General features: G+C 52.1%; 3 protein-coding genes across 5 annotated transcripts; 1 reads left to right on the top strand and 2 right to left on the bottom strand.

Annotated features, from left to right (window-relative positions):
• Window positions 1–2,985: 2,985 nt before the first annotated feature.
• LOC119092048 (FGGY carbohydrate kinase domain-containing protein) lies at window positions 2,986–13,672 on the bottom strand. 2 transcript variants are annotated; one of them, XM_037215010.1, is made up of 12 exons: window positions 13,470–13,672; window positions 11,699–11,897; window positions 10,821–10,938; window positions 9,931–10,171; window positions 9,102–9,226; window positions 8,451–8,627; window positions 7,737–7,935; window positions 6,920–7,070; window positions 6,243–6,317; window positions 4,274–4,394; window positions 3,712–3,862; window positions 2,986–3,411 (listed from the first exon to the last, which is right to left on the bottom strand). In XM_037215010.1, exons 2-12 carry the CDS (start codon window positions 11,873–11,875, stop codon window positions 3,312–3,314), a joined length of 1,635 nt encoding a protein of 544 aa, XP_037070905.1. In that variant the 5' UTR covers window positions 11,876–11,897; window positions 13,470–13,672; the 3' UTR covers window positions 2,986–3,311. The 2 variants fall into 2 exon arrangements, with proteins under 2 accessions (XP_037070905.1, XP_037070904.1); XM_037215009.1 differs by having other exon boundaries at window positions 13,590–13,664.
• A 326-nt stretch (window positions 13,673–13,998) lies between these two features.
• Window positions 13,999–23,783, top strand: Mulk (acylglycerol kinase-like protein Mulk). Its single transcript, XM_037215639.1, has 9 exons — window positions 13,999–14,215; window positions 17,403–17,522; window positions 17,716–17,884; window positions 19,178–19,390; window positions 20,434–20,581; window positions 20,943–21,131; window positions 21,645–21,782; window positions 21,961–22,082; window positions 22,656–23,783. Exons 1-9 carry the CDS (start codon window positions 14,106–14,108, stop codon window positions 22,806–22,808), a joined length of 1,362 nt encoding a protein of 453 aa, XP_037071534.1. The 5' UTR covers window positions 13,999–14,105; the 3' UTR covers window positions 22,809–23,783.
• Window positions 23,784–25,377: 1,594 nt separating this feature from the next.
• LOC119092004 (elongation of very long chain fatty acids protein 4) lies at window positions 25,378–28,401 on the bottom strand. Of its 2 annotated transcripts, none has more exons than XM_037214957.1 (5): window positions 28,382–28,401; window positions 27,863–28,009; window positions 27,409–27,579; window positions 26,846–27,018; window positions 25,378–26,534 (listed from the first exon to the last, which is right to left on the bottom strand). In XM_037214957.1, the coding sequence occupies exons 2-5, from the start codon at window positions 28,004–28,006 to the stop codon at window positions 26,309–26,311; spliced, it is 714 nt and encodes a 237-aa protein (XP_037070852.1). In that variant the 5' UTR covers window positions 28,007–28,009; window positions 28,382–28,401; the 3' UTR covers window positions 25,378–26,308. The 2 variants fall into 2 exon arrangements, with proteins under 2 accessions (XP_037070852.1, XP_037070851.1); XM_037214956.1 differs by lacking the exon at window positions 28,382–28,401 and adding an exon at window positions 28,247–28,375.
• Between the last annotated feature and the right edge of the window lie 34,803 nt (window positions 28,402–63,204).

Raw genomic sequence — 63,204 nt, 5'->3', positions numbered from 1 at the left:
CGGACAGGAGTGCAGCGCCCTAAATTCAAAGATGGTGAACAGATGGGGCCGCCGACAAGAGTGTAGGGCCGTCCATTCAAATGTGAAATACCCACGGCACGTTGTAGAGGGCTCCGAATGATCGAGGGTGCCTGAGAATGTTAACAGATAGGGCCCCGTGAAGACCTCCACTCAAAAAGCAAGTATCCAAGACCCAACGTAGAGGTCACCCAACAATAGGATGCACCGCAGCAGCTTATCAGAAGGGGCCGCAACAAAAGCAGGGCGTAGGTCCCTCCATTGAAGCACCAAGTGCCCAAAACCCAGTGCGGAGGGCCCCCAAAAGATGGAGTGTACCCGAACAGGTCATCATATGCCCCCGATATGAGCGCAGAGCCCTAAATTCAAACGCCGAGACTCAATGTGCAGGGCTCCCGGACAATCCACTTTGGCCAAAGAAGTTAACAGGGGGGACCCCAGACAAGTGCGCAGGGCCTCCATTCAAATAGGGATTCCCCAAGGCCCAATGTAGAGGGTCCCCGAAAGATCGAGTGTATCTGAGCAGGCTATCAGATGGCATTGACAAGAGCGTAGGTCCGTACATTAAAATACCCAATGTGCCGGGCCCCTAAACAATTCAGTGTGCTGGAGCAGGTTAACAGATGGGGCCCCCACAAGTGTGCAGGGCCCTACATTCAAATGGAAAGCACCCTGGACCCAGTTTCGGGGGCCGCGACCGACAGAGTGTGCATAAGCAGGTTAACAGATGAGCTCCCGACAAGAGCATAGGGCCCTAAGCAAGTGACATAAAATTGGAAGCGCCCTAGACGAATGCAGAGGGCCCATGAGCATATCGCAAGTGTGTCGGTAGGTGAACCGAAACCAACGTAAAGGGCCCTCGAGCCACCGAGAATACCCGAGCGAGTTAACATGGGGGTCCCCTGCAATAGCCCACAGAGCCTGTCTGGCGACTGGAAAGAATCCGTGGAAGGCCTCTGATTGACAACAGCGCCCGGGCACACTAGCAGGAACAGCACAACAACAGTGCAGGGCCCTCCGAGCAAACGCAAAGCAGTCAGGGCTAACGTGGAAGGTTCTTTAACGATCGAAATGACCTTGCAAGTGGGCATATAGGTCCCCGGAAACATGATAGGACTCTGGACAGCGTGATAATACTTATAATTTCCAATAAACACCTTTTTCCATTATTGAAGATTTTTATCTTTTCTCGTAGGCCGCTCACTTTCGTTTGCAACTCTCCTCGGTGGCCTGGAAACCCAAAGACTTTTTTGTGTTTTGTGTTAAAAAACTGTACCTGTTTGGTCACCTACGGGCCCCTTCGGGGCCTATGGGCCACTTCGGGGTACCACGATGGGTCATGGGCCCCGTGACCACTCCCTCTGGATCCGCCCCTGACTCAATCTGTGGTGAAGGTTGGTGCGGGGGGAGGGGATGCCACAGCGGCCACGTGCCAACAATTAGAGGACCAGGCGGGGATAACAATGCCGCTGACTTCTATTGGTGCAGATATGTGGCATGCACTATCATATAAATACCGGTAGAATTGCGTTCTCTATTTCAGTTACACCTTGAGACACATACAGGTAAAACGAAGAATACCAAGCCACCCGAAACAAGGTGGTTGGAGTCCGGCTATTTTTGTTTCGAGGTAGGCTCTTCTACGCGACGTGGTTCACATCACATCCGGACAACTCGTAGATACCGGCTAGGCTTCGCCCCCGGCTAAATACAAGGAGCGTATGTCCAGAGCCGACGATATTGACGAAAGATAATGATTTTTTGATATGATATGATAATGATAAATAAATGATAATGATTGCATAATGATATAATATGAATAATGAATATGATATGAATTAATGTGAATGATAATATATAATAATGAAAAAATAATGAATAAATGATAATGATAAATGATAATGATTGAAATTGACGGATGACGGATAAGGCCGAATGCCCGCGTGAGTTCTCATCATGACCGGCACCTGACCGTATAATGAAATTGATAATGGCTGAGCTTCGCTCGGCATGAACATCTTATAACTTGGCAGCGATGCTCACTGCGGATTGGAGGTGCCAGTTCGCTGGCGACTCAAATTTGCGGGATGTGATTTGCGGGTTACATCGGGCCCAGTACTAGTTCTGGCTGTTGATTGGCGGAGAACGCGTGCAATTGGTGGCTTGTGTTTGGCGGAGAGGCGGCCTGGAATTTGCCATCGAAGCGTCTGCAGCCGACTAGTGGAGCCGGGTGGCCTATCACAAAATGTTTTGTGCGCGACCGCGTAGCCTTCGGCATGCTTATACGAGTAATTTATCAAAAGAAATGTCTCAGTATTAGCAAAAATAAACTAATAAACCCATGGTGCCCCACAGCAAGCATATAAATTGCAAATCAACATCACAATGTGTTAACGATCGCAAACTTGGGCCTACCTCGGTCTGCTGGAGCATTCTCATAACTGCACAGCTTTGGGTTTTACCAAAAATTAATGTTCTTTAATTAAAAGGGAGCTTAAAAGCCGTTTGGCAGCGTTTTGCCGGCACTCTTCATGATATCTATTTCATACGTAATCCACCAAATACTAGTAGTGTGGAAAGCCACAAGTTTGAGACACGCTGGAGGATGACTCCAGTGCGTAAAATAGTTGGCGTTAGTACCGAATACGTTTTTGGCGCATCACGGAAAAACTCCTCTCGCTCCACGAAAATCAACATTGGTGCGGTGCGACAGACCTGAAAGTGTATCATTAATCCGTGTGCCAATGAAAAACTTTGTCACAGTTGACTTCAAGATATTCAACCCCCGATGACGCATCCTACTGTGCATGCTTCATGCCCCGTGCCATCCTCGACAGACTGCGGGCTGGAGCACACCCGCGGAAAGCACACACGCCAAGCAAACGCTAAGACCGACTCGGCATCAGCTGGTCCCGGGAGGCACTCTAGAGTCACGCGTGAAATGTGCGTGTATAACGAAAACACGCGTGATCCGCAGTATATTACCCGCTTTGATATTGTTAGTACAAACCCAGGCCACACCACACCGCAGTCACATCTCCCCCCGTCTCCCACACCGCCTGGTGCAGCGGTGGGCAATACTCCAGTCAAACTCAGAACGCATTCCAAGAGATTGGCCATTGTACGGCTTCGGAAGCAACCATACGCACATGTATAAAATATTACTGCACTGAGTAAACAACCGTACAAAAATGAGGAGCCCGCATCCTTTAACACGTTATCCAGTTGAATAGTCTAGACCCAGGCTACCATGATATCGCATATCCCTGTTGACGTCGCAGCATGGCGTCAACTTAATCAGCAGTGACAGCAACGGCGTCTTCCATCATACTCCTGTAGGACAGTTGATGTTGGCGCATCATCTGCATCACTTTGTACTTGCCTTCATGGAATCTGGAAGATAAGCTGCCTTTAGTCTAACTTTACACATGTGAACGTATTAGCGATGATCAACTAGAACTAACCATCCTAGAATCGGAACAACCACACTCCGTCGTAAAATGATATCAGCATTATGTCTCGTAAAACATATCCACAGGTCTTGCTCTCATCGCAACGCGTAGCCACTGTATTGCGTAAGATCATATCCCGCCGGGTACCCCACGAGCGGCGGTGGGGAGCGCGGCCGCCCAGCCAGGCCCAGCCAGGCCCAGCCGGCCACCACAGCACACTGCGCGCGGCGTACCCACCCACCTGGCGAGCTGAGGTCGCGCCGCCACGCGCCGGCCCGGGCCGCCCATTTGCGCCCTGACTTCGTCCAGGGTCAGCCCGGAGGCGACGGCGCCCAGCATGGCCGCGCCCAGCAGCACCGCCTCCGGCTGGTCCGGACAGATTACCGGCACGCCTGTCGCCATGGAAACGGTGACAGGGCCAGCCGCCCTCGACGGCTACGTCAACAACGCGCGGTCTGTAATCAAGCAGCAGTGAGCTCCAGCAGCAGCGAGCTCGGCGCGGCCACTGCGGTGACGGAGGTGAGCCGGATTGAACATGTACAGCGCATGTGCCATACATCCGTTGAACAGGTACCAAGCAGGCACCAGCGACAACTCATCGCGTACCGCGCACGTCACGAGCATGTACCGAGCACGTACCACGCATGTGTCGCGGATGTAAGTGCACATGAACGTGGGCATATTTATTTACATGCCACAGGAACATCCATCATGAAGAGTGTTTATGTCGGATGTGCCTGGGCCGTATTCACTGGGCAAGTGCCACGCCCGTGCCCCGCCGGCACGCCGGCCCGCACACATACCGAGCACATCGGCCAGCGTCTGTACGAAGAGCGCCGACTTCGTGATGCCGCCGCACACGAACACCGACGAGATCCGGTGACCACCAGACGTCAGCGCCTCCACGATACAGCGCGAGCCGTACTGCAAGACGGACACGCCGCTCGGTCGGGCCGGGTTGGGCACCAGATGGCGCGCGGCTCACGCAGTACGCGGGTCATGCTCAGATGGGTACAGCGGCGGCGTCAGCGCGGCACACAGTGTCAGCAAGTGTCGTTCTGTGCACAAGCAAGGACGACTGTAAGCTCCTGGATATTTGGCATTGTGGGTTCTCGTACTACGATCAACTAAGCTTCAATATGCGGTAGAACTGGTGAAAGGGAGACAACAAGCAGTGGTTGCTATGTAGTATGGTAATGTTCGACGCTTCCAGCCGTGCTCATAGCGACTCCCACGAGCTCTGCTAGGAGTGATGCTTGGTCCCTTCATCCGGCACTGACCGGGAGGAGCAAACTGCCCCCTGTCCAACACTGACGATGATTAAAAACCGCTTTGAGATATCGTTGCAAAAGTTTAATAGCTGTCCACTGATAAGTTCTACACCTTGCACCCTGAACACATCTATGAAACCATAACAGATCAAGCGCATGGAATGAAAAAGCGCATAGCCGTGGACGGATTGGCACAGAAGTGGCACAAAGAACATTTTGCATATCTGCAAACGAAAAATATGAGCCAATTAGTTCATCATTCATACTATTTGTCATTGTATTGCTGCAACACTGCACACTGAAACATTGGCACGTCAACTGGCAAAAACATTTAGCCAAAAATATACCTAACATTTTTTGTTCTTAGACTCGAAATGACAAAATGAAAGAACGTGTCCCAAATAAGACTATGAAGGATGTCTGTAACAAGTTTCAAGCGATTGTCTGCAACCATGACTGAATTGTGCCCTGAAACGCCTCGCAGCGCATCTCGCCCGTGCCCGGGTGTGCCCGGGTCCGCGGCGGGCTTCAGGTCTGCCGCAGCGGCACCGTGACAGAGTGGCGGAAGCCCTGTATCAGTTTCACACGCAAACTGACGACCACGTGACTGGCGGTGAGGTTGAAAGGTGTCAGGTTGCGCTGTCAGCAGGACTGAGATGAACCATCGAAAACAACACGAAAATCGATTTAACTGCTTATTTACCACCAGTGTCATCCCTTTCACCTTGACTTAAGACGGTTTATGATCACGTTACAGCTCTTCCCCACGTGTCTGATACCTATAAGTGCCGCTAAGCCCTCCCACATCGCGTTCAAATGGCTCAAACCTGACGGAAATAAATAGGCCAAGACGAACGCACAAACCAAGGTTGCGGCTCTCATTTCCAGGGCACGTGACGTCGCCTATGGGCTTGATACGGCGCGCGTAACATCGGATACATTCCTACGTGGCGTGTTTCATGAGGCCACCTCACACCATGAGGTACGCGTCTAGATGAAATGCGCTGTGGACAACCGTCAGATATTCCAAAGCTATTAACTATCGGATATCCTAAAGTAACATTTCCACAATTCTATCTTAACCAGTGATTTTAACACACACTTAAACTTTTTAAGTGTGTTGCGTGGTCTGAGACCATGCGCCACGGCGTTATCAATTGCAACTGATTTTGTGTCGGCCCGGCCGGTTTTGAGATAAGCAAGGGGGTCAAATCTACCTTCTCCAGTCAGTCGTGTGCCGCTGAAAAGCCCGGTTAATGCCCGTTTTATATCTAATGATTGCCTGATGTCTTCGTTTCACCAGCACCGCCAGGCAGGATAAAGGTCGGCTGTTCTCAGCACACGAGCTCAAGGAAGTGCGAGGTTCACAACCCGGCGTGCATCCTCATGCGCCTCCCGCTAGTGACCGCTCGCTGACCGAGCTCGCCCGCCCGCGGAGGAGGTACGAGCCAGCCCACCCGCCCACCGAGGGGCTGCGGGCCGCGGTGCCGGCCGTACGTACACAGATGGCCTGGATGGTGGCCAGGTAGTGTCGCGCCAGGCTGCTCAGGCCGGCGTCCAGCGTCACGCCGCTCACCTGGCCCACCAAAACGCGTGACGTCACAATCACACAGCACGGGCGCATCCAGGTACGAACGAGCGAGGAGTGGCGGGACAGTGATGCGAGTCTTTGAAGCATCACAATTCACAAACCACATCGCATCGATACCACACTACGCACCATATCGGGAACGTGGCCCCCAGCTGCCCGCGTGCCTTGGATGCGCCGAGGGCTTATGCCACGATGTATGACATCTGTGAACATGTCATTGTAAAGCGAAGTCTATCCACTCTGCGAAACAAATACACCAGTTGCTGCACGATGTTCAAAGGAGGCACCAGGCCCCCGTAACGTCACACCAACTGGGCGGTACAGCACGTCTGGTAAGGTCGGCGCGCGGGCGGTGGCTAACGTCACACGAGAGCTCGTTCCGAGCCGGCCGGCTGGGGTTGTGTCGCACGGGCTGGGGCACGCCCACGGCTCTGATCCACGATCGAGACCGGCCACTGAACTCGGCGCTCTGAGAGCACTGCGGCCAGATGTCTGCCCCAGACTGCAGACAGCTCATGCTCCACACGCCACAGGACCAGGAGGCGCAAACGCCGGCAGTGCGCGGCGCGAAGGTCTCAGCTACTGACCATGCCCCTCAGCGTCGGGTCGGCGTACGGGGACCGGTTGCCATGGTAGTCCGGGTACACGTGTAGGTCACTCGCCAGCAGGGCCACGTCATTCGCGCCCTCCTCCGCCGCCATTTTCACCAGGGTCTCCTCCAGCTCGTCCTGAATGCACCTGCCGCGTCAGTAGAACACGGCTGCGCCACTGTACCTTACGTATGACACGGGGATGGGAAGCGTGATGTCAAAAGCACACGACTTTTCAAAGCCAGTGCAATCAGATAAACCACAAGTACAGCTGCACTGAAACCGATACCCAAGCACATCAAATGCTTCGTTTATACATGAGCTACCTTTTATGGAAGGATTATATCAACAAGAAACTTCAGAGTGTGCATGATCCGACAAACCACGTTGCGGATTCCCGGCACCATCACCATAAGTCATCATGTTTCCAGTGAGCGTGAGTCGTTCGTATCAGGGTGGTGCGTGCCGGTGGCACATGCCGCAGAGCTCATCCTGATCGTCGAGTCGGTCACTCGGACTTCACATGCGTTTCCAGTCTCGTTTCGTGCACAAAGTGGTCGTCCAGGACCCCGTCCGCAGCAACGCTGAAGCCTAGCACGTTCGGGACGGGGCCGTGGTGTCGGAGCAACCGGAACGGCGTGCCGACAACCGACAGCTGCCACTACCACACATACACTGATACACCCAGACGCAGACATGGCCAGTTCTTATAGGACACGGCCTGCCAAGAGCTGACCAACGGGCGGGCCCTCCAGGCCAAACACAACCGGAAGGCGCCTCTCACACCTGACCCTTCCAGCCGCCCGGGCCGTACCTGTCGGAGGGGCGCGCAGCACGGCCGGCCGGGTGCGCCTCTAGCAGCGCCTCGAGCAGTTTGCCGGAGGCGCTCTGGCCTCCCTCGCTGAGCCAGAGGTCCGGCAGCATGGCACTCCAGTAGGGGCCCCACACACCAGGCACGTGACAAGGCTGCCGACTGACCGCCATGAAGCAGGAGGACGTGCCGCAGATGATGCCTGCCGGTCAGACAGGCGACGATCACCGGCCGGACAGGCGACGACCACCGGCCGGACAGGCGGCGACCACCGACCGGACAGGCGACGATCACCGGCCGGACAGGTGGCGATCACCGGTCAAGCAGGCGGTGGTCTCCACTCCGGACAAGCAGCGGTCACCGACCGGACGGGCGGTAACCACCGGCCGGGCCGAAGTCACGGCGGTCGACGGCGGTCACGGCAGGGAGGCAATAATCCATATCCATATAAACTAAACAACAGAGACGTATTAATAGCCCGCGAGTTGGTCAATAGTAACCAACCTTTAAGACGTGTCCGTGAAAATGAAATTAATGGCTTTTGTTGAGTTCAAAATAAGCTGCGGGAGCAATTCACGATCCTTACAAAGATGCGATCCCGCTGGGTTTGTGATCCGATGAGATGTGGCCTGTACCGCGGCTGCCCGCGCGTAGCTATGACGCGCTACACGCAGCTGGTCTGAACTCCGCTCCCCAACCATGTTACAAGTCGCCCACCTAGCCTGTTGCAAGGGTCTGTGACGTGGTCTTGGCAGGCCACCAGACCCAGTCCGCCGGCGTGCGCGTCAATGAGCGCCGCTGCGACCGGCGTACCGGCCGGCACGCCCAGCTGGGCGGCCGCCTCAGCGCTGACGCCACTGCCCAGCGGCGAGCCGGGTGCCGCCACCTCCGTCCCTGCCGACCGTACCACACCCGCTACAGACAGGACAACAGGCCCCATCTCGGAGTCACAGCAGACGCCGCCGTCCCTGCCGGCCGCGCCACACCCGCTACAGACAGGAGAACAGGCTCCATACTCGGGGTCACAGCAGGCACCGCCGTCTCTGCCGGCCGCAGCACACCCGCTACAGACAGGACAACAGGCTCCATACTCGGAGTCACAGCAGACACCACCGTCCCTGCCGGCCGCAGCACACCCGCTACAGACAGGAAAATAGGCCCGATGCTCGGAGTCACAACACCCGGAATGCCTCAGTTCCGTCAAAAGACCACGAGAAATGCAGTGATCTTTACCCCTCGCAACACTCCGTTTCAGTAACGCCAAACCTAAGCACCCAATGAAGATAATTAAGCGATGCATAACATATACGTCTTTCGGTTGCGGCCGCCGAGGGCGGGCAACTCCATACCTGTTGCCCCTGGACTGACCTATCCGCTTCCACCCCTCCTCCGCCAGGTCACCGAGACCGATCTGCTCAAAGTAGGACTTGCTCCATCCGGCCTCCACACCGTCCGCTTGATACGTCCACTTACATACCAACGTGCAGAGTGACCTGGGCAAAGGTCGGAGACACGTGACGTCACCGACACATCCAGCACGCTGACCGCGACTCACGAACATCTCCTTGTGGTCCAGGTACAGCCAGGTTTGGGAGATTAACCGCATGAATACATGATATAGCTTATACAGTCTTATTTTATTGCCAGAATTGTGAATATCAAAGCTGCATGGTACCTCTCGTGACAGAAAAGCATGACCTTTATCTCAGTAACCACCGAACGTCCTTTGACTTTTCAGCCACTCTAAGAAATGCCAAGGTGCGTCCAACCGTGATAAACAATAACTTAAATAAGACTCCTAAACCCAGTGCGACACAACGATGTCATAACAGTCGAGTAACATGTCACAGCATATTCCAAATGTTGGATATTTCATGTCGCCGCAGCAATCGGCCCTTCATACCATTGCCGCGACGACATGAAATATTACACCGGCAGCTAGGTCCGAACCCAGCACTTCCAGCCCGCGGTACGGAACAGTGCTCTAATGCATGCATTTTTTTAGACAAGGCTGTTTTCCTAAAAAAAAAAAACACACGTTTTCTGTTTCTTCCAGCAAACTGGTCACATGTGAGGCAAAATCACCTCTGACATACTCAAGACTGCCACGGATACTCTAGAAAAAAAGGAAACGTCAGCTGCCACAGGGTGGGTCCCGCACTGCCCGCGCTTTCTTCCGCGGCGAAGAGACACGCACCTGGTCGTGGAGCCCGTCGCCTTCCACGTCAGGAAGTCTGGCAGGTCCATGAACATACCGGCCTTCTTCCAGCACGTGTCCGGCATGTGCTTCTTTAGCCAGAGTAGCTTCGGCGTCTGCATCTCGGGCGAAATGGTGCCGCCGACGCCGTCTAACACGGCGTGTCCTAGCCGGTTGATGTGCTCCGCCTCCTTGACGGCCCGGTGGTCCATCCACACGATCACGTTCTGGTTCGGCTCACCTGCAGGGGGCACGCTCGGTCCCAATCCCACGAGACGTCTCACGATGTGACCGTTGTTACGGTCAGTGACGGGAAGATCACGACAGGGTTGAGTTCACGGTCTCAAGTGCACGCACGCGCGTGCACTCGCAGGATCCAGCAATGACGCTCGTCCCGGCGGCGGCGCCCTCAGGCCCTACACTTGTCACGTGCTGGTCTCGAGGTACCACGGCACATCGAGTGATCTTGGTGAAACCATGAGCTGAATGTGCACATTTTTCATTGGGCAGGGGCCTGAAAGACGAGCTGAACACTGCGAACCGCTACTACACCGCTCTTCTGGCGGGCCAAGGAGTAACCGTCAGTTTGAGAGCGTCGCCACCCAGTCTAGTGGGCAGAGCTCCGGGAGCTTACCACTTAAACTGACTGTGCGGAGTTGGGACAGGGCAGGCGCTTCTCAGACTGACTGGTCCGCTGACGTACCCAGCATTAGGCACTCGCCGTTCTGCTTGACTGTGAACTGGACCGGACCACATGGACTCCCTCCCGCCAGACTGAACACCGCTAGATGGCCCAAAACCCTCGGACTGTGAACTGACTGCGCGCGGAGACTGAGCCCTGAGAGTTCATCACTCCAGATGACCGGGTGGAGCGTGCCCTGCCAGCTCACCGGTGGGACTGACTGAGAGCGGGCTGAGTGCTGCGTCCAGCACGACCAGCGAGCACGTGGCGTCAAACCCGATCCCGGCCACGGCCGCCGGGTCGACCCCGCTGCTCGACAGCACCCTCTGGAAGAGGCGCGGCGGGTCAGGGGCTGTCCAGGCGCCGCAAGAGCCGAGCAACGCCGACACGCTATCCAGGCAACAACTCCGCGGTCCACGGTGAGTCAACGAGGGCCATCTGGATGGACGGGTAACAGGGGTTACTGTGGTGGTGGTCAGCTACTCGGTCACCAGTGATGGTCAGTGCGCTGGCGGGGCTGCATCGTCTTTCCCCGCAGTGCACTTGTCGCGCCTGTCACTATCTGCGGCGACGCAAAAGAAAAGTGGCAGTAGTTTCCCTGATAATTTCCTCAGTTGACAGCCCGAGCCCCTTGCAGGGCAACACAGGTGTGTACACCCGCACCGGAGGGCCCGTACCATCAACCGGTTGGTTGTGGCCGAGTGGGCGGGACTGGCACGTCCGCGGCGGTTGTGCCGATCCTGTCGGAAACGTCGGTGTCGGCATTACAATGATGCCGACCCAGACTGACACAGAGGGAAACCCGCCCCCTCCAGAGTGGGGCGAATCAAAGAGAAAAATTCCGTTACACGGTCACACAGTAAATTGAGATCACCACAGCACCATGGCTCGGGACAGCTATATCTTATGACAGCAGCAACCATCTGCCAAGTTCTGGCTTTTAAGATTTCAAAAGCTGATAAAAAATGCCAAGATCAGCAATCACTTATTGGCAGCACATATTGTTCACCGCGCACAACACGTGATCATGCCACCTATCAGAAACCTCACTCATTGAGCTATTGACCTCGATCACTACTGACTCACCTGCACACATTGGCAGCAGCTGTGCCAGATGGCCTCTGAGTCCTGCTGGTACAGGTCGGGCTGGGGGTTCCACAGCGTGATGGCCTCGGTGGCCGTGGCCAGCAGCTGGCCATCACTGGCAAACAGCGCCGCCCGCACGCTGCCCGTGCCCACGTCCACGCCCACGAACAATCCCATCTGTGCTGCTGATGTACAGCACCTGAAGCCAGGGAAACCATACCACCTCCAGGAGCAGCAGGGAGCTCAATGTCACTTGACGCAGTCATGAGCGATGTGTTAAAATTGAGGGATGACAGGGCTTTTGAAGCACTCCTTTTTATAGTGGGTAAAATCCATGAACCATGCCCATTCAATGTTTGGTCTGGCTACATGCCTTCTGATACATGACAGCTAGTGGGCTTTCTGTTCCTGAAAGAAAGCTTCTCAATATACAGAGGGTGAATTTTAAACCATAGCAGGGGCCTCCTAGCTAATAACAGGGACCCCTGCTTAATAACAGGGGGCCTCCTAGCTACCAGCAGGGGCCTCCTAGCTAATGGCAGGGTGTTTACTTCATAATGAAGGCCTCTTAGTTTATAATGGGACTTCTGGTCATAATGAGCCTTATGTCCATAGTTTGGGCCTCCTGTTTATAATGAGGATCTTCTGTTCACCATGAGACCTTCTGTTCATGATTGGCCTTCTATTTGTAATGGGCTTAATTGGTTCATAGCAAAAGCTTTTGTTTATAATAGGATCCTCAGCTCATAATGGGTCCTTCTGGTTCAAAATGGGGCCTCCTGGTTTCTAATGGGGGCCCCCTTGTTTTAGGGGACCCCAGTTTACAATGGGCCTGCTAGCCCATAACAGAGCCTTCTAGCTTATAACTTGTATCACCCAGTTCAATGTACAGGCCTTCTAGCTCAAAGTAGGGGCTCCTAGTTGAAAATGGGGAAACTCATAGGCCATAATAGGGCCTCATAGTTCAAAATAGAGGCCTCCTAGTTTATCAAGAAGGTCTTCTAGTTTATAATGGTCACCTCCTGAGCCAGCAAAGGATCTCATTGACAAAAACTAAAGCCTCATAACCTGGAAAACAGGCCTTGATCCAGGGAAGTTTTCTGAGACCAATGCAGTACTCTCTAGCTCAGTTGTTGGGCCTTCTTGGTATAAATTTTGGCAATCCACATCAGCTAAAAAGCCTAAAATTATGCAAAAATAAACCTCCCCAACTTTTTAAGGGGGAGGACAAAAATGTGTTCTCGGCCCCTCTACCACCCTCCTCTGCTGGACCACCCCTGTCCATATTGCAACAACCCCACATGGACTGCCCACAATACATCACCAATATGTTGTTAGTCAGTAATAATACCTTGGCTTTGAGTTGGACCATATCAGTCAACGAGCTTGCCAGGAGACCTAAATATAATAGTGGAAACACGTTAATTCTTGACCTCCACCCATGACTAGGCGGTCATTTGTATTACCATATGTATGGTAATGCGATAAGGACAACTACTGATGGTACCTCCATAGTGAACACCATGGACCAAGCATTTCATGGGACTAATACCCCATCTTGCTGGTATCACAGACAACTAGGTACACTGTTGGTAAGTAATAATAAAGTGGTTCCAAAGTGGTTCAACTTTTGCAGGGCCCATTCACCATTGTTGCACGGTGTGCAGGGGTACATTAAGTGGTAAGACCCAATGCCTTTACTGCTACTTTAAGAACTAGAAAAAAATCCGACTTGGAATGGGTGTGGAACTGGAAAATGTTCCTTGCCAACCTGGAAGCCAACCTTGCCGTGCTCCTGCCTTCAATCACACTCTATCAATCTATCTAACACGGCCTTCTTTCAACTCCTGTGGATTCCCCAGCATTTGCTTCAATGTGCCTAGAAAATCACCTCAGAGTGATTCCGTCACGCCCACAGCGCTCCAACCGCTGAAAGCTTGATCGCTGGTGTTTATTTTGTTTTGCTCCCGTGGAGTCACGCTGTCGGCTTTACGAACATATCACCAAATCGCTGCCCAGTTCGTCCTGCAAATTACATCGTTATAACTCGTAAAAACCAGACATTGTGGGCATGACACTATTTCAAAAAATAATTAGAATATAATATTTTTTTATTTGTTCTAAATCACAAACTAAGCTATACACTAAAACATCATGCAACTAATTTTTTACCTTACGAGCAAAGCAATTATATGACCTTGACAAGATGAGCATGTTCGTGAAGCTACCTCTGTTTCATATTTGGCGCTTGTGCTACGAGCACTGGGGCATTGAAATCGCTGTTCGGCGTGACTGCGTACTTGGCGCTAATATCCAATACCGGTTCAATAGGGGATGTCGATGGTTTCTGGGTGGTTTCGCTCATTCGATATTGCGGCGTAACTTTGGGATGCGCCGATAATTTGCCATGGAAAGAGCGCGAAGAACAGTACTAGTGCTCAGGAACAATTGGAAGAAGTCTGTGTTCGCATCAGTTTGTGTCTTTTATGGTACCAGATACGCACATTCTAAATACAGGTATGCGAGTCATGCATTTGGTCAGAAATTTTGGGGCTTATGAAACATTAAATAAGTTCTGTGAGCAGTCAAATTTACTGCCTCAACATCATTCTTCAACAAAATTGGGTGACTGGACCTTAATATGTTCTCATGTACAGGTGTAGAGGTGATGGCAAAGCATTGTTGTATGCAACATGGAGAGGAATGCTTTCTAGTGCAAAAGTTCTATGAATAATGGATAGATAGGGACCATTGAAAAACAGCAGATAAATAAGCAATATCATGGCATACATGAATCTTATCAACGAAACAATTGGCTTAAGTGATATCAGTGCATTCAACACAACCAATAAAGTAAACAGAAGTCATTAAAAGAACCATGAATGAAGAAATGATGTGATCTGAACCTGATCAATGAACCACAGATAAAGTGGTACCAATATCACCAATACTTCTTCTCACATCATGACATATAATTGATATTAGGCATTTGGTAGTTAGACTCTAGCAGTTAAATATGGGAGTAACATGAGCAAGCCTTGTGTGTTTGTATATATTTTTGTATTTATTTATTTTGTATTTATTTGTATATTTTGTATTTATTTTATATTTTTGTATTGTATTTATTATTTATTATATATTGTATTTTGTATTGTATATATTTTTGTATATATTTATACCTTGGATATTTGTATATATTTGTGTGGATGTAGGCATATGCACATGTGTGGATGTTCATACATAGTGTCATTTATCATGCAACAAGCTGTCATCTGGTTATGCATATGTCTCATGACTACCACTGATGTACATTTTTTGGAAATCCAATCACACAGTAACCATTTCAGATGCAGAAAGTGCCCCAAGTAGTTTCTATGCTGAATTTCTTGGTTTAGGACTTTCTCGTGCTGTTATATCTAAGTGTAATGGCCAACACCCTGAATATCCCCAATAGGCATGTATGACAACACAACTGACCCCGCTGCACTGTTTTTAGAGTTTTAATTTGGAAAGATGGCTGAGCTAAAGTGGGACAGCATTGTCATATCAATGACATTGCATGTCACATTCACATATTTTGACAATGGTTATTTCTGTATCCCAAGCTATTCTTAACCAGGACTCTCATTCTAGAATGATTTCTGCAGAAAATTTGGTAGATTAATATTTAAACCTCACTAGCCTTTTTATTCTTACCAACTTCTGTTGCTTTTGTGTTTTTGTTTGATGCAATTCCCTTTACATTCACAGACCCAATTTATGAGATAGAAATAGCATGACAAGGTGGTGGCTACAAATGTGAGCTTTGGGTTTTACTGGTGTCATGTTGTGTTGCTTTATATGATTGATCACTGGGTTAGATCAAGGAAAGTCACATGACATCTATGCAGTTTATGCATCTCAGGGGTGGCTTGTTCAAAAGTAGTGGCAGCCTTACATATGGTTTACAACTTTTGCCATGGTAATTTCCACATGTAGTTGCTTACAGTTGGTTGGCAGAGCTTGCTGTGTGCACACCAGCAACAATTTGTAAGAAATATCTGATCATATATCAGTTATCAGGGATGAAGTTTGTTTGACAATTGCATATACACAAAACTTTGTATGCATATGTGTATGGTACATTGGAATGCAGATTTTTGTCCCTTGTGCTGAGCCTTGGATTAAATGTCACTTTGAAGGCCACCACATCCAGTGTAGGGGATAGCAGTGAACAGTAGCCATGGCTATGTCAGGTTGAACATTCTTACTAGCCCAATTTTTCATGGGACAAAACTGAATGTCCCTTGGCAGGAACCAATGAAACCTGTCAATGGCGGCAGTGCAAAATAACTCTTGGGTGGACGGGACTAGAGGAAAAAATAGAGAGAGAAGTATCCACCGCAGACAGCTGGCATACTTGTTGTGTATGACTCCCCCATCCCTTGACAACACCTTTGTCAATGCCGTCGCCTGACGACCTCTAAACACGCCACTGACGCCAGCTGGCATATACGGCCTGGGTCAGCTGGCGTGTGAAAGAAGGCGGGCAGACGCGCGAGTGACGCCCGGCATTTGACTCCTTTTTTAAGGCAAACCGGAGGCCAAACCGAAGGGTCCACTTGCTGGACCCGCTTTGATACACCCCCTTTGATTGAGACATTGTTCGGACCCAACCCAGCATTGCCCGAGAGAAGCCATGTTAAACTGTACCCCGGACAGAGCTAGATGATCCCTGGAAACGAAATTTCGGCGCAATTTGAGAGCTTGCGATGCATAATTGATTGCCCTGGTGGTCGATCTGTCCAGGCACATCTTCCATAGAGGCATCATCCACCCCCACTATCCCGAAGTCAGTTCTCTCCAAGCATCTCAGTAGGTTCGATGGTCAGCATTCTCCGAAAGTTGGGAATGCACCCACGGACTCCCGTGTCTACGTATATGCCGCTCACCAACTTTGGCATGCGCACTTTTGTTAAACGTTAGCCGTTACAAACATGCGCTCCATGAACTTGCTAACGGATAATTGCGGACGATTTTGTGTATGTAAACTTTTTCCAGTCGAACTTTTGTCAATACGAACGTTTCCCATACGTACGGTGCCTTTGACCTTGCGAAGCATTTGTACCATACGAACATTTGCTTGCGAAGTTAAGCGTATGTACTTTGGCCTCACATGCTTTTTACCTTATGTACATCTCCTTGCAAACTTTGCGTACGTACGTTATGTTTACGTATTTTTTCCATGCAGACTGTTGTCCTGAAATCTTGGAGCCTGCAAAAGTATACAACAATGGCTTGGGATGCCACCGGAATAAATTACAAAGACAATTGTCTTCCTGATTTTGTCACCCTCACCTTTTTAAGTGGATGAGGGGCTGAAGTCCCCAACCCCTAACTGAAAAGGGAACTGCACCCCTGTAGGCTGTAATACATTGGATACGAAAATGATCTGTAATACCCCAAGTGAACAAATTGAAGCTTAATAACATTTTTGTCGTGCAGGTTTTGGAGGTTTCCTCATATTCCATGGATACGGTGACTTCTTTTGACTTATGATAGACCTCAGAGGAACGCATTTAGTTGTACTTTGAACGATTACACATTATATTATACATGGCGTGATTTTTTTCAGGACGCTTGTTATCTGCTCAGTGAGTTAATCACACACAATAGTTACATATGAAGTCTGCAATACTCATGTGCTCCGACACATTTGTTTCAGGGAGTCGCAGTATCTTCGCCAAGTTTGTCTGGAAGCGAAGGCCTATGGCGATGTTCCCCTGCCAGTAACCGCCAGGCCACGTCATGTGACGGTCATCCTGAACCCAACGGCCAATGATGGGTGAGTCTTGGATACTTCACTGCTGAAGCGAAGTACGTCATATCGCTGCACATTCTCTTCCGTCGTTTGTGATGCTTGTCCAAGTGTGAAACACCTCGGTTTTATGGGAATTAACGCACATCTTGTTTTACGTTCTAAAATAGCATCTCACATGTCCGCATGCATTCATGCATATGCCGTGGGCTGCCTACAGGAAGTGCCGTGCTCTGTTTGACAAGTATTGCGGCCCTCTTCTGAACTTGGCCGGCCTCAAGGTTGGCATCGTGAAAACAGAAAAGGAGGGCCAGGCTAAGGACCTCATGGAAATCATGGATAACACGGATGCCGTGATCGTGGCCGGTGGAGATGGAACAGTCGCCGAGGTGGGTCCCGGCTCCAAACAGGGAACTTCAGTCCATTACGCTGGGTAAAGCGGCTGCTGAAGATGATGCCATGCAACTGGCGAATGCCTTGTCTATGATGTGGCAAAGATAACTGTTGTGTTGGAGTGGCTATCAGTGACAATGTCCAATGAAAAATATGTCGGGTGTTAGTTGCGTGCGTCTGTCGGCAGCGGGGTGTGAATGTGACAGATGGTGACGGCCGGTTGTGGCTCTGGGACCTGTCACCAATGAATGTGACAGGTGATAATGACCTTTGTCTGTGATGGATGATGAGTGCCCGTGTCTGTGGCAGGTGGTGATGGTCCGTGACTGTGACATGTGGCGACGGCCCGTGTCTGTGGCAGGTGGTGACGACCCGTGACTGTGACATGTGGTGACGGCCGGTGTCGGTGACAGGCGGTGACGGCCGGTATCTGTGACAGGCAGTAACGGTCCGTGACTGACATGTGGCGACGGCCTGTGCCTGTGCCAGGTGGTGACGGTCCGTGACTGTGGCAGGTGGTAACGACTGGTGGCTGTGACAGGTGGTGACGGTCCGTGACAGGTGGTGACGGTCCGTGACAAGTGGTGACGGTCCGTGACTGTGACAGGTGGTGACGACTCGTGCCTGTGACAGTTGGTGACGACCCATGTCTGTAACGTGTGGTGACGACACGTGTCTGTGGCAGGTGGTGACGGCCAATGTCGGTGACAGGCGGCGACGGCCGGTGTCTGACAGGCAGTGACGGTCCGAGACTGTGACATGTGGTGACGGCCCGTGACTGTGACAGGTGGTGAAGACCTGTGTCTGTGACATGTGGTGACGGGTTGTGTCTGTGACAGGTGGTGATGGTCCGTGACTGGCAGGTGGTGACGATTAGTGGCTGTGACGGGTGGTGACGGCCCGTGGCAGGTGGTGACGGTCCGTGACTGTGGCAGGTGGTGACGATTGGTGGCTGTGACAGGTGGTGACGGTCCGTGACTGTGACAAGTGGTGAAGACCTGTGTCTGTGACATGTGGTGACGGGTCGTGTCTGTGACAGGTGGTGACGGTCCGTGACTGGCAGGTGGTGACGATTGGTGGCTGTGACGGGTGGTGACGGCCCGTGGCAGGTGGTGACGGTTCGTGACTGTGGCAGGTGGTGACGACCCGTTTCCGTGACAGATGGTAACGGCCCGTGTCTGACAGGTCGTGACGACCGGTGTCTATGACAGGCGGCGACGGCCGGTGTCTGTGACATGTGGTGACGTCCCGTGTCTGTGGCAGGTGGTGACGGCCCGTGTCTGTTACAGGTGGTAACGGGCCTGCTGCGGCGCGCCGACCGGTTGCAGGCGGTGCGCCGCCTCCCGCTGGCGCTGATCCCGCTGGGCAACACCAACAGCGTGGCGGCGGCGCTGCTCGGTCGCACCGAGGCCGACCAGGCTACGCGCATCACGCAGGCCACCATGGCACTGGTGCGCGAGACCATCCGGCCGCTGGACGCCATGGAGGTGCAGGCGCTGGAGGTACGCCACCGCTAACCCGCCTTCCCCTCCCCCGAGACCCGGTGTTTCGTGTCTGACGCTGGAGGTACGCCCCCCCCCCCCCCCACGCTTCTTCTCCGTCTTCTAGACCCGGTGTTTCGTGTCTGACGCTGGAGATAGCACCCCTCTCACTCTGTCCACCACCTTGGTTATGTGTTTGGCGCTGGGGGTGTGGCTCGCCCTTCCCAGTCGCTCCGGCTACGTGTCCGGTTCTGGAGGTGCGCCGCCTCCTACCCTGCCCCATGATGTCCGACGCTGGAGGCACGGTTACCACTTGATCCGCCATCTGGCTGCAGGAAATGACTGGGACCGAAATTTTGCCGTCACATCCCTGCTGGAGTGACACTCTCCTATTTGAATACAGTTGTCAAGCCTAGTTTACTGGAAGTGCAAAGCTATTCGGTGCTTGCCCGGAATATTGGGATTGGTTTGAACACGAGAACGAACGCTTCCCTTCTCAGTATTCTCCTGACTTGTGTTGTGGAATATTTGTGGTCAGGCCGCTGGTGAAGCTTGTCGATACAGAAGTCCATACGGGCCTCATTACTGGCGTGATCCGCGCGTGCCCTTTACAAACGGTCGTTGGCATGGCTCATTACGTGGAATTATATCCAAGGCCAGTTACGGCATTGTCGCGAGCTTACGTGTACTTTGTACGTGGCGTGGCGTAGCTTCACGTGCCTGTTGTGCACGTGCCCTTTACGCGTGCTGGGCTCATCACGTGGCGGGGTGTGCACGTCCTGTGGCGGAGCGTAGGTATGCGGGGCCCGTGACTTGACTGTCGTGTGCGCAGCCCGTCACGTGACGCAGTGATCACAGACCGTCACGTGGCGCGCCGTGAGTCGCTTGTTGCGTGACGTAGGTGTGCGGGGCCCGTGACTTGACTGTCGTGTGCGCAGCCCGTCACGTGACGCAGTGATCACAGACCGTCACGTGGCGCGGTGTGGGTCCCCTGTTGCGTGACATGAGCGTGGCTTGCAGCGTGTGACTGTGAGTGGAGTGTGACTAGATGCCACTGGTCGCAGACGGAGGCCGAGGTGCCCGGCCGACCGGTCTATCTTCTCTCCGAGATCTCCTGGGGGGCCTTCAGGGACGTCCAGACCAAAGTACGCAAGTACTGGTACTGGGGCGGTCTCAAGGAGCGTATGGCGTACGTGTTCAACGTTGTCAGAGGTACGTACTACGTGTCCCTGGTCAGCAGCGACGCGCGAATAGAAATGTCACCTTCTGCTGAGAACTGTTTGCAATAATGCCCGAGTCGTGGACTCTGACAATTATTGATCCGGAAGAGGGCGGATCGGCGAAGGCGGTCTATGTGTTATGTGTTATGAAGACTGAAGCAAGTCAGCTTCGCACTCCTGTGTAACTGCGTCAATCGATTCCTCTCCAGCACCGAAGCTCATCCTTCCGGCTTTAGCCTGACCCATCTGAGAGTTCAGTGGACATCGCGCAGTGTGAGCACGCGGCGGTCGCGTGGCTGTTCAGCGTGCTGGCCGTTCGGCGAGATACCCGATCACGATGTGGTCTCCTGCAGACCTGACGTGGAGCTGCGACGCTGACATGGAGTACGCTGCGTTCTGCGCCGGCTGCAGCCGCTGCTACCAGCAGCAGCAGGCTGAGCAGCAGCAGCAGCAGCAGGCTGAACAGCAGCAGCAGCGGGCAGCGAACACCCGCTGGTGGGCGCGGCTGCTGCCCCAGCCCAGGCCAGCCCCCAAACCGGCCCGTGAGTGTTCAGGGACGCGCCAGGCGAGAACAAAACGACTGTGTGTTGTGGTCAATGATAATGTGTTTATTTTGGGTCCGAAATGTATTGGAAATGTTAGTGAGTGTGAGCTGAAGTGCGGATACTTAAGGTGCCGTTTTTGAAAAGATGTGTTACTGTGACATCTCCTTTATCACAGTAGCACATCTTTCGCAGTATGAACAAGGTAATTGACACAAAAACTTAAATATGAGAGCATATTGTTCATGTATGCGCAAATAATGTAAAGGTTTAGTTCACCAGCCCCGTTTCTTATCATATGACCGCAGCTTCCGGTTTAAATTGCGTGGCGAAAACCGAAAAAGTGCATAGCTAACTAGGGAATCATAGGGACAGGCTGGCAGTGAGTAGTTGCCGGGCTGATATGCATCGTCTGGAGTTGAATGGTGCATGTTGTGTTAAGTGAACGAATGACGTATGTGTTACCACATCGCCAAGCCCCCCGGCCTCGACCATTTCGGACGTTCGCTCCAGAGCCTGAGACCGACTACTCGACGGTGGACAACCCGGCGTGTGGCGTGTGGCACCAGCGGCCCGTGTCCGCCGTGGAGTGGCGGCTGCGCACTAGCCACATGCAGCCAGAGTCGGGGCCTGGGCTCCACCTGCGGATAGGTGAGCCCGCACAGGAGTCCGCCCCATCAGAGGCGACGTTTGGCCCATGTGGTCTGACGGTGTTCGCGGCACGTCCGCGGTCTGGCGGCGGCGATGTACGGATGTCGGCTGGTTTAGCGCCGAGTTTGGACCTTGGGATGACGTTTGTGCGCCTGCTGAGACGCTTTGTGCTTGACAGGGCCTGACTCGATGACGTCGGCGGAGTTTGTCGGCGAGGGCTGGAGCCGGGCCGCCGGCCGTCAGCCGGCACCCGCCGAGGAGCTGACCGTGGGCCAGGTCCGGCTGGTCCCCCACCCGGAGGTGAGGCAGCCGCGTCGGCCCATGGCCGAGGTCATAGTCACTGCCGGAGGCCAGATGCCCAGTCCCAATGCTTCTCTTTGGGTCACTTCCCACTGCCTCCTTTGTCGATCTGCTCCAGTCTTGATGGTCGATTCGGTGAACCGTGCGGGGTGTCGTCTGGTGTATTCCGTCTCGTAAAGCCAACGCTTCTACTCAGCTGGGTAAATGGCAGAAGTGGCGTGCGCCGTCTTTGATCCATCTGGACTGCAGCGGAACGTGTCTATCTCATCCCATGCAGCACACTCGTCTGCGATTGGATAACAAAGATGACCCACATATCGCGTTCTTTTAAACATTATTATATGCGAGTCAGTTGTGCTCGGAATCCCTTTTCTGTGGTTTGACCACAATGAGCGCCACTTTGTGAGCACACCGGGTGACGGCAATCCCACAGAGGTGGTAACACCGGCTCGCTGGGGCCGCCTGTCCAGGGCACCAACACATGTCCATGTCGTTGCCGATTGTACCCACCCTGAGAGTGCCGCCAGACCCGGCCGGTCTGACCCTCCACCCTCAACCCCATGTCGTTGGCAGAAGCGGAGCACCACCGCCGGTGACACGCCCAACACGCGCTGGTTCGGGTTCGACAACGAGGAGTTCGAGGTGCGGCCGGTGCTGGTGCGGCTGCTGCCGCGGGCTGTGCGCGTGTTCACGGACGGCGCGGCGCCGGCGGGTACACCCAGCTAGTGACCGCCGTCCGACCCGACCTCACGTGGCCTAGGAGGGTGCGGTACGCGAGGAACCGACTGTGGTGCGTCGTGATGCCGCGTGCAGGAGTTTCACGGGCCTCCAGTGTTCTGCGGGTGCATCAGATGGGCTGAGGAGTGAGGGAGGCGCGGCGGGCATGGTTGGTGCTATGGGGTGTGCGTTCGGTTAAAAGGAGTTTAAATGCATCAGAATGTGGCAAGATATCACATTGTTTGCAAGCCTCGTATGTTGGGCTATCCAAATGCTCTTTACGTTGCTGTATTTTGGCGAAACTGCGTTTAGTTCAAAAGCCAACCACGACATACCCTAGTTTGTTTTTAATGTCAGTCGGATAGCAAATGTCTGTCTTGTCGAAAATGAACCGCTAAAAGTCATTCACCATGACCTTGGCCCAGTTTTCCTCAAGCGAAGCCCCGAACGTAGGCGCTTTCCTCATGCCACCGTGGAAATTTACGGGCCGGGGAAAGGAAACTGCGTTTCATTTTCGGATGTGTTAGTCGTTCGTGGTTAGGACGAGTCGGTGAGCTCAAGTTGACGAAAACTACGCCCATGTGGCGTGAATCCAGACCGCGGAACCCTCAGTTTCATTCCGCGAAACTAGGCCCAGGATAGGGACCAGTGATGCGTGGCCTGCCATATTGTGGCCTCTCCCACTGGCTGCAGGCCTGTGACATGAGCTGACTGTTCCGGCGGAAGATCGCACCGGTCTTGACAGACGCCGGCGCCCGGGTTCAGCTTCAGGCCTGGCGTGGCGGCGGCCTCCACCCAGTGTGAGAAGCGTAACTTGTGTTACGTTCAGTGGAGAAAATGTCATTTGCTACACCGTTTCAATCGTTTTTATCGTGTCAGTGCCTGATGGCGAGCATCTTTATTTCGATGTGAGCGAGCGCAAACTAAAAAAAAAACTCCCCAAAAGGGACGCGAATAAATGGCTTGATGCAGACAGAAGGTGTATCTGGATGTGTTTGGTTATGTCGGATTGTTGATTCTTCGATACAGGGGCAGTTACCATTCCGTCCCATACACTGGTTTCCATTGACTACGCCTCCCCGCAACGCAACGCATCTCCCCGTGATGATGGCGACTCCACGATGGTGACCACAAGGGTGATGGTGAAAAACATCTGCTCCCTAAGCACGATTTCCGTTCCTTCGTGACAATCATCCTCCAGTTACGTGGCAAAAATGACCCGCGTTGCAGACATTTGTCAGAATGGCAAAGCAATGTACGTTAGCATCAGCAGCAGCGCCGGACTGAGCAAAACGCTGAGCCTGGCGAGGACGAGATAGGACGCAGCAGACATGGCCACCATCGTGACATACGTTATGCATGGCCGCCACCGGTCGCATTGTACCAAGCGTACCCCCCAGTGATATACTACTGCAACAACCTTCACATCACGATCGCACTGAGGAAACGAACTGCGCAGTTCAAGCGTTTATTGCATTCCGTACAAGGCTGTCACCAATACAAACCACTCGCCTGGTTAAAATGCCCCGTGGATACAAAGGTGTGAATAAACTCAGATAACCCGTATCAGCAGCAAGGCCGAGGCAGGGTACCACCTGTAACCGAGAGGAGTACACGTTCCGCGAAAAAGGTGCCACCAGCTGCAGAGCTCGGGCAAAAGGTGTCACGAGCTGCAGAGCTCGGGCAAAGGTGTCACGACCTGCACAGCTCGGGCAAAAGATGCCACGAGCTGCAGAGCTCGGGAAAAAAGGTGTCACGAGCTGCACAGCTCGGGCAAAAGGTGTCGCGAGCGGCAGAGCTCGGGCAGGTGTCACAAGCTGCAGGGCCCAGCGACGACCGCCCGCGCGCTAGCTGTGGGATGTTGACTAACGGCGGCCTTCAGCCGACGGCGCGTGAGTCCCGGTCGACAGGGCAGGGGACTGACGTCACGGGAGCGAACCGGTGTCAATCAGCTGGCAGCCGCCTGGCCGCACTCGGAGAGGATACACAGCATTAAACGGCCTGGGCCAGGGCTCAGAACCCCGTCTCGCCGTTAACAAATCACCGACACCGGAATACGCCAGACGCCAATGGCCACATGATTCCCTCACTTACCCAAATACTTTCTTCAGGCCGCACGAGTGTCGGGGACCACCATAACCGAACTTGTATGAGTAATTACATCGACTTCATTATCAGCACGCGGCAAACACGTTTCTGTGACAGCACGCACACGACCACCCTGCTCAGCGCAGCGGTCCAGCCCCACCGCCGGTCCGCCGAGGCTCTCTGACAGGACCGAGCGGGGCCCGGGTTCATCTGCTGCGACCAGAGCGCCGCCGGCCGCCCGGCTCGTCGGCCAGCCCCGCCGCACACGCTCGCGCGCACCGGCCGCGCGCCACCGGAATAAAACCCGCTCAGGCAGTGGTAAACGGCACCTGGTGCCAGACACCCTGGCGGGACGCCACTCGCCGCACCGACTTGCGGCGGTGGGGCCGGACGGCCTGTCGCTCCCAGACAAACCCCGAAACGCCATGCACACAGCGCGATATAGGCAGGTCGTGCTGAAATACACCCCCCCCTCCCCCCCCCCCCCAGCCAGACATAATCGTCCACGTGCAATCGGATGCGGTGTCAACTGCACTTGCGGAAACATGTCCACCAGTCCAATACACTTGCCATGTGTGACAAAAGTGCCCTTGCTAGTACCAGCACATGTCATGAACGCGAACTGAAGCATAGCATACGCGTCACATTACCTTTTGTTACTATAACTCCCGAATTAAAGAGAGTGAACGCGAAGGGTTAAAACGCGTTTGACATGAAACAAGTGAGTAAAAATAAGGTTAAAAAACCTCCTCTTATTCAATAAAGGCCTCGAACTAATATTCCCCGCCCCAAAAGCGATCGCCACACGCGCAAATGCTAATAAAGGGGCATAGAACAACAATGGGCTCGGTGTAAAAATCCAACGAATTGCAGCAGATATGGCAACCGGACGATGAGTAAGGCGCAAAATCTCAACAAGCACAATAAAACATTATCAATTAATACCACACACGTGGCCCCAGGGTTTCATTCTGAGCGCATGGGCTTGGCGGAACACAAACGTTATGCCTGATGTGGCAGATCCACAATTCGCACCAAATTTCGAGCAAGCCAGGTGCACACAACCCATTCACGAATTGACTCGGATGTTGGCAGTGGAGTGGGCAATGCCATGTTTGCTTGTACTGACAGTTTGTTACCCTTCGATGACTTCCGCCACTTACAAAATGAAGCAGGCAGTCTACTATTTCTCATCTGCACACGAAGAACACCGCGACGTGCTTACTGGCCTGTTAGTACACATGTGGCATACAACAAAGTAAATCCTACAAAGCTAACACAGATTCATTACCATCATCAACGGCGTCCACAACACGTGAAAATTCGGCTTCTTCTTCGTCCTGGTCGTGGGAACGAGGCTTGAACTAAGGACTGAGGAGTGTAAGTCCACAACGTGCCACGAAAGCAAATGAGCATCAACTTCATACAGCCTTCTTCTTTGGTTTCTTTTCTCTGACATACGCCTGGACGTAGAAGTTTCCGAACAGCACGATCATGGTGATGGCATAGAGGATGCTGTAGCCGCAGAAGCCGTGACGAAGGTAGCCCAGCGTGGCGTGCGCCAGACCCACGGCAAACTGCGCGATCTGCAGCTGCGTCATCCGCCGCTTCCACTGCAGCGGCACCGAGATCGACGACGAGGTCATTCTGGGAACAGGAACAAAATCCGGTTGCGTCAGGGCTCAGGCGCAGGGCGAGAAAGGGGAAGGGGGACCAATGAAGAGCCATCAGGTCCGTGGGCTTGCAGGCGTACTGATGGGTGCATACTGCTCAACTATATACGCTGTCATTCTACTGAGGGCAGCCACGTCTCCGGGCTCCTCCCAAGCACCACAACCATCAGGCCAGCCGGCATCCGCTGCGCGAGGCTGCTCAGCTCGGAGCACGTGCCTTCCACGCGCACCCTCCTGACTGGCCCGCGCCGGCCGCGCCGGCCGCGCCGGCCCAAGCGTACTCACCCGTAGTAGGTGTAAAGGCAGACGTGCACGAAGGCATTGACCATGACCGGGAACGAGATGGCAGGCCAGGGTGCCAGGTGGTAGAAATAGTCGGTGAGCAGCACCATGCTGGTGTGGTGGTACACGTGCAGCACGCTGATCTGGTTCGTCTTGTGGCGCAGAAGCATGAACACCTGGCCAGCGGATTGGGGCGTCACCGGGCAGCGGAACCCCGGGCGAGCAGACCGCCAAATTCGCATAAACGTGGATGTATGTGCATGTGCTTTACCTGACTGTGACCAGGTCATCAGTGCATCAATCTTAGATCCTGCAAGTTGTCCTACTCTGTCCTTTATTACAGCACTTAATGAATGACCTACTTCACGCATTCTGAGACAGATGTGCTGCTCAGCCCAATGAGTGCAATGTCTCACACACATTGTGGGAGAGATGGGAGACACGCAACTTCTCACATAGTTCTGCACCCATTATGGGGGGGGGGGGGGGGAGGCATACCCTCTGATAAACAAATCGCAACTGCCTTTTGTGTACAGTTTTGTGTGCACCAGGTAAGTCACACCCACTGTATCCAGAAGCTCAGCAATCTTCAGCAGCCAGTAGAGCAGTGATGCAGTCTCCACTCGAGGGTCACGGGCCTTGCTGAAGAACTTGTCACACTTGAACAGTGCCATGAGGAACATGCCACAGCAGATGGCATTGGCAAGTGCCATGGCATAGTTGTAGGCGCTCATCAGCTGTGGTGCACACAGAGGGTAAATATCTTGGTCTCATAAAGGCTTGACTTATGATTACAAACCATGAAGAAAAATTAAGCCAATCACACCCATATCAGTTGTACAAACCCCCACTTTTAACCTGATGCAGGTAGGTACAAGGCACATGGCATACACATTCATGGGAGCATAACACAAGTTTGTAATGTTTTATTGGATTGTATACAATGTGCTCAGTTATTCCATAAGAGTGTACTGCTGAAACAGTCCACAAACAGCAGGGCGGCTCACATATGGAACTTGCCTTGCTTAAGTGGATGGGCTTTGTATTCTGTTTCCATAATCTTGATGCAGATACAAGCAGCAAGTAAGCAACTGCAAACTTAAATGACACTGAATTGTATGTGTAAGTAGCAAATGACAGCACACTGTAGGATGTAACTGCCATTGCCTGAAATATGAGGGTGTGACATTGTCATTAGCACATCTATAAATGTCCCAGGCATCCACATACAACTAAGGGTACCTCCACAAATGTACTGGTCTTGGGCAAAACTAACGTTTCTTCTGAATGAACGCAAATATGCTCTGCCTAGCACCTATCCATCACGCTCAAGGTACTAAGGGAATCATGTAACGGCATCACACCATAACGCGAGGTTGAACTGCGATATGGATAGTTACCCACCATTTCTATCTGCTACCTTAACCAACAGTTCCAAAAGTAGCACTAAACGCTCCTCACAAAATGTTTTCTATGCTCTAAGATCGCACCCTCTCGCTCAAAATTGGACGAACTATACTCTGTAAATCGGGTCCCCACCCTCAGCCCCTCCCTGAGTCCCTGTGGTATTTTGGCGCCGGCGGTTACTTTCCGCATACATTTCCGCGTTTGATTTTTCGATCCGTCACAAGCGCACCCATCGCGCCATCTTTGTATGCATATCACTGCAAAATTGCAGTAATGTTGTTGGAGAGACGATAGTGGCAGAGTTTGTGCTGTGTCTTTTAAAGTAACGCCTTTATCCGTTTTCGCGGAAATCAACTGAAAGTAGAAAGGTAAGGAGAGCCATCTGTTATTAATAATGATATGCGAGTGTTGCATAGCTTTTCATGTCACGGCGTTAAAAAAGTGCGCAAATGTTGGGTTACTATTCAAAGAGGCGGGTGGAATAGTGATTCACTCGCATTCAATGGCGCAATTTGTGGCCACCTAACGATTAGTTTCCAGGCGGAGTTTCATATTTATCAGATATTCTGACTGAAAAGCATACATTTCATGTGCAGGCGGGCGGTGAGGTATTTACTAACCGCTTTGTCGTCAGACGGGCAGGTTGAGCACATCTCCATGCCCATCGCCCATACTAAAATTTTAGAGAACCACTCAAAAACCACGATAATTCTACCGTGCACGGTTTGCGGCAATGCATTGCCACAAATGAACACGAACACACTATTGCAATGGCACGGGGAGGAGCCCTGGCCGTGGCCAATGACGCAACACCATGATAATTGAGAGGAGGCCTGACGCAGGGCCGCAGGCGAGGGGTACAGTGGGACATGCATCTCCCCCATAAGGTGCTGATTGGAGGTCCCAGAGGTCCCGGAGTGCCGGTTGTGTGTCGCGTAATATGAAAAGAAAAATAAGAAAGCTTGTGCCATACCGAAATCCTTGGGAGCAAGGATCTGCAGCGTTGTTTTGCAGCGTGTACGACACATGCACTTTTTCACCACTCAATAAAGCATTCAGATTGATCTTATGGTACCGCGGGCCCCTGAACAACGCTTACATCGATCGCTTAAACTTTCAACAATATGCAAAGCGAAAATATTTGTCGCGCTGAGCCCAGGACGCGTACGCGGCAGAGGAAGCTGATGTAGGTCAGCTGAGTGACTCAATACTTCCATCCATCGCATATATTTGGAATAAGTCACCCAGATCCTATTGGACATGATGCAGCTCAATCCGCTCTATCCTACAGATGGGGCGGTCAGAGCACAAGTCACGGCCATTCTAATTCGAATATGCACAGAAAGCAAAATAAGACCAAGTTCAAGAACGACAGCAATGGGAAACACTTCAATATTTTTCGTTTGGGATAGAGTCACTTTCAGTAGCTTATACAAGCGTTTAAATGCTTCACTCGGCATTTCATTTTCCACGCCATTGCATACCCAACACCTTGCGGGGGTCCTCAACGGCGCTCGGTAAGGTTTCATGAATGTGTGGAAAAGGGTGATCGCCTGGCCATGAAGCTTGTCGTCTCTACACATCCGTAAAGATGATGTTAAATGCCCTGTGAAAGGATTATGTATCACAGTCACCGCAAGTCATTGACCTGCGACGAGTGACGGGTAGGAACCATGTCTTAAAATATTTCCCGTGCCATCATGAGCTTAAACGTGGAGTCAAATACCGTACCTTCTCCCTCCCTTCCAGTCCAATTGCAACGCACTGCAATGGTACGCTAGAAGGGTTTTGAATACATACAGCGTGCTTGCCACCAGTTCAACAATATCGGGCAATGTGATCAAAACCAGCCATTCTATATCGACCACCGAAGGAATAAGGATGAATCCGTGAACAAGATTAATTTATTATACAACCATCTGCCATCCCAGCCTGTAACAACACTAAGACAGCTGTATGCCAGACGTGTCGTAACCGGCAGCAGCAGCAATGAATATGTGGCAGCGTGAGCGCGGCCATCAGGAGACCCCGGCCATGTGGAGAGCAGAGCAGGAGCCAGAGATCAGAGGCAGGGCTCGGGTGCGGTGCGACATTCTCACAGCGACGCCCTCGTCTCCCAGCGATCACCGGCACTCCCAGACTACTGTCACACCAGGCTATGGGTGTAGGAACGAGGGGGGGGGGGGCCAGGGGGCCATGGCCCCCCACTTTTCAAGGTGGAGGGCCAGCATTGTTAGCTGCCCCCTCCTCACTTTTCAGATTAAGGTTGTGTTTAGCCTACTTTTCCACCACATCTGCCGATTTACCCAGTTCACCAGCCATCTTCCTCAATATGCGTCATCTTTTTCGTTTGCTTATTGGCCATCACTTATTGTCACAGCCACGGGCCGACGCCACGCGGCCTATGGAGGCTGCAACACCGGGCGTCCAGCCTGTTGTTGATATGACTTACGAGCGCGTATGTTCAAAACCATATTACATAGTTTTTTATCAGTAATCAAGTCTGACTGAGTCTTGAACATTTTAAGACGAACATGGATTAGCCATGTTAAGACAAGCTTAGGACTCATTTCATCTACGATCTACGTTCAGGATCACTCAATATCTCTGAGGAACACAGAAAAACACGGAATTGGAGCCTATGTGACAATTGTTGGACCACCTTTGGCGATCAGGAATGTTGTTGCGTCAATGAGGGTTCCTGTGCTGATCTGGGGCCAACTGCGCGGGTCAGAGGGCCTCCCGTGTCAGGGAGAGGAACGATGTGATATCTCATATACTTGCAATGGCCTCCGGATCGACCAGGTCGCTAGAATAACAGTCAGAAGACACTTTGCGATGGGACGGAGTGGCCCATCAGCCCTTGACCGGAACCGGTAATGTGCCCCTGGTGTTATACTCAAGGGACCCCTTGCCCGGTAGGAAATAAGGGATCTCATTATTGTTGCAATAGAGTGGGTTAATACGAATTAAAAAACACAAACAAGGCCATCCCATGTTTGCCGGGGAACGTTCGTTTTTCAGAATGAAGTAGTGAAAAGAATGCATCAAAATGTTTGAACATCCCGCCCGCGGCCTCGAGAGCAAGGACAGCGATGGTCTGTGTTGCAGCTTCCGTAAAACCGAACGGCGTCGGCCACTGCAAGTGTCACCAGACGGCGGGCGCCGTGTTAATTTGCATTATAGACAGACTAATAGTTACAGAAACACGGACAATAGAAAATCTACCTTTACTCTTTCAGTTCCACCACCAAAGTCCAGCACCACTTCGCGGGCTTTAAGGACCAGTCCGTTCTTATCTTCATTATAAAAACTGCACACGTGAAATATGCACCCAAACTGCCTTATAGATGTAAGATTTGATGTCCTGAAGCGTTCAAAGGTACTTCTTTCAGAAGCGTCATCATTTTCGTCCACCCGCTGGCCACGGCTATTAGCTGCTGGGGCGACAATGCACGGCCTCCGGAGACTGCAACGCCTGGCGTCGAGGTTTTTGTTGATAAGATTAGCGAGCGCGTATGTTAAAAACCACGTTATATGAATTGTATCACTGACCGATTTTGACTGAATGTTTAACATTTCTAGGCAAACATGGTTTGGCGATGTTGATATACATTGTTGACGACTCGATCTACAATCAAAATTTTCACCCTCAAATTTCGATCAAACGTATCGATCTTACAGTCTACCTTCGCGATGTTCTCAACGTCTGTAGAACGCAGATAAAACATTATGAAAAAGCTTCTGAATTCCGTCGCTTTAGAAAGAGCTCACTGAACCACTGTAAATTAAAGACACCTGTGATTTATTTCATGCGGTCGTTAAACGCCTGATTTCTATGGTTCTGTGACCTTATAAATGTAAACAGAATTGATTTCACGGTAGCTTCTGGTTTCTGTTCTAGTTACAACGCATAGATAGCGATGAAACGAAGAAAACCATATCCCTTGGTAACAGGTAAACTATATCAGGATATTTTTGGGAGGGGGGGGGGTCACCATAAGAGCGACTTTTGTCAACCCTACGTTCCTCTTAGCAAGACTCTGGGTACCCCCTGCCTACACGCAAAGGCAGATCAAGTCATCTACGTTGAGTGGCGAGCAATTAAATGTCCGTTGGGCCAATTCATACCTAAGGTAAGCAGCTTCCCGGAGCCATTTTTCTGGGTTGGTGTGGTGTGGGGGAAGATAATGCGGTAAAAAGTACTGTAGCGGGTATCTAACAAATGTGTTACATCCGAATAAGTAGCAGTGCTGATCCAGAAATGTGCAACAAAGCAGCCACACCATCATTCAGCGGTCAGGCATTCGGAGACAGCCGGGCCAGGACAGTGGCCACCGAGGGCGGACGGGAGCAGGGCTCAGATAAGGAATATATGACAAAAGGATCTTCATTCTGTGGCTTGGTTCTCGAACGAGAATCTCCAGTTGTATGACTTTTGTCACATGGTTTTGGGCAGTTTCAAGCTTCCGAATTCGTTTCCGCCTAAAATGCCGCGACAAGTCTTATCTCTTGAAAATCTGTCAGGGAAATGAAGGCGAATGCAAAATCTGTTGTACTGTGAACCATTGATTTACTTTCAAAATTCTCACCTGCCTTTGCTTAGAACATATTTTGGTATCTTCCCTGTGTATACAGATGCCTCCTCAATGACCCAAAATGCCTACCCCTCGTGGAATGTCGCGTTCTTAGGAAAAACAATGTTGACATGGACGAATAATCTTGGGAAGCTGGATAGTGTTATTTGCCGAATGACATAGATGAGTCGGATAGGCAAGAGTGTGCACCAGTGAGAAACAGCTTTAGATGCATATCTAGAATATCGGTCATTGCATTTGAATAAACAGCGATAACCTCCATCTCTACCCCCCCCCCCCCCCCCCCTGTCATCGGGCTGGCTTGTTTTCCAGAAAAAAGTTGATGAAGTACTTCCTAAGCTTGCCCCCCCCCCCCCCCACCACGCACACACTTTTTGAAATGTTCCTACGCCTATGCACCATGTGCCTCGCTTGCAAAATGTGGTTGGATCACATGCCAGACGCGATTTCACAGTAAAAGGATCAATACCTTCTTCAGATGGAAGCCCACAATGAACACGTAAGTTTCATGGTACTGTGTACATGGAACAGCATTACTCATCAGGCAAAGCGTCGTAATCAGGCAGTCTTAAAATGCTGACCTCATCCTAAAAACAGAGATGAATTACCGAAAAATAGCGTCAAATCACTGGCAATGTCGCAACACCTGTGTATGGAATATCCTGGAAGCCAAGGTACACTGAGCTGTGCATCGGAGGGCTGACACCACCGCAAAAAAGCTGCTGCCAGTAGAAGTAGGCTATTATTTTTAAGGTGTAAAACAGGGAAATATGTTTTTAATAATAATATATAACATTCACTTGCAAACGGAAATCAATTTTGTAAAAACACGCGTAAGACGTTTTCAATGCAACAAAGCTGTTGTAAATCGGCTTAAAGGCAGGATATGATTAACGAGCACAAGTGCTTGTAGGTGATATGCCGAGGCAACTGCCGTCAAAAATAGTGATAACAGCATTGTAGTGTCCCGATACGGTCTGACTACACCACCAACACGCAAAGCTTCTCATGCAGTTGTGCACCGAGTGCTAGAATGCAGATATCCATTTTCGGTGTCAGGCGCTGTATGAATGGTCACTGCAGGGCCACCACATCCCCGTTGACTGGGGAGATGAGGTGGTAGGGGATGTCGGTGGACGGTGGCTATTGCACAGCTCAGGTGAAGTATTATGACTAACCGTCTTCTTCATGACGCTAACTTTAACTTTCTGAGGCAGCTAGAAAATGAGCTCGAGCAAATCTTGGTTGTTCAAGATGACCCTGGAATGAAGAGGACTGGAGGTTTGGGAAAAACTTGCTTACAGCAGATGAGCTGTGGAGTTCGTTCCGCTCGCCTTTATCCCTAACCTTGACGACGTCTCTGTCGACGACTTCGCCTGACGCCCTCGGGCGCGGCACTGACGTCCGCTGACTGGAGGTGCCGATGGGATTTCAAGTTTTTGAAATTCCCGAAATTGTTAAAGTCGAAGCTGGAAATTGGTCTCACAGGGACAGAAATGGTTAGATTTTAGATCGCCCATAGCATTCTCTCGTGTCGCAACTTGGTATGCATCTCAGCTTTCTGAAATTTCATTGCACAGCCTATAAGAAAACGGAATTGAGCTACAAAAACATACTGGAATGTTGAATTAACAATACGAATAGCACTAGAGCTACACATGTATCTGGATGCCGTTTGATCGTACTGAACACGACAGGAAATGATGATAGGTCTTTCACTGCTGTTTGATCACATATTAAATTTCGCACTAGTTTGAGAGTGGAGGACATGATAAAAACCAAATGTGTTCTCGTATAATGGGTGGCGGATATTCTAGAAACGCCTTTAAACAGCAACTTGTTACCGCGTAAAAAGGGAAAGGGGGCACCGGGCCCATCTTTTGCTGCACACGCGGTGTGGCAGGGGCCTCCCGGGGCACGCCGCGCCATACCGCACAGTTTATCGTGTACGATCCGCAAAGCGGATGGTGTACGGCTGTACGCGGGGAGGAGCTGCATGAAATATGTTATGTGTGCAAAGACATGATATAAAAGACGCGTGTAACTGTGACTGTTATTGAAGCCTTTTTTGGGATATCTGAAGTGATTTTCGACTTATCTTAGGGTTTAGTGACACATAATGCACAACCATGCTTCCAGAGAGACAGAAAGCTCTATCCCTGTCGGTGTGGCCTCGCGGTTGTTATCCCACACGGCCCCAAACGTGGCTTCCCTCCGGTACGCAACAGACAGGCATTACCAGCACCCACTACCGTGCCCCAACTCTCAAGAACTAGTTTGCATGTGTTTGCAATTCCAACAGCCATCCTTTTTGGGCAGTGCTGACATCAATACATAATAACAACGGCGGGGCGTTGTTTGACGGCGCCACCACAGCAGGCTCACCAGCCCGACATACAGGCCGCCGAATAGCCCCCCCCCCCCCCCCTCCTGTGATAATAGCGCGTGCCAGCCGGTTGGACGGGGGTCCGTGACTTCCCCTTCCCTCCCCCACAGGCCGGTATTCGCTGATTGTGGGCGAGACGGCGTCAGGTGCTCTGTTTGTCGGTCTTGTTTGGTGCCACCCCCGCGGCGCGCGGACTGGGGCCGGCCCAAAGGCAGGCGGTGTTCTTTGGTCCTCTCCCCGTCGCCGCCTCTTTATGGCCCCTTGCTGCGCTCAGGCTCGATGACAGACGAATTAAACATGGTATTGCGCGGGGTCCCTCTGATGTTAGGGGGCTCGACCAGGGCCATGAATATGCAGGGAGGCGAAATTCAATGTCCTAGACTAGTACGGGTTTGTGAGGCGTTTGTGCAGGGCATACAAAACCGGATTTGGGCGTGCTACGTTTTTTTATATTCCACACGAACGATGCAATCAGGCAGCCCACAGATTGTTCTCACGTAGCGTGCGATACATTCTTAGGATAAGAGCTTCCCCGTTCGTCATTGTTTCGGAATGTTTGAGCGCTGCGCTTAACAAAAAGAGGACGACCAAAGAAAAGCGCAGCTACTGAAGAGATTCCAAGCATCGGTTCAAGATCTGTAAGCTGTCGCCAAAACGCGAACGCTGCAATGAGACACTGTCTTGCCATGAGATACTGAAGACGTAGCAACCCGCTTCCAAAACACGGTACCCATGAGAAACATACATAATGCTAATCAGCAGATAAATGGTGACGACGGAGAAGTGCGGTGAAAGTGCTGCACAATATTTGTTTTCCAAACTAGGGCAATCTACCACCTACCATATGCTCCTATTTCTCCAACCGCAACCAACAAAGCAACCGTTACACACCGCACATCAACTCGCGCGTGAGATAGCTGAGACCGCCCAAAAGACGCTCGCCGCCACCGCACACGAGCACAAGGCGCAGAAAAGGCCTGCTACTATTTCCTCAAACGCATCCTTTTCAGGGGCCAACGACCCTTCAGTAGTATCAATCCCTAAACTAGCTCGCGCTGTTGAGGCTTCCAGTGATGCCACCGTCGATGGCCTGTCACCCCCAGATAGCCCACCTCTTCCGCACACAAAAGGAGACGCGGCCCGGACAAAGACTCCGCGGCCGGCGACACGGGAGAAGGGTCAACTGCGCCAGATTAGCCGTCCTGTAATCGGCCGCCGCCGGCCGCAGCCCGGCTCCGGACACAAACGGGGCGGGCCTGATCCCCAGTCGGTCCCCGGCGGGATCCCGGCGGTTACCCGGTCCCGGAGTCCGGCTGGTGACCTGCCCCGGTCTCGAGGTACGGCTGGTGGCCTGCTCCAGTACTGGGGTTCGGCCGGGACCTACCCCGCTCCCGGGATACCACCGGTGAACTACGCCGGTCCTGAGGTACGGTCGAGGGCCTGCTACGGTCCTGGAGTCCGGTCGGTGACCTGCTACGGTCCCGAGGTACGGCCGGTGACCTGCCCCGGTCCGTGGGATCCCGACGGTCACGTGATCCCAGTGTTCAGTCAGTGACCTGCCCGGTTTGTAGGGTCCCGGCGGTCACCTGGTCCCGGGGTTCGGCCAGTGACCTGCTCTCGTCCCGGGGTTCAGCTGATGCCCTTCCCTGGTCCGTGGGGCCCCGGCGATCACCTGATCCCGGGGTTCGGCCGGTGACCTGCCCCGGTCTGTGGGGTCCTGACGGTCGCCTGATCCCGGGGTTGGGTCGGTGACCTGCTCCGGTTCCGGTGTTCTGCCGGTGACCTGCCCCGGCCACAGAGTTCAGCCAGTGATCTTCCCCGGTCCGCGGGGTCCCGGCGGTCACCTGGTCCCGGGGTTCTGACCTGCTTCGGTTCCGCTGACGGGTGCCATCAGCAGGGTGGCAGCATGAGAGGTCGGTCGCGGTGATCGCTGCGGGCGCCGCCGGCAGCGCCGTCTGGCGGAGCGGCGCCAACAGCCGGCAGCGGGGTCCAGGTGGCCGGTGCAGGCATCTGCCAGGTATCGTAAGGCACGAGTTACTTGAAGCGAATTTCGCAGGCCACTGCGTTTTGACGTTGTCTTTGGCGCCTGCAAGCTTTAAACGTTGATGCAAATGGGAGGGTGGATAAGAATAAGGATGGTAATACAACTATGACACAGCGTTTAAGGAACTAGTGGCCCCGAAACACGAATGGTCCTTCAGATTCCCACGCGCCTTACATAGCTTGAAGACGGAGCATTTGCGGATTTAATATGTAGAAATTATCAACGCCACAAACTAACCATCAAACCACGTTATAACACACACTTCAGCACGATTTAATTCTCGGAAGCTCTGAAGGTTTTGATCGTGTGAGTATGTCAGTTTTTCTGTCAATATGAGAGCAAGTTTTTCAAGCCGCGGCGGTCGCCGCTTTGTGTGTTAAGATCAGCCAACCAGCAATCTTGGAGTCATGCCGAACCAGACATCTCGCGGCCGGGTCGTGCCGGCGCTGTTTGGAGGACATTGCACTTTTTGTTCGTCACTAGATCGTTTCATCGGATTATTTGGACGGGGGTATGGCTCCATCCAGGCGTGAGTCGTGATCGCATTGTGCATGTTAAGTACAAGTTCGACATGAGGAAGGCGAAGCTGGAGTTACTCGTAAGGGGGAGCACAAGGTGTATTGACATAGCGACCCCGGAGACATGTGCCCCCACCCCGGCCCATTATCAAAGTTATAAGGCGCGCTGATATGTACGTAAAAATGTTGAATAAGAAAATTATGAGCATGCAAGTAAACATAGAAGGATTGGAGACGTGTGACGTTGTTTCACGGTACGCAAGAAATTGTGCGCACCTACTGCCCGCCGGTTTTCAGTGAGTTTATTTCAGTTGGGTCCCCTCTCCCCCATTATAAAATATTGCACAAACCCCTGTGTAAGCATACTCATATGCTGCTTACTATCGGGCCATGATGTGATGGGCCTGTGTGGGCATTTCGGCTGTGTTGTTACAAACGGACGGCGCGCACCGGCCACCTCAGGAGCTAGCTGTGCACGCCGTTGCATGGTGAACAGTCGGAGCTCTGGAGTTCCCCGCCTTCAGCGGACTTGGCCTAGCGGGTGGCCACGGCAGCAGACCACGGCGGTTGGAAAAGCCCTCGCGGATGGCCGCTGAGCGGTTTTAGAAGTCTTAATTTGGACTGCTCGCGGGCATGGCTATGCACAGAATTGATCAGGGTTCACGAAATGCAAAAGCAGATTTGTTTTGAATGAGCACTCAGCACAATGAGCTCAGCTGAATGAGCACTCAGCGCAACGAGCTCAACTGAATGAGCTCTCAGCACACAGCAGTCTTCGACAGACATTCCTTTAACTTTACCTGAGAGCAGATGTGGATTTGAATTATGTTGTGAATATCCTAGTCCCCCTTGTTTGCTTGGGTACCGATATTTGCTGAGCTGTTGCGGAAATGTGTCAAAGTTAAGTATCATGCAAAGGCTACCATCTTAGAATATAATTTGATGGCCATGGTTACTATGCTGGTTAAGTAAAATAAGCTTTTAATCAAGGACACAACAGTCAGAAACTCAAATTTCATCTTTATCAGCATAACGCGGCCTCAATCAGCTGAAAAACATGCATGCAAGAGATGCATGGGGAGCGCTCAGCTCGCTTCCCGTTCCCCAACGGCTTACACATATCGACCACCCTGCGTGGCAATGACTGATTAATATTGTACATCAACATATATGCCTTTCTGTCTTTTCACAATATCGTGCACTACCATCAGCTACAGCTTGTACAAAATATATTATATCACATGGCATATACACATTTGTATAATATGAAGGCCATGCTACAAAAGACGAAAAAACGTTGCCACACGTGGCCATAGTTCTTAGCGACCGGGTAAGCCACAGAACTGTACGCATCGTTTCGAGGGAATTAGACCCACAAACGTGTGCAAAACGCGCCTCAAGTGAAAATGTAACCTGTTTACATGGATAGCTGCGATAACGGGCCGTCCATGGCAGCAGCTGGCCGGGGCGACCGTTCGGGTCCCAGGGGCCGACCGCGGCACCGTATCTGCTTGCGTCCGGTCTCGCCTTATCTTATCTCGTCTCATCCTTTCGTAGACCTGCGTAACTGAAAGGGAAGTGGGAGCGCCTCATGCGTTCTGATAAGATACGTAATCGACTCCAAAACGTGAGCCCGCGGCCCGCTCCACTCTGGGCCGCTGTGAAACTCATGCTGACCAGCAACCCGCGAGTATGTAATTCAATGCACTCCGCAATTCTCAATGTTTTTCTCAATTTTAGACCTATAATTAAATGCACATCATATACGCCATCAGATTCATCTAGAAAACAATCTTGTTTGCTCAATACCAGTGGTTAGACTGAGATAGCAGTAAGAAAACACGATAATTACGAAGTTTCTATTTTTCTGTTGTGCCAAATCACATCTCAAACACTGTGATGTCAGCTTTCAACTACATACAAAACGAAAGAGGGTGGAATGCAAATTGGACCCGTTACCAAAATTCACCGGCAATATCACCGTTGCAACACATCTCATTACGCCATAGGCTAGGTCTTCTAAAATTTCCTTAACCATGATGGTTTTGCGTTGACAAAAAAGAAAAAAATACTCGCTAATTGAATTGTGGGAAGTCTCCTCGGTTCTTTACACTGCACACAAACAAAATTCCTATGCAGTCTTCGGAGAGTGGAGGCTTTTTGTATGCGATATTGCCGCTGAAACTTGTCATTTCAAGTTCGCATACGTCACAGTAGGCGAACGCGTCGCTACATCAGCTTGACCATAACCCGCATTCAACAAAAAGCCAGAATTTGATGTGGTGCTAGCTATCCTAAAGTGGATATTTCATGCAACAGCATGAAACAATTTACCGTACGATAGCTCTAAAATTATCCAAATTTTGTTCTTACCACCATCCATGTTTTCCTTCAGACCGGCCGTAACCGTGCCAACCGTGTAACATACTTGCAAGGACAGCATTAACATTTTATCTCAGAATGCTGCTTGTGAGATGTTGTTAATCGTTGAGGCCAAATTTCGACGCAAAAACTTGAGAAAGCGTGAGCTGAGCTCGACTAAGACTGTATTCACATCGCTTGTTGACTGGAAAGTTTGGAACTGTATCGAATGGTTGGTTGACATATACCGAACTGGAAGTTCTGACACAGACCAGTGTGAATATATATCGAAAGAGATGACAAAAGCAACCAGAACAAAAATCCATATCAGGCATGTGTGTTGAAAATCAGTTATCGCGGTCGTAAATTACATGCTCTTGTATGTATCAAAGAAGCATAGGGGTTATTTCCCCTCAACACGCACCCGGGTGGCCGGTTGAGCACCCTTCGTTCGGGTGGCGGGTCAATTGGATCCAGTCCTGAGATCTCAGAAACTAAGAGAGCCAGAGCCACCAAATTCACTGGGTGTGTTGTGCTGTATGTGACAAAGAGAGCTAGGGACACCAATTAAAAGGATGCGTTGGCCTATATGTGAGATCACCTGTGTTAGGATTTCAGGTTCCTAGGTTATGAACTTCGGGTCAAATAACATCGAGCAATGTCAAACTTTAGACTAGTGTCCAAAGCCTAGATACCGGCTCCAGTAAAATGTTACTAGTACTCATTTAAGGTCAATGATCTTGCTTGACCTTTCACAGGTTATGGTGACTAAAATCATACAAGACTGATCTGAGCTTTGCATTTAAATAAGCGTCAAAGTTTACGCTAGACAGTATGTTCTTAAAACCAAAATGTTGACCCGGTTTATTTTAGATCAGTGACCAACTCTGACCTTAAGTAAGTCCATGGAATGTATATATATATATATATATATATATATATATATATATATATATATATATAATGCGATTCCTGCTATCATTAAATCTCAAGTGCACACCAGAAACTACGTTATACAGCAAGCTATAGAGAAATAAAGCAGGTCTTTATATATTAGTCTGACCTTCGTTCCTGCTCCTACGTCAATTAAATTTGTTCATCCAATTGTGTGTCCTAAGAGTCTCGATCAAAAATGTATGGCTTCGTCTAACACTCCGTTATTGCATCAGATTGAACGATTCTCTAGACATTGTTTTCGCTGAGTCCATGGGTTGACTGACCTGCCGTAGGTCAGCGATATTACAAGATACATCTGAATTTGTGATACCAAACGATTGGCTATTCAGTTGTCTACAGCTATGAAAAATGTGACGCGGCTGAACTGTACCGTTCGGAAACCATTCCGAAAAAAATTTCGGGGAGCGGGAGATCAAACTGACCCCCTCCCCAAGCGCGTGTTAATATGGGGGAACGTGACTCGTGTCGTCACGCTCCTTTGATAGCGCGCCAGCGACTGCATTGGTCATATCAGCGCTCAGGGGCCAGCGCAACCGGGATTCGAACACGGGCTATCACGTGGGAGTCGAAGGCGCCAACCACCCGGCTATTACACCCCCCAAGGCATAACTTAATTCTGCACTCTCGTTACCAAGATTTCGGCAACTGTTACGCCAATACGCCATAATTACGACATCGCGGAAATGTCTGAGTTGGTTGTTTGGAACGTTCTATAGCGATAATTTTGCTGAGATAATTTTGATGACGTTGCCAAAAGATTTGTCTTGCTTTCCATATCGAAGGCAGTCGTACGTTTTTGGGGCAAGGCAACATAAAAGCCATGTGAAGTTAAATCAGATCAGACCAAGGGGTTGTTTTATATTTCCAATGATCTCATATATGGATGTGAGTCAAATTCCTGGCGCACAAAATAATCATCAATAAGTAATAAACTCCGCTTTTCGTGAAGAAGTACCAAAGCTGACAGAAGTTCGCAATTGGAACCAAATACGGCATTCAAAGTTGTGATATCATCATATGATGTTGTGTGATGATGTGACATCAGATCATATCAGGTCACGCAGTTCAACCACCTGAGGCAGCCTGCGCATATCTGCGATGCTACATCATTAGCAAATGCGCAAAAATCAGGTGCTGAAGGTGATCATCGGTTGAGAAGTTGCAGTGGTATAGCAAAAACACTTTTTCCAAAAAGCCATCTGCCATCCGCTACAGCTTTATCGACCACTGTGAGCCGGTTGGGTGGCCCCTATGTTGAACCCTTTCCCAAACATCTGTAGAAGAATGGTGTGTGGCCGTTTTCGGACGAATGCCAGAATGGTCCGCATTACGTGTGGGTGAATATGTCCCACGTCAGTACAGATCGTCGCATTCCGAGAACACGGGTCTGTGAACGTACACAGCTTCCGCTTCACATGGTTTGACGGCGCCATTATTACAGCGGAATCACACCGATATGCAGAGCACGGGGGATCCCTCCTGTGATAATGACGCACACATGTTCGATCATCAAGGGAGCCACGACGTCTGACACGTCCCGCGCGCGTGTGCCAGCGTCAGGTGCTCTGTGCGGCGGTCTCGCTTGGTGGCACCATCCATGCGGTGTGCGGGCTGGGCTGACTAGACGGGGAGCCGGAAGGGTCGTCCTGACCTATCTCACGAGCGATGATCAGACCCTGATAGTTAATAAATTCTCTGGAAAAAATATAGCGACGATGAAGAAACTTGGGAACAGAAGTAATGCAGTGAGCTCTTCTTGCCATGTGCTTTGTGCAACTGAAAACAAGGACGCATTTTTCACAGCAAAACACGCCAACGGTTGCGTGCCGACTTTCTCGCATGACTGACATTAGATAAATGCTGACTGAGGGCGGGGTGACAGCCGTGACACTTCGGCGTGCGGTGGTCGTTACCGACGAGCCACCTCGTGCCGACGAGTCAGACAAAGACGGCGGCCGCGCCGTATGGGGAGGTCCGGAAACCCCGGCTGACGGAGGGGGGCAGCTGGTGAGCGCCAGGGGGCGGGACCATGGCAGACCGAGTCCGGCCAGGGGTGGCGCCGAAGGACACCCGTGCCGGAGACAGGCTCCACTGACAAGTGGAGTAATACAGGGGTGACAAGTGGCCGCAGGGCGGCGGCGGTCTGCTCGGGTTTCCTGAGAAGGACCGCGACATCTGACGCGTGCTCCAGACGGAAGACAGGTGACTCTTCTCATAAATTACTCGACCGAGTGCATTGGCATGCCAGCTGACCTGTAGCGCCGAGGAGAGGTTTGGCTTTGGCAAGCTATAGGCAGATATTGCGGGGAACATGTATCTGTGTCTGGTGAAACAGCTTTGCGTAACAAAAAGAAAACGCAAAATGGGCGGTCATCTGATGTCAGACAGTTCCTAAAGCCAACCAGCTGGAATTTAATCATTGCTGGTGAGCTCAAAGGTTTGGGCAAGGCTGTCACCAATAAAACTGTGTATGCATGTGATGACTCTGCGTGATAGCATCTAGATTGGCTCACTTTCATGAACCGTTTAAACCGCAAGCGAGATAAAACAGATTGCACAAAATCTGGCGAATCCGGCTGGTAAGCCCACGTAAAAGGGAGCTGCGAAAATGCTGAAACGCTTAATAGAAAATGATGAACGCCCTTAAACCGTCTGTCCGTGCCAAGATCACCAGAAAGTACGCTATTGAATGCGCCGTAGTCGGTTTACCAGGGGCTAACAAGAACGGGATATACGATCATGAATATCGTGACCCACTAGTTATTGGCTGCTGACACGTTAGGAAACCACCTCTCCTACCACCTTTTGGACAATTTCAAACTTGGTCGGCCCGTAAGTCACGACGCTTATGACCGGCATGTTTCATGATTGTATCCGATAAATCACCTATGCCAAGTGACTGGTGTACTGTTTTTTGCAATGGTGGCAACGGAAGATGGTTTTCAGCGTGTAAGCGTTTCAGTACCTTCGTAAATGGGAGGTGCTTAATCCCTCAGTGCTTTGCTCTTGAAAAAGGCCCCGGGCCGGAGAATGTGTGATTATGTCGAACTCGATTGCTATGGGGTGGAAGTCCATGCCGAGTGTTTCGTAGGATAGAATCACCACACCCAAGATAAATTTAGATCGACCCAAGCGAGCATGCTCCACAAAACGCTACCACGCACTGGTCGTCTCACATAACCCCGACCACAGTTGAAACATAATGCTTGCGATGCACTATGCGCACATGCGAATCTCCAAAGACAGACATATCATTCGTTAGCTATTGCAGCGAATGTAGCGGAAATCTCACCCGCCTCCCGACCAGTGCGCCCATTCCTCCACCTTCCACCACCGCAGCCGGTCTCGAAGGGGGTCCCCGATCCCACGGGTGCGTTCACACGGCCACGGCGACTCTGCTCTCCGGTGGCTGAAAGGTGGTGCGCACGCGGCGACCGAGGCGACCGGTGCGAGCAAGGTCAACCAGACGGCGCGTGAATTCGCTACGGGCTGGCCGGAATTCCTCGACTGCCTCCCACCTCGGCTCCGGCGGCGCCGGCTGTTTTGTCCCGTGGCCACCTCAAGGTCAGCCGGACGGCCGACCCGTGACGTCACGGTCTGGGCAGGGACCGCACTGACAGGGACCGAGCTGACCCGTGACGTTACGTTCTGGGCAGGGACTTCGGTGATTGGGACCGAGTTGACCTGTGACGTCACGGTCAGGGCAGGGATCGAGCTGCCAGGGACCGAGCTGACCCGTGACGTCACGGTCCAGGCAGGCACCTCGGTGACGGGGACCGAGCTGACCCGTGACGTCACTAGTCAGGCATGCAACTCGTAGAAAGGAAGAGCTGACACGTGACTCACGGTCAGGCAGACACCTCAGGTGACGAGTGGACCGGAGCTGACAACGTGAAGTCACGGTCCAGGCAGGGACACCTCATGTAGCGGGGACCGAGCTGAACCCGTGACGGTCACGGTCACAGGCAGGCACCTCGGTGACGGGGACCGAGCTGACCCGTGACGTCACGGTCCAGGCAGACACCTCAGTAACAGGGACCGAGCTGACCCGTGACGTCCCGGTCCAGGCAGACACCTCAGTAACAGGGACCGAGCTGACCCGTGACGTCACGGTCCAGGCAGGCACCTCGGTGACGGGGACCGAGCTGACCCGTGACGTCACGGTCCAGGCAGGCACCTCGGTGACAGGGACCGAGCTGACCCGTGACGTCACGGTCCAGGCAGACACCTCAGTAACAGGGACCGAGCTGACCCGTGACGTCACGGTCCAGGCAGACACCTCAGTAACAGGGACCGAGCTGACCCGTGACGTCACGGTCCAGGCAGGCACCTCGGTGACGGGGACCGAGCTGACCCGTGACGTCACGGTCCAGGCAGACACCTCAGTAACAGGGACCGAGCTGACCCGTGACGTCCCGGTCCAGGCAGACACCTCAGTAACAGGGACCGAGCTGACCCGTGACGTCACGGTCCAGGCAGACACCTCAGTAACAGGGACCGAGCTGACCCGTGACGTCCCGGTCCAGGCAGACACCTCAGTAACAGGGACCGAGCTGACCCGTGACGTCCCGGTCTGGGCAGGTACCTCGGTGCCGGCGACCGAGCTGGTCACGCTGCCGCGGTGGATGGGCACGTCCGACGGCGCTCAGTCTGTGCTGCGCTGCAGGACAGTGGTGGCGGGGCCGGGCCGCCGTATTCACGCCTGCGGGCTGCGCTCAGTTTAAGTAGTTCGCTGCACATTTTATTCGAAGTTGTCCAATGTGCGGAACAAAAATTGCTGTCGCTCGTCCTTTGCAACTTCACTATAGATGTTCCTCTCCAGAGTATCACAATATTTCGGAGCACGGTAATAGCGCACTGTTATCCCACGTTTCAGCCGATTCTGAAGTGTTACGGACAACGTCGTGGGATACGGCATGGTGTTCAGAACAGATCCAGTTTCACAAATGAGCATTCTGTTGAGCTGTACCTCTGTCCACATTCGAACGGTTTTCGTGAAAGGATGCGATCCAAGATCCACAGCATTCGCATATGTCTACGCGTCTACGCATTATTTTTACCTGATATACCTAAAAGTCATAAGAACACGATTCTAAACGAGCATATGGGCGAGAGGCAAATGCATTTCCTCTACGTTTGCAGTGTACAAATGTCACCATATTGTTCTAAAAAGAGTAAAGAGAATAAGGCTAAAATAGTACAGCAGGATCAAGAGAAATTACGTGGGGAAGAACTTTTCATGATGAAGAAATGGCAACATCAAAATTGCGTTCAAGAGAACTTCAGTAGGGTAACAGGCAAAACATGTGTGAAAGAGAGCAAAGGAGAGAGAGAAAAAGGGAGAGAGAAAGAGAGAGAGAGAGAGCGAGAGTGTGAAAGAGAGAGAGGGAGGGAGAGAGAGAGGGCATCACCCCGCCTCCTTCCCTGCCGGCTCCATCAGTCGCCACGGCAGCCGACCCTCGCCTCCGGCACCTCTCGCCGCCGCCTGGAGCCGGGCACGGATCATCGGCCAGTCGCGTGAGAGCGCCAGCCCGTCGGCCGCGACAGGTCAGCGGCGCCGGGACAGGGGCGCGCCGCAGCCCTCCGAGCGGAACAGACGCGCATTGTGACGCGCCAGACGGCCGGCCTGCCCTCCCAGCCTTCCCACGGAGCGGCCCGGGAACAAAGGTGGCGGCCGAACTTCACCCGCCGCGAGAGGGGTGACGGGAGCGAAGCGCAGGCGTTCCCCAGAGGCCTGCATCACGCGCTGCTGCAGGGGGCGCAGGGATTCGACGCCGAGCGTCGCGAAGCCGGCGGTCGGCGCAGCTGCCGTGACGATTTGGTACGCGTCGCGGTAAGCTGGGCCAGAGCATCTTGCTCGCTCCGATGGCGGCAGAAATGCGGCGTTGCGAGCACATTGACGTTGCTGGGAATCTCTCAGAGCCCGCTGCCGCCGGTGGCACCGCAGGCGATCGGTACCTGTACGATCCGCATAAGCCTGCTCTCCGGCGGCGCCGGAAACAGAGGGTGTTGGCATGGGCGGCTCCTCAGGTCTTGGCTGCCGGCGGCGGTGTAGGATGGGCGGACCCGACTCTTCTGAGAGCGAGGCGCGCGCCCCTGGTCCGGCGGCAGTGCAGGTTGGCCGGGCTCGTGGCTCATGACAGGCCATTGGCGGCCGGCGGCGGGCCGGCGGCGCTGCGGTCGAGCCCGGCTCGTGGCTCGCGAGGAGCGCCCGCCGGCCGCCGGCAGCGGCGGCATGCAGGAATCCGGCCGGGTGGCGTCGTTAGGGGAGATGTCCCGCGGCAGAGGCCGCCCACTCATCAGCCAGAAGAGCCGGCCTGCCAGGAGCGCGCAGACCCTCCACCCAGCCGCCGCTGCAGACAGCAGGGCCGACCGGGCCTGGCCCGGTGAATGACACCATGAGTCCGCGGCAGGCTGGCGGTGCATTAAGCCCGGCTGATCGCCATGCATATCACGCGAGAAGGCGAAGCATGCAGTGGAGCTGGAGCCTGCGCTGCAGAGGGGTCGAAACGGTCTCCACCGGTTTCAGACTTCGCATGGATATTTGTACTGAAACATGGGCGGCGTCATAAGGGTTCGCTTGCACCGGCCATGCGGTGCTGTACGCAAAATGGGTACGCGAAAGGCCAAGCAGCATCGCTGGTCGTTGCAATAGTAAACCAAGCACGCATCATGCGCGGCGAAATGATAACAACTATGTATTTATTTATGTGCATGCATACATACATATGTGTGCTGTATATATGCATATATATATATATATATATATATATATATATATATATATGTACACACGGAACTAGATAGTACGTTGAACCAAATAAAGTTCCACTAACAATCTAATCTAGCACAGCACGAGTGCCTCGAGTGAATTAGCGGGAGCGCGATCATATCACTCCACGAGAACTGCGCTGGACCAGTGCCAGCTGAAGTCGTCTGTGGACAGCCCCAGGGCGTGGTCCGAGCCCGGCCGGCGCGGCGTGACCTTGCAAGGTCAGCGGTCAGCGGTGGGTCTGTGCGCCATCACCGCCATCCGTCTGCACCTCCACGCCGTCTGGTCACGAGCAGCATGGTCGTTTCGAGCCGCCCGGCCATGACGAGACAGACACGGACATCCCGAGCGCCCCCCCTCCCCCCCCCCCCGCCTCTCCCTGAAGGGCCCCGCCGCAGCCGGGCTCGTCCTGGGTGGTTTACTCGAAGAGATTTGGCGGCACGAAAGCAGCTGGGTTGTTTGCGCAGTGGTCAAGAGCGTGCCGCACGGGCGTGTGGGGGAGGGGTGGGGGAGGGGATGTGCGCGCGCCTTTAGCCGGAGCGACGAAGCATGCCTCGGAGATTCGGCAAAAAGCTGTGGCCGTGAACCTGACGTCAGTGATTCGGTGCGAGCTTAAAAAGGGCAGCGCAGATCTGATCGCGAGTGAACTCTGACATGGGAGCGCTGTTTGGGACGCTTGGGAATGCCCGTCAACCATGGCGGGCTGCCTGAGTTCCTCTAGACGATGTACGTGTGTGGATATGCTACCAATGATCGCTCCTTTTCCCAGGGCAGCCGGATGCTATCATGTGAGACCAAGGACTCGTCATATCTGACAGTCGTGCGCGTGTGAAAAGCGGTGGCAAGGACGTCGCTGCTTCTGTAGCCATCAAATCACGTGTGGACAGCCTGGGACCATTTCGGCAGTGAAATCCTTCTGCATCTCTTTCCCAACCATCAGCCTAAGTTCCCCCTAACAAGCGTGCAAACGCTTGTCCCCCCTTAAGTGCTCACAGTCCTCGACCAGCGTCAAACTGCTTGGCGCCAAACTGAGGCACATGACCTTTTTCACAACGCTGTTCGATGAGGCGAATTCCACGGGAGACCCTTTATTGTTTACTTACCGCGTTACTGAAAACGTGAATTTCGAGGCAGAAAACAGCCCATGGTATGTGGCGTTGCCTGTAATTGTTAAAAGAACTAACTGGTCCGAGGGTACACTTACTCACCCTCTGCTTAGGCCGCTGGATCCGCAACTGACAGATGAAATCCATCACACCACCAGACAACCGCAGTGTCCAGTCTTGACGGAAATAACTGTGATATGACTCACCTGAGCCAAACGTTGTCAGCACACTGGACAACACACCCACGGACCTAAACCGTGATTTGACCTATATCATGCTTCCAAGTCTCCAATGACCGCTGTCGGAGCTCTTTTTGGGTGACGAAGGAAGCTCATCTTTTGATAGGTAGCATATAGTTAACATAAACAAGCATTCCTGACGTTTAACAATCCAAATCTGACCGTTTGTCATACAGGTGCGAACAACCAACCGGGGGGGGGGGGGGGGGGGGGGGGGGGAGGGGTCAACATGAATTAAAATAGATTCGAAAACAGGCAACGAAAAATCGCGTGCGCACGAGGCCGACTACTCAGACAAGTCCAGGGTAGGCGCCCGCAGTTCCAGCACGGGTTAAGGATTCCCGTTTGGCATGGCGTCTCGGATTACTCGGACAGTTCGGCCGACACGCCAGCAAATCGCGCCAATCTCGCAGCACGGGCATGCCGTGGCGCCTGCAGGTGGGCCAGCAGTTCGGCTGGCGTTTGTTGCCATGCAGCGCGCCGGCGCAACAGACGATCCCACGTGCGCCGGCCGTCTGCGGCTTGACGGCCGGGTTCAATGACCTGCCCAGCTGACAGATAAGGCCCTGTCAAGCCACGCGGCACCGATACTAGAGCTGACACTTTTGAGTCCACAGGCCCGCAACGCACGGGCGGGCCCGCAAGGCTTTTAGCCGGCATTGCTGGCTACATCGTGGGCATTGGCGGTTGTTGGTGCCAAATGCTGGGGAAAAGAAGTCCTTTGTTTGCACACAAATTATAAAATACGGACTTATAAATAGTTATCAAGCTTTCTAACTATGCGGTGTATGCCATTTTACAAACACGTAATTCATCACATGCTGCAGCTGCAAAAGTACACTACCGAGGCTTGATAACTGCACCACCTACGGCTCGATTTAGTTACTGAACTTTACACTATGCGAACATGGAATCTCAACACAAGAGCCAAAACCATTCTGAAATAAGCCCATATCATTGGTAGATTCTGCGTGTGGGTGTAGTTTCACATTCAATACGTAAGTTTCATTCAGCTTCAGCGCCCAACAACTCAACAAGTTTAGCCGTTTCTGCTTGCTCAGCCCACCCCAGGCATATTTTGCAAAACTGCGCTCCTGCATTTTACATACCATCTATCAAACAGATCACAGGTCACAGGGAACGCAGTTCGCAAAGACCGCAGATCACATGTGAACACGCATTGGATTGTATGCACAACTAATGGATGTAGCTACACAGGACATGTCAAAACCACAAACACCCCCCAGTGTCTGAATTAAATTGAAAGCATGGCTCTGCATCGAAATTCTAAACACGCCTGTGAAATAAGCAATGGCATGCCATTCCAAACATTCCAGTCCTTGGGGCTCAGACTTATCTGGATACTATATAACTATATGGCAATGTTTTCTGCTGTATGCATGCACTGGTTTGGTATTTAGCCACGAGGAAAGCCACATGAAAACACCGACTGCCAAGCCATCCCAGCGAAGCTTCAAAATAAGCGCATCGAAGAACCAGATGGGCGCACGGAGGTCGGCGAAGGTTGGTCTATGTCCTCAACTGGTCAAGGAGCTCGGATGTATATCTAAGGATGGCCTTTACGAGGCGTACGGGGAAGCTCGTATTTGCTAGTGGCGTTTGAATGGCCGATCAGCTGTGTGTGTACAAAGCTTCATGTCATTTATGGCGCTGTCGTCAATCACTATATGTTTTTCCTGTGACAATCGTTTCCCAGTGTTTCCTTGTGAAATTGACGACTTGGCTGGTTTGAAGCAGCGAAGCAAATGCTTTTTATTAAACTTTTTATTTGTTTGAGCATGCATTATGTATGCATACAGCAGAAAGCATTGCTATATAGTTATATGGTACCCAGATAAGGTCTGAGCCGCATAGGGATGGATTGGTATAAGTGTTTTTTTGTAGTTTTTTTTTAAGTCAAGCATATATCATCAGGAGCTTTTAAGTGGGTGTTTCTTAGTAGTTGCTTGCAAGCAGATGCTTTAAGGTAGTGCTGCATTTGGGCTTTGGATGGCCAATCGTTGCAGAAGACTATATTAAATATATAGTTATCATATGAACCCAAATAAATGCCAATTTAATCTTTTTTTGCATACTGCTGCTGGTGAGAGTTTTTCCTTCTTTCAAGGTATGGATTGCTGGCGCTTTTTGCTGAGCCTGCTGAAGGACCAAGACGATTTTGTCTTGGACAGTGGACTTTATACCTGAGATCAAAGGATTGCATGGGTTGGTTCCTCAGCAGTCCCTTCAAAATGAGTCATAGTTCCAGATCTTGAAATGAATAAAATACAGCAGTTTCACCCGGTGTTACTTTATAAACACACAAGTGAAAGAATGCATATTTGTAGATTTATAGATTTTTGTGGTGACCCTAACATCATGATAATGTACCCAAAATGGAAAATAGCTTCTATTGATTTTAGTTATGACAAAAAAGCAGTGAAAGGAAATAGCTATGTTTGTAGGTTTGTTATATCTCTTTGTTTCAACACCAATATTATTATAAGGCTGAGCATGAGTACCTGGAATGAATAAATGGGCTGGTGGGCCCGTGCGGTTTTAGGGAAAACTTACTTTGTGGGCCAGGTGGGTTTTCAAATTCGGTTGCAGGGCGGGTGCCGGGTTTACAAATATGAAAAGTGGCAGCTCTAACCGCCACAAGCAGACCCGCCGAACCGCTGCCATTCGAACCTGGGTCACGTGGCGCTACGTGTCTGCAGCGGTGGCGAGACGGCACGACCATTGTCAACTGAGGGAGTGCTGAAGCACCGGGAAGGCCAGTATGCTCTAGAGTGGCAGCTCGAGCCTCGCTTGTACCTGAAGCGCTCGTGCCCCCGGCGTGTCGTGCGAGTAATTCGAACGAAGGGAGTTCGGCAATTGCGATCGTCGCCGGAGCAGCAGTGATGCGGCCGTCGTCGGTCAGCTGAGCTGAAGCGGGACATGACCGAGAAACACCAATCCAGGAAGCAGAGAAGTGGGGCGGAAGAACAAAGTGCAATCAAAGGAACAAGTGTTTTTCGACGGAAAAACAACAGCTTCGCTGGCTCCATGTCATGTTTCATCTGAGGAGTGCAGCAGGGGCGAGGGCAGCAGGGGCACAGCTGGCACGTGCCTCTTTCCCGCTTGAGTAGTGGCCTGACTGAAGGGCCTGAAGGGCCTGAAAGGCTAGCCGGAGGTCACTTTAAGGAACACAGGTCCTCAGACCAGGCCCCTCAAATGTTAGAGAGCCCCGCGCGCCGATCGGGGCCACCTGGCACAATGCAGACTTCCATGTCGGCCACCATTATCACCGCACCCTCGGTTCCACATCAGCTTGAGCGTTGGGAGCCCATTTCCAGAGCGGAGGCAAGGTCGGGGCCCACGATTTGCATTGATCGGTGTCCCTGAAACAATGAGGGACTCTGATTCGGGCGGGGGCCCGCAGCGCCTAGCAGGAGATCCTGTGCAGGCAAGGGGCTCCTGTGCCGGTCAAGGCCCCATAGTTAATAACAGGAGGTCGTGTTGGCAAAAGGATTCTAGTCAGCCAGGAGCACATTTGCTCAACAGGAACAGGGACGCAACTCCCGGACATCAGAGCGCGTCTTGCGTTGGGTAGGGACCGCTGTTAATGGAATGATATATGAGAACTGACGATGAAAGAGTCCATCAGAACGGGGGCCTGCCGCCCATTTCAGACGAGGGCCCGTGAAGCCAAACTGGGGTCGTTGTACCAGTTATTGGAACTCCTGCACCGGTAAGAGGGTCATTCGTCGATCTGGGATCAAATGCCCCGGTCAGAGGGCCTCCTGTGTTAGGGAGGGGACCGACACGTGATGCGTCTCTCTGAGATTCTCCGCAGGGGCCAGGAGCCACGACCCCCACGTCGTTAAAATGGCAGCCGGTTGGAAACTGTGAATGTGACGGAATAGCCATTTAATCTCGGACCGGAAAAGATAATGTGCCCCAAAAGTTCTACTTACCTTGCGAGAGAAAGGCTATGGCTCTCCTAGTGTTCAGCGGAGTGGATCGAAACAGGGCTAAAAGTTATATAGCATGGGTTTGAACATGCGCGCTTGTCATCCTTAGAAGCAAAAGCATCGATTCCCTGCGTTTGCAGTTTCCGTCACATCGAACGGCGTTGTCTGCTGCAGTTAGCACCAGATACCCGAGAATGACTGTGTGTCGTGAAACAGTGCTTCAGAATGCCATTTAAAATCAATTCGCACCGTTCAACAGTTAGACTGGGACGTATATCTCATCTGCTAAGGTTCATCCGCGGACCGAATCAGCAGATGCCGCTGCACAAACAATGGATACTCCACTATCCACTATTACGTGGTGCCGCAAATGCTTATCCTCTTCCATAAACAAGTTACACATTGCATAGGTGTAACCTGCGGTCCGAAACACCTTCCAGACGCAGAGATTGATTTCATATTACCATCCGAATGTACTAGCTTCTGATACGTGGTCGTCAGCTTCCGTTGACCGTTAACAGTCGCCAGGTGTTAACCTCGAAGTCGACGCCGCACAGCCAGGGGAGAATTGAACGCCAAGGGTCGTATTTTTTTCTTTCAATGTGTTGGGAGTTGGGAGCGCGCATACAGAAAACTGTCTTTATAGCTAACTAACTAATAGTTTGTTACGCAATCAGTAACTTATCAAGTCTGAGGGAAGGTTGAATATCCACAAAAAATATAGCCTGGCTATACGAAGACAGCATTTTAACTGCATTTCGATCTGCCATCTATATTCAGTCCTCGGTGCCCCTCCTTACCTCTGCAGAACCTAGCAAATTACCGACAAAGCCTCTGGCTGTTAGGGGTTTATAAATAGACCTCTGAATTAGTGTGAAATAAGTAGGATCAGCAGTTTATTCGATACAATCTTTTAATACCTGGTTCATTTATTTCATTGTTTTCTAAATACCAGCAGAATTGTATACTCTGGTGGCTTCTGGTCCCCGTTTCGGCTTATGAGACAAACGAAAATGAAGAAGGAATGGGAGCAAATTTGCCGTCCTCCAGATCCGGTGATTTTCTGAGGGGGGGGGGGGGGTGGGACAAGGCTTTCAACTAGCATGGGACCTTTCGTCGCCCCAGTACCCACCCCTTATCTAGACTCTGGCTGCGCCTCTGGTGTGCAGTATGCAGACTTGAGAGCGTGCTCCACGTTCGAGGCTGTCCCAGATGATTATCAGTCTGCTCAAGGACCTTTACGCCAGGTACGGTCATTCGGCGATTTGACCGCTAAGTCACGTGGTTCCTTGACGATGTTGGTTGCCCGTTATGTTGGGTTGGGGACAGGAGTTGATGTTAGTGGAATAGTTGTCCTTATGGTCGCTGAAGGAATGACAGGGGCCTTAATTTGCTTAACGTCTGACATCTTGCTCTCAATCTCAAATCTGGTCACACTCATCGTGTAAGTTGTCTTTAATGCACATGTTATGCGCATGTGCGTGATGCACTTAGCCGCCTCCATAACTTTGGAATATGTACGTCGCAATTTCCGATGGAAACGCTGGAACGTTTTCATGATTTATTCCAAATGAAGCGGTGGAAAAATTTGTAGGTTTGATTGCACAAAGCTAGAAGAAAGTACATCATTGCGTCTCCATGCTCCTGTTTGAAGATACTTAATTATTTATCTGATATTTTATTGACATTAATGGCTACCGTCGTACGTTTCTGATGACTATTTCTATGAGGACTTCGTATGTTGCTATGTTACAAATAACCAACAAATTCGTGAGCATTTGGTGACAAGTGCTTCTGCCCTGCTTCACCACGTTTACTCTAGCCCCTCTTTGTCCTTCCGAGGACGCATCAAATACGAATCATCAGTGTGTTATTAGTGCCTCAGCTTCTTTAAAAATAAACGAGGAAGAGGGATTCGATGTTAGCAAGCCGGCATAGCTCTGCCTCTCTGTTTAGGAAGCTATGGCCGCTCACCCATGAAGACATTGTCTGCAGCATTGTTGACATCAAGTGTCCTATAGTTTGCAAGACTGAATATATCAGGCCTAGGCGCTTGGCGAGCTTCCATTCCTATCACGCTGCAATTGTTTCGAAACACAAACATCATCCACCTCATGTCAAAAACCACCAAATCTTAAAGGGAATGTTCCACATGTAAAGTTTTTTAAGCAAATATCAGATATGATGAAATAAGCTCCCTTGTGACTACCGGTACACTATTAAGTGGGAAAGGCTGCTCTAGACAGCAAAATCTATCTATTTTTAAAATATGTTCCTCAATACGTCATTGCTTGATTTCGTCATTGTGCCTTGCACAACATGGATTGAGAGCCAATTGACGGCAGTTACATCTGGGAATCGTGCTCATGAACGCCAGATATAATCTTAACAATTATTTCCTTAGCCTTGATCGCCGTATGGCTAATAGAATGACAGCATTTGAATGACGTTATTATCGCGTCATAGATATCTGGGTGATCTTGAAATAGTCTAACCGAAATATACCGCACATCTTCGCGAATATGTAGCTCAGAAACTAGAGGGACTTGGGTCTTAAGAAGGTCAGGGCAGCGCACTGCACTGAATGATCTTCAAAATGATCAATTCAGTTCAAAATCCCATTCAAATATGGAACACTCCCCTTTGAAATCGGTCATCCGTTCTTCTGAAACACATGTTTTGGCATGAGTGGCCAACGACAGGGTCGAACGAACGCACCAAGAGGGAGCCACCAGACAGTGCAAAAATGAAGGCAGCAGTAACCGGAGCCTGAGCTGGCTTTGAATTAATTCGAGACACACCCATGACCTTATCGCCGCAGGACACGGGTAATGAATTGTTCTCGGCCAAGCTCCAGACCAGTTTTTATCGCCTGCACGCTGCGGTTCTGTCATTTTTCTATAGCCGGATAATTTCTCTAGCGCGCCGTGTCTGAAGCTGCAGCCTTGATCCTTCAGAGTGGCGGCACCCGACTGAGCGTAATTACCACGTGACCTGTCGCCGTCCCCGTAATCAGGTGACCTTAGAGCTGACGCGGGCCGGACAACCCTTTTGTTACGCTCCCGATAATGGTCTAATAGGACCGGGCTGGCCGCTCGTGATCTGGAGTATCGATGTCGGCGAGGGCGGTGGCCTGCGCCAGATCGACGCACTCTTCAGAGCAGTGGCGCCGGACCATCAGCGTGGCGCCGTCAGGGACACCCCTGACCGGGCCGGCGCACGCCCTCTCCCCTGCGTGCGAGCAGCCCCAGAGGCGCCGTGGCCCTCCCCGTCTCTGTTGCACGTCCTCTGGCCACAATTGACGAGGACGTCGGCCTTGGACGTGGTGCGGCATACGCGCCGGCAGCCCTCGGCGTACCTCCCCCCGCGCTCTGTTGACTTGGCCTACACAAAGGCGCCTGCGGACCACGCACTGCTCAGAGCGTCACGCAAAAACTGCCCGCGCCGTGATGCTGCGTGTAGAGGAATGCGCAAAAAGGCCGCCGTCTCCAATGCACGGGTACTCGAAGGAGTTGCCGCACGATCCGAGCGGGGTTTTTGCAGGACGGCTCTTTTAAATACCGGCAGCGGAGGAAAAATCCCCAAACGAAGATATCACGGCCTCAATCAGGACCCGCTGGGCGGTAATTGCCGCGTCCAAAAACCTTCAGTAAGTCCACTTTTACTGTTTTTGAGGCATCATTTCGGCGGCGCCGCGACATGGCAACGACACACCTCACCAATTGGGATAATTCCAACGTGGCTCAACAAAGCCTTTATGAGCAAACGTCGGACCCGAGCCACGGTCACTATTTGTTTAAGTAATCTTCGTCATTACGCTGTCTGATCTGCACGTTAAACATAAATAATTGTCACAAAACACCGGTCACACTGCTCCGCTCGGTGGTCGGCTAATGGCTCGTCACGAAGATGAAAGACCGAAGGATGCGACGCGAGCCGGACGAGACGCGCGATGATGCCCGACGTGCTAGATTACGCCGATCTGCCGAGCCGCCGGCTCGCCGACAGGAAATGCAAATTAGTGCTCGTTTGCTGGGCGTCCGGCGGCGCCGCCCCGCCAAGGCCGGAGGACCGGCTCATGGCGGGCGGAGGCACAAATCGCTGCCGTCGTCTCGTCGCGTGGCCGGGACCACCCGCCCGGCGTCTGCACGGCCGACGGCCGCTGCAGGCGTCGTCAGCGTTGCCGGCGAAGTGCGCCGCCTCGTCCCAAGCGGACACGCCCGCGAAGTGGGCCGCGTCCGCGGGGACACCTCCCTTTCTCTCTGTGCGGGGTCCAGGGCGGAGGAGGCCGGCCGCCGAGCGATCGGGGCGGAGCTGCTCGCCGCCGAGTGACCAGGGCGGAGGCGCTGCGTCCTCGGCGGGGGGCGACACGGCCCGCCCGGTGAGCCGGCGTCTCGGCCGTGACCGGCGGGGCGTGCCGAGGCGCCGCTCGTGAGCCCCGCCCGGCCACGGCACGTCACGTCACGTCCGGCTGACGTCACGCTGCAGACGGGCCGCCGCGCGCCGAATGAATGGACGCCGCCGGTCGGGGCGAGCGGCGGTCGAGTGAGCGCGAAGAACAGTGGCCATGGGGTGCGGCCGTGGTGCAGGCTTGCGGTGGGCACTGATAACACACCGCTCACCGACTGGAAATACTGGCATGCTGTTTGCAACCAGGCGGAGATCGAGCAGTGCATCAGTCACCAGGAGACACATGGCGTAGGAGCTTCGATTTGCCCATGCAAGCCCGTCATTCTGAATGGAGGGGTTTTTGCACGACTGACGTTGTGTCAATACTCACACGAGTGCACGTATAGCGTGTGGGCGGTGCCTTTTGTCTGCTCCGATGTAAAGTTATCTAACTTCCTTTTTCTGATCCAAGCGAACTGAATGTTCCGTTAACTCTAGGCCTCACTAGAGCCTATATACACATCTGCCCAAAGGCAATTCGGTGACCCATGGAAATAGCAAGTTCTTCTGACCTGTATCTTCGAAAAGAGGCCAGGCAGGCACCACAAGCGGGGTCAGCTCTTGCTGGCTGGCTGGTGGGAGAGCGTGTGCTGGGCTGCATTTGCCAACTCGACGTGGTGCAGCATGGAAAAGCCGGAAGTCTCAACTCGCTGCAGCTTGCAAGAATTTCATCCAACAATGGAACCCGTACCGTTCTGGTAAGATGACTTCAACGAAAAGGGAGATTAAACAGTGAGGGAAAGAAGGGAGAAGAAGTGAAGCAAGGCGAAGAGAAATGAAGAGGAAAGACTAAACAAGCAAAGTGGAAGAGAGAGGAACTAAGACGGAAGGAGAATGAGAGAAAAAACGAGAAAGAGATGATTTTGATATAAAATCAAGGGTATTCAGCTCCCGTTTTTTTTTTTGGCATTGCGACGCCAAAGTTCTTATGGTGAACTGAAGGCCTTCGATGTACTGATTTTAATTCTTTACTTTTGAAACATTTGACTCTTAAGAATGACCACCGCTCTAAATATTGAGTGCTGTCAATGTAATTGTTATTTAACAGTACAACGTCGCTTAACCAGTACCTTCTGGCATACTGAAAGTTGTCAACATAAGATATGAAACCTGATGTCACTTATATATGTGGTAATATGGTGATGTTAAACGCATATAAAGCACAAGCCTACAGCACCATGATAAATGCTCGAGCAAGCACAAGGGCTATTATTCAAAACGTCCTGTTCCGTCGACTTCCAGTTACTTCTTGCAGCGCCTTTAAGCCAGGTCACAATGCTTAGCGAGTTAGTCACCGTAGCACTGCAAATATAATTTGCACTTTGCTATTCTATTCCAAGTATTTTTGCATGATCCATAAATTGTTTCTACGTAATACGACCAATTTAATGTTAAAAGTGCATCAACATAGCGCACCAGTCAATTTGCACACAAAGTCCTATATCAGCCGCGAGAAGGAAGCCGGATGAGCACAATCTTACTCAGCACGGAGTGTTAACAGCGCCTAATGCCAGGTTCCATTCTGTTGCCCTGCCTGCTGAGAAAAGGGAAGCTCAGGACTGTCGCCAGCGGCGAGGTCCCGCTGTTTACGCAGCATCGTAAACAACCGCACTGACTTCGTTATCTGCGCGTGGCACTCACTTATTAAACGCACGTAACCTTGCAGAAGCTTGATGCGCGCACGGCGCACGACGGCAAAAATCAACACAGTGAGCAGCCTGACGCGTGAAAGCACTCGGTCCCCAGTCGCGTGACGTGGGACGGCGACGCTCAGGCATCCGGTGAGAAAGGCCCCGAGCTCACCTCGCTGTGGAATTCACAATTTTGCTGGCCTCCCGTGCGTCGGTCTGGGAACCGTAGGCGCCAATTTGTCCGTAGCTAATGAGCCACTAGTCGAGTAATGATCACGCATAGATGAGGAAGGCCTCGGTATTAATTGGAGCAGTGGGATAAGTCAGGCGCGTGAAGCCTAGAAAGAAGTAATGTCCCTAGGCTTAATGAGCAGGAGAGTGGATGAAAGCAAGTTTATGGTAACATCCTGCAACGGTTGTGCGTTAGGCACGGTCTTCTGTCCCCCACGCCCAGACAGCAGTGCAGTGAACGTGCACGTTAACCCAGTTGTGAAATCACGCGTAGAAATGTCTGGTCCGCCAGCCCACCCAACATGGCGGAGCTCAATATGCAGTCGGCATCGGTCAGCGAAGGTTAGACGCATGTCTGAGATCCTGACAGTTTTCCCCCGTATTACCATCTATTACAGACGGCACAAGACCAGTTCACTAAGCTGTCCCAGACGCCACTGGCGCGCGCAGGGCCAGGCGCCCACCTGCTGCGGATGAGTGCGGCGATCCCGAGCGACAAGAGTGACACCAGGATTACCCTTGCGGTGCCTGGCGCACCACAACAGACTGCAGCTTTGCGGGGCTTCGTTTACTTGATCGATGTACCGTTGAGCTTATCGCATTTGCCCATGTCAGCGTTAAGCTTAGTGCGGTGGTCTTGTCTCGCTCCAGTGATCTCCGGCATCGTCATGGGTCCACATTCCATAGAGTCGGTAAACAAAGGCGCGCCCTCCGCCGCGCTCAGCCAATTACCGGCTGACAAGAATCGCCAGCTTACCACTTTAGCCTGAGAAGTCACCGCGATTATCGATCACAATTGGCTCTAAGAGGATGCTCGGGCAATCTCGGCTTCACACACGGGCCCGACCGGCTGAGACCGTGGTGAGTAAGTTACACAGGTATTTATATAATGGGTGCCGGTCATCAATCACACATTCCGGAGGGAGCTTCAGGGCTGGTTATGTTTTTGATATGGGAACCCTGTTGTGCGGATGATAATCGGAAGCATTTAGCACATTCATGGAGGCACTGAAACCGATTATACGATGGTACGGGTCTGATCTAAAGGCGAGTACCTTGTTAGCTGCCTTTTTGCGTATTTTAAAACTCTGGTAGCACATGTATAGGGTGTGGAACAAGCGACGAAGCCGTCAGATCCAGGACACAGGAGGTACCTGTCACTCTATGCCGAAAGCGGGTGGAGGATAGATGCTCGATGTCGAGTCAAGATTTGCAAGAAATGACCGGTTGATCATTTTATATCTGCCGTTGCCGTTTGCATTATACATACGTTGCCTACGCCTTGTAGGACACCTAAGACTACGAGACATGATCACGAGTGCTGTCCACCTTACTGCAGACTAATGAGATTTTCTGGTTTGGTGGACCAAAAATCCAGCATTAAGGAATTCCTGAAATGCACAACTGTAGCGAAGGTATGCCCCACTTCTGCAAACAATGAGTCATTTGTTCACTCGGGCCAAATAAACCTTCTCATTTCGGTGCAAACCTCCGGACATTGGTCGCGTTCCTTCAGTTCTTGTGGGTTTTCTTAGTCCTTTTGTTTCAAATACAATAAATTTACTTCCGAGCTTGGAGGCAAAGCAGTAATCGAATATTCCACCAGCCGGATTAGCATACAAAAGGAAATGATCCAATCTTCTCCGGTTTCTCCCATTGTCAGAATTGGCTGGCCCCAGTTCGAAGGGGATTACCTGTTCTTATCTCTTCATCACACCCCTATAAATACTCTGGGTATACTTGGACGGGAGCGATTAACTCCGCTGGCCGACGTCCGGTGCCGTCCCGTATCTCCAGCATACCCGCCGTAGATCTCCAGCTGGTGCATTCCTCCCATTCTGGCCGAACGAGATAACATGCGGGTGCGAACGGTATCCTCCCCCATCCCCCTCCCCTCGACCACCGGCTCAGACGGCAGGGGGTTCCATCGCCAGAGGGGATGGGCCTGACAATCGGCCCCACGCGTGACAAACCGCCCCATTTGTCCCCAGACTAGCATAAGCCAGTTAGAGAGCCAGCAGTTCTCGTGATTCCTTGGAATGTGCACCGTACGACTTATGGGTGTGTCGATAGCGGTACAACCACGGTGCTTACCGAGTCCTTCCCAGAACGTCTGGCAGCAGCAGTGCCTTTTGATGATCCTTGCCCACCCGTTTATGAACTGACCATCACATTGTCCCGGCGTCTCTGATTATTGTTCCTCTGCATCCAACCCAGACGTCCCTCAACGGCCCAATGAAGATGAGAGAAGTAAGCTCAATCAGCGAGGTCTCTCATGCGATGATGCTACTGCATTTTATGGTTGTCATGTGACCAGGATAATCGGCGCATCCTAAAGCCCAAATCATCACCATCGATGTGATTGCCTTTTGCCAGTACTAGTTAAAATACGACGCCGCATGCCTCTCAAAGCCAGGCAGCTGCTGGCAGAGACGTTAGTGTCCCACCATATCAAATATCGCATATATGTTTGGGGATGCTGCACAATTACCTAGCTGAAACGATTTCAGGCATCATTAACCTTCGGCGCCCGCACTGTCACGGACCATACCCCGGTAGAGTGATCAAGACACTGATCGACCTCAAGTGGTTCCGGGCGGAAGAGCTGCTCGTGCCGAGTTACGTACAAACCCCGTACAAGTAAGGGTGTGCCAAAAACGCTCCCGAACCGCTCCGTCAGGTCATTGCCAGCCGCTCCCATGCATCCTGCCGTTGCACAAGGGTGAAGGATCATGTCATCTCCATGTCCCACGCACGCTGACAGTTTGGTCAATGCTCGTTGTTGAGTCGCTTAACGCGAGCGTGGCATGGACTGCCCACAGATGTGAAATGTTGCCCGGGCGTAACCGTTTTTAAGGCCAGTCTGGCTGGAAAGCGATATCAGCTGTGTCACGGCTACAACGTGTTTTAACCGGCCTCTATTTTGTATGGTATGTTGCATTTGTATGCGCCACGTACTGTTGTATTTGTCCCTGACGTGAAACACTGAAAAAACATGCCTTGGGCGTCTCCGAAATGTATGATTGACTGATCGAGTGCTGTGCCAGTCAGTCCGACCCGCTTATACAACATAGTGGTTATCTCGGGGTTAAAAGGAGCATATCGACCATGAGATCACTCTCTAGACTTGTCGAACTGTTCGTTGGTCGTTTATCAGGGCTTGAGTCGAACCGAACTGTCAGTGTTGGGCTCACAACCAGTAGTGAGGATAAGAACGATTGGAGGTACTCCACGTTCAAAGGGCTGCTCAGGCCTGACCCGGGGCTCCACCAGCCGTCCCCCACTTGACCCGTGGCTCCGCCAGCCGTCCCCCACTTGACCCGGGGCTCCGCCAGCCGTCCCCCACCTGACCCAGGATTCCACAAGCCGTCCCCCACCTGACCCGGGATTCCACCAGCCGTCCCCCACCTGACCCGGGGCTCCGCCAGCCGTCCCCCACCTGACCCGGGGCTCCGCCAGCCGTCCCCCACCTGACCCGGGACTCCGCCAGCCGTCCCCCACCTGACCCGGGGCTCCGCCAGCCGTCCCCCACCTGACCCGGGGCTCCGCCAGCCGTCCCCCACTTGACCCGGGATTCCACAAGCCGTCCCCCACCTGACCCGGGATTCCGCCAGCCGTCCCCCACTTGACCCGTGGCCCCGCCAGCCGTCCCCACCTGACCCGGGGCTCCGCCAGCCGTCCCCCACCTGACCCGGGATTCCACCAGC

This window comes from Pollicipes pollicipes, unplaced genomic scaffold, assembly GCF_011947565.3.
Source record: "Pollicipes pollicipes isolate AB1234 unplaced genomic scaffold, Ppol_2.1 Scaffold_3447;HRSCAF=4054_pilon_pilon_pilon, whole genome shotgun sequence".
In the NCBI taxonomy this organism is placed as follows: domain Eukaryota; kingdom Metazoa; phylum Arthropoda; class Thecostraca; order Pollicipedomorpha; family Pollicipedidae; genus Pollicipes; species Pollicipes pollicipes.
The sequence above is the reverse complement of the archived record's forward strand: the minus strand, read 5'-3'. Positions and strand labels throughout refer to the sequence as shown.

Coding starts and splice junctions, on each gene's coding strand:
- LOC119092048 (XM_037215010.1), bottom strand. CDS start 11,875: ATGGGATTGTTCGTGGGCGTGGACGTGGGCACGGGCAGCGTGCGGGCG. Junction 3,863..4,273: donor GACGCTGGCCGATGTGCTCG/GTATGTGTGCGG, acceptor CCATGGCGACAG/GCGTGCCGGTAATCTGTCCG. Junction 3,412..3,711: donor GCGCGACCTCAGCTCGCCAG/GTGGGTGGGTAC, acceptor CTTATCTTCCAG/ATTCCATGAAGGCAAGTACA.
- Mulk (XM_037215639.1), top strand. CDS start 14,106: ATGGAAAGAGCGCGAAGAACAGTACTAGTGCTCAGGAACAATTGGAAG. Junction 14,216..17,402: donor TACGCACATTCTAAATACAG/GTATGCGAGTCA, acceptor CATTTGTTTCAG/GGAGTCGCAGTATCTTCGCC. Junction 21,132..21,644: donor GCCAGCCCCCAAACCGGCCC/GTGAGTGTTCAG, acceptor CGTTCGCTCCAG/AGCCTGAGACCGACTACTCG.
- LOC119092004 (XM_037214956.1), bottom strand. Junction 27,580..27,862: donor AGCCCATCCACTTAAGCAAG/GCAAGTTCCATA, acceptor TGTGCACCACAG/CTGATGAGCGCCTACAACTA. Junction 26,535..26,845: donor TGCCTTTACACCTACTACGG/GTGAGTACGCTT, acceptor TCCTGTTCCCAG/AATGACCTCGTCGTCGATCT.